Consider the following 60,909-nt stretch of genomic DNA (forward strand, 5'->3'; position numbering starts at 1 on the left):
TTCCTGCTTCACTGCTGCGGGAAGTGCTGGGAGGGAGTGATGGAGGGGGCTCTGGAGGAGGCTCTGTAGCTCCCTGTGGTGCGGGTCGCTTCAGTTTCTCATCTGTGGAGCAAGACCTGGAGGTGGATGATTAAAGGCCATTTCTGAAAGTCTCCTCAAACTTTTGTAAGGCTCTCTTCTGAAAGGCAACAGCTTTTCCAAATGGAAAATTTTTTACTGGGTGCAGTTACAGCTCCCTGTTTCCCTGTTTGTTCCTGGCCTGCCTTTGCCAAAGCATCCCCAATTCCTCTGACACAGAATGGCCACCTCTCGATCTGATAAACCCACAATGCTGGAGGAGAAGCTGCATTTCCTGCTGCCCCCATTCTCTCTGTGCCATCCCCAGATTTTCATGAAGGAAATGAGGTGCATTTGCTCATGAAAACATTTAGGTCCAAACTCACCCGAGTCCCTCCTGAATGACAGAGGTTTTATTTGGTTGGGTTTGAGGGAGCAGGAAGAGCTGTGTCTGTAGCTGTCAGGTAAAGAGCAGGAGTGCAGGGGAGGAGATGTGGGGTCTGTGCTGGCTGTTCCATCCCTGTGAGCAGCACAGGGCTGCATCAGAGCTTTGCTATCCAGGGTAAGGAAAATACCTGCTCACAAATGTACAATTACTGCTGGAAAATGGGATTTTGCTGGAGGAAACACAAGTTAAAAATCATTTTCTCGGCTCAGCTGAGAGTCTAAAATGTCTAAAGGTGCCTGGGTGGAACAGGGGGGTGGGAGACTGGGTGAGTTGGACACTGCCGCTCTCACTGGTGCCCACTTCTCCCCCTCTCTTGCCCGGCGGGACTCATTGGTGCTCAAAGGGAACCGATCTCTGCTGTCTGGTTAATAATTCATTTGTAGCATGATTGGCAGCTCTGGGGTGGGGGGTTCATGCTCAGGGAAGGGTGATCCATTGACTGACAAGGTTAATTGCTGCCTCGTGTTGTCGGTGATAAGGATTTATGTTGACAATTCCCCCCACTGCTGCGCAGGGTCAGCCAGCGCTGCCCTGTCCTGCTCCTTGGGGGTGGGAGCAGCAGTTCCCCTGCTGTGCCCCTTGGCACGTGGGAAGAGGTTTTGTTCCCAGAAGCAGGGCCCATATGCTAAACAATGTAGAAGAAGCTTTGCAAAAGCATCACTTGCTTTTACCTTTATTCCCCTTCTTCTTTCTGACATGTTCTCTGCATATTGATGGGTGTTTGGAATATAAAAGTGAGACTGGGCTCTGCTCTCCAAGTCCCTCCTCGGCAGGAGCATCAAAGCTGCCATTTTCCAGAGGGCCTGAGTGAATAAAGATGAGAAAGATTTAGGAGAGGTGACCCTTACAAATAATTAGAATGGGAAGGAATTGTCTTTTGAATCTCAGTGGACGGGAAATGGCTTTGGAGCACAGGGCTGCAGGGTTGTGCCTCTGCTTAAAAGGCTGTTTTATCGCCGCCTCCAATGGCCCAGCTCCAATCGCTCTCATCATTCCCATCCCGGAAACCACAGACATTTTCTGCCTCAATATAATAAAGCAGAGTCATAAAGACTTCAGACTAATAAACATTGGCCTTTAGGGTGCTTTCAGCTTTTATCAGGCTAATAAGATTTTTGACTCACATCGACAGGGAGAGCGGGTAAACAGAGGTTTTATGGACCTTGAAGCCTGCTCGGGTCCCGCGGTCTTGTTGAAGGGGCTCGGGCACCTTTCTGTCGTGAAAAGCACATGCAGCCCCCAGGCAAACCATTGCGCAGAGTGTTTCTGCAGCTGGCTTCTCATGGACAATCTGGGCTTAATTATTTGTCTGATACCAAACTTTCCATAGGGATACGAGGTCAGGGAGAGTTACAGCATCTGACCATGAATGAAGCAAGTGGGACCCTTCTGGAGGAGGCGACGGAGATGATCCAGAGGCTGGAGCAGCTCTGCTCTGGAGCCAGGCTGAGAGAGCTGGGCTGGGGCAGCTGGAGAAGAGAAGGCTCCTGAAGGGGACACCTTAGAGCAGCTCCAGTGCCTAAAGGGGCTCCAGGAAACCTGGAGAGGGGCTTTGGACAAGGGATGGAGGGACAGGACAAGGAGGAATCAGGAGACATGGGGGATGTCAGTGAACAGCTTGGGTTCAGGTGTAACATTTCAACAAGGAGGGAGCTGTTGAACGTAAACAGGCAGAAACTTTGTTATTTTCTAGAAATAACTTTTTATTTAAAATTTAAAACCATATTACTTCATACAGCAAACTGTGCACTTTGATATCTCACAGTGTCTTAAAAAGGAAAATAATCAGAATTTTTTCTTTTTCTTTTGTTTTTTTTTGGAAATCGTATTTACATCAGCCTCGAATGATCAGCAAGTAACACAGTTACTATGAAACCAAAATTGTTACAAAATGTTTACAAAAAACTATATTCATAGAAATTCTGCATGTCCACAAAGGAAATTCCCCTGAATGTCACGGAGACTTTTTTTCCTTTTCCCGACTCTTTTCTGCCTCTTTTTTTCATTTTTCTTTTTTTTTCTCTTTTTTTTTGTCTCTTTTTTTCTGAGAACCGCGTCAAAGGAAGGTACAGACAGCAGAGGACCAGTGACACCGATGCCCGAGCATCCCCGGGGATGCTGCGGTCCCTGCACCCCGTCTGTGCACGGTCGGTGTCCACATGGTGATCCTGCTGGGATCTCCAGGGTCCCTTCCTGATGACCTTCCAGAGAGCTGGAAGGCGCCTGGCCACGTCCTGCTCTGCAGAAGCACCCGCTGAGGTGGGGAGCTGGGTCCCTTTTGCATATTCAGTCTCTTTGTGGATCAGTCATCTCGACAGCGGACCCGACGCGCGCTGTTGGTTAACTCCAAATGGAAAAGCACCCCCAAAGCTACCCATTGTGCCCCTGCTCTGTCTCACAGGAGAGCTGGAAGGAAAAAGCAAGTGATAAAAGGACAGTGAACTGAGGTGACAACAGTTTAGATACACTTTAACAGCCCAAACCTGCTTTTTCTTTATTTCCTCCTCACTTTTTCAGTCCCTCTGCCCGAGTGAAGAAAGGAGCTGATTTAAACAGAGTTGGAAGTCAGATGATTTCTAAGACATGAGTCGCAGATAGTCACAAACAGGTCACAGAACAGCTCACGGAAGGCTTTGAGGCTTTGTCTTCAGCTCTGCCCCTTTGGAAGTCTCCCAAGACATTGCTGCTAAGAGTGAGGCTCATTGCTCCTCCTCTGAGGTTAAGCACTGCATGGCTTTTGGGCTCCTGGGATGAAGGCAAGGAGCAACAGGGAGAATAGGAATAACGGGAGGGACTCCGGCCTGTGCTAAGCAGTGCAACAGCAAGGTGAGTTAACCCGGGATGGGGTAGAGCTGCCCGGGGGCCCAGCAGGAAGGATGGGGTCCGGAGCCATCCCACCTCCCCTCAGTTCACAGTGAGCAGGAGCCAGTGGCTCCCTTGGGCTGGGGTCCAGGCAGCCCCCCCAGCTCCTACGCTGCTCCGAGCGGTGCAGAACGCTTTGTTGTTAAATATCAAGTGCTTTAATGATACAGATTTAAACATAAAACCATAATGCAGGTGCATGATGTTAGCTGCTATTTCACAGCTGATTTACCGGCAGTGGAGAGAGGGAAGGGAAAAGGTTCATCTGCAGGGTTTGGTCTTGCTGGCAAATAGCACCCATGATTCCAGATGTTCACCTCTCACTCTGGGATGTTTGTCAGTAAAATCAAATCAAACTGGTGCCAAAGATGGATAAATGGGGTTTATGGTATCAGTAATATGTGTTTATTTTAAAATAATCTGCCAGGAAGCAAAACTGATGCTGTTTTCTGTAGTATTTTACTCTCTGGACATTTAAAGCCTATTTCAGGCTTGTTTTTCTCTTTGTCTTAATTGTAAAAATCTCTTTCTAAGAGCTGAGAAATCTGCAAAGAAAACACCAAATCTCCTCCTCTGCCAAGCCTCAGGATTTGCAGGGAAGTACAGAAGGAGTGTCGTTAGCTTTGGGAAGCGGACCCAGACTCCCAGTCTATGCTCTGCTGTAGGTATCTGGTCAGCAAACCATTAAGATTATGATGCCCATTGAGTTGGCAGCTTTCACCCCTAATTTTTCATGGTTTCCATGAAAAGGTGAAAATTAACATAAATTCTTTGCATATCTTCACTTAAGTCAAAATTTGACAAACTACCTTTTTTGTTTCGGGTCACTACGCTGCTGCTTTTCAGCACAGAAAGAGCAAAATAAGGACAAATGCTGCTCTGTGGTGGGGTGGGGGAACAGGTCCCTCCCCTTGAGCTAATTCTGATCAGCTCCACAGGTAACCTTCTAACAGCCTCAAACAGAAACAGGTGGGGAAAAATAGTCTGAAATCAGCTACAAACAGGTTTGTTCCTTTGGGCGAGGATGAACTTTGAAGACAGGTCTCGCAGGTAGGGAAGGGCAAAGTGGGTCACTTCAGCTGCTGGTCCCTGCGGTGGCTGCGGCACCTCAGAGCTCATGGCTCCGAGGGCGAAGGTTTGGGATACAGAGCTCAGGCAGGGGCTGCTCCATCGCTGCCCTCCAACCCAGGGTTTCGGTGGAAAGGTTGCTGTTTTCTTCAACACCAGTGTTTAAATCGGAGCTTTTAAGCACCTTTGCAATACTGCGTGTGATATTTTGGGTGACAACAGGCAAAGCCATTTCTGTTTCAATTTGCAAATGCATCCTCAGAGTGTCCCGCTGGTTCCCCTACAGGGCTGGAGCTGAGTGAAGTTTACTTGAGCATTACTTTAGGTCAGCAGAGGGGTCTTTGGTAGTTGTGACTGAATTCAGCTGCAGGACCAGCCTCCTGGGTTAAGAACACAGTTCTTGGAAGATTTCTTCAATGCATTTTAGTGTGTGTTTGCTGAAATCATGTGGAGATGCTGCCTGCGGGGCTGCTGCTCGCTGGGCGCAGCAAGAGAGGGGGATCAGGTTTGGCTCACACGGTGCTGCTTGTCCCAGGCCAGCCCTGGCCCTGCAGCCTGAGATTTGGTCTTTCAGGTCTCTCCTGCAATGGAGAGCGTTTAGTCCTAAACCAGACATAGAGTCCTCTCCTAGTCTGAGCGAAATTGGTACCATTCAGCTCTTGGAGACAGCTCTGCTGCTGCCTGTGGACTCGGCTGCTTCCCATTGCTTCCTTGCAGGAGGGAGTGAGCTGCGTGGGAAGAGTGAAGGAGCTGAGGAGCTGGCGATCGCGGTGTCGTGCAGGGCACGTGGCTGGTGTCACTTGGAGAGGGCACCGGCTCCTGTGCACGCTGCGCTGCCCCATCCCTGCCCGGGGCTTCGGCTCCATTCAGGCTTATTCACCCCTTTGTAGTCAGCTCCCTTGGATCTCGTGATGAACGTGTGCGTTGCCTTCTCCCACCACATCCCCATGTGTACTCCACATGCAGGTGGTCAGCCCTGAGGCGAAGGGCCACCACTGTGAGCTGCTTTGAGAGAAGGCACAGCCTTGACGATCGCGGTGTGTTCCAGATACCTTTCCCTTTCCTGGCCAACGTATCCTAAATGTGCTGTGTGACGGTGTGGAATAGATGCTCGCACAGATGGCTGCTCACGCTGCACCTAACAAAGTGTTTCTTTTATTGCCATGCTAAAGAAGCCTTGCTGGGGGCTCCTCCTTACCCACTGAGGGGCAGTTTGGCTCGATTCTGTTTCGCCTCCGTGTGTTTGTGGCATGTAAACATCAGACTCCGGCGTGGCGGGTGGTCGTGGTGGTGTGGTTGGACACCATGAGGCCTGGAGCATCTAAGCATGGAAAAAAAAAAGAACGAAAAAGAACAAAACCAAACCCCAAAAGCCCCAAGACCCACATTCCAGTCGTGCTTTGAAGTTCTTGCTTCTATCCGGTGACGGATGCAGCTGTGTGGTGAAGGCCTTGTTCTTGAAATGAACCAAACCAGGCTTTTGAATTGAATTTTCTGGGTTTTTCTTGTTTTGTTTTTAATCCTTTCGTCCCCACTTAGAGCGCATCCAGCCTTGTCTGCAGCACTGCCTTCCCTCCCACCCCCCGTTCCCATTCCCTAGGGAAACACAGGCGTCAGTCCAGTGTTGCAGGTCATGTTGTCCTTCCCTGGCAGCCGTCGGTCGTTGAACGTGTGCATGTTGATCACGGCGTCCGTCTTCACCATGACGGGTGGCTGGGGCTTGTGTTTGACCCGCCGCTGGCACGTGAGGGACAGCCGGATCTCGTCGGCCACGGCGCTGCAGAAGGAGCGCTGGGGAGAGCAGGGACAAAAAGCACCGTTATTCCTGGCACAGGGTTCTGCTAATCCCGCCGGGAGCAGGAGGATCTGAAACGGGGCTCTGCAGAGGGCAAGCACGAGGTTTAGGCTGCGTTTAAGGCATCAGCTGTGCTTAGTGGGACTTCAGTGGTGTCAGACAGGTTGACCCCTGTCTCCTTTGGTGAGAACTGTGCCTTTGACGCACTAAATCCTGCAAAAAGGCAGAGCTGTGGGTGGCTGCTGGAGCGCCAGGAATGCGTGTGATCCCTGCCGGGGGTCTGCTGGATTTATGTGCTGGGAATCAGAGGGCTGTCGAGTCCTGCTGGGCTTGCTAGTGGGCAGTTTTCCTTCATCTATCTAGTCCGTCACGTGGGCAGCTTGCTTTGATTTCTGCTCGTGCACACAAATGCACTTTTCCACTTACTGTACCGTGACACGCAAGGAAGAGGGAAGCCCGTAAAAGCCGTTCTCCCGTTTCACCAGCACTAATCAGCCACCGTGGGTGGGACAGGCTGGTTGTGTAAGTGTTGTGAAAAGCTGGTCAAAGAGTATGAGGCTTCCTGGTGGACCCTGACCGGTTCCTTGAGGCTCTTTGAACAGGAGGGGGGAGAAGAGATGGAGACTTCATGCACTGTATACATTACACCTGGGATTTGCAACACGATCGCATAGGACAGTGGTGAGTGGATATAACAGCTCAGGAAGGTCCCTCCCAGGGAATTCTGTCTGTGTTCTCATGACTTCTGTGTCGGCTTGCTCAGAATGACCCTACAGGTGTTGACTAGTGTAGTTACTGCAGCTAATGGTGGTGCAGAGAAACGGAGGAAACCGGTACCTGCTCTCGCTCCGCTGTTTTGCGCAGCTTGTAGATGAACTCCACCATGGCCACGAAGACAGAGAGCACCAACCCTGCTGCCAGCACGATGAAAATGCCACCGATGTTCTGGATGCCCAGGGCACTGGCCTCCTTGTTCTCATCCTCAGGGCAGCCGTTCCCCCGCCACCACTTCTCCTTCATGACATGGAGCTTGTCCTCCTCCTGGAGCTGGAGGATGGCAATGGTGATCTTGTCCCTGTATGGCGACCCTAGGGAGGGGGAGCACCATTACGCACAGAGGGAAAGCAGGACAAAGATCACACAAAGTAGGGAATGTGTCTGTGTTAAGCAGGGCTGTTCAGACCCCTCTTGGGCCGGCAGGCACTGTAAGCATTGGTGTTTGGGAATTTGCTGTTGGGAGTGGATTTTCTTAGTCATGGCTGTTGTATCTGTGGCAGTGAGCCCCCCCCAGGTACCTACAGAACCCCACCGCTGTCACTTACCCATGGGAGTCCCGATGCCGTAGCCTTTGGAGTCGATGAGCCCCCCAATCTGAGTGAGGTTGCAGTTCCTCTGGGTGATGTACTCGATGGTGGTTGACTCCATGAGCAGAGCATAATCCGCCGTGAGGGTTCGCTGGATTCCTTCCTCGTTGTTTTTGACAAGTGCTGTGGGTTTGCTACTCATGAAAGCCCACATTTTTTCAAATGTGGAAATTTTGGATTTCTGGAAAAACGACACCCCACATCCCCAAAATAAGAATTAATCTTCCATTTGCTGAAACCTGGTAGCTTTTCAGGAAACAACAATAATGAATAGCAGTTTGAGAACAGATTACACAGTGGAACTAGGACCAGTTTGACCTTTTCTTAACTATCTCTCTGCTTTCATGCCCAGCATTGTTTGGCTTCGTGTTGTTGTAACAAGAGGCAAAGGTCCAGCACTCTGCCCATTGTGCAGACACTCAGCACAAAGCAGCCCCGCTTCCGAGCCCTTATCCTGCAGCTGGACCTGAACTCCTCGTTCACTCCAGTGATGTGCAGGAGACCCTGCCCCGATGCCCTCAGAACTTGCTAGCGTGGCAGGCTATCAGCACATCTCTTTAAATGTATTAGTTTCCTAAGCAGGACTTGGTTTATGCTGTTTCTGCACAATGAGAGGAGACAGGGAACATTTCAGGGGGCATGCTTTTCTCTCTTGCACACGCTCTATTATATTTTTGTCTTTCCTCAAGCATTGCAAGGAAACATGTCTCCTCTGAGATGTGTGCAACTGCCAAACACGTTTAACATATCCACATAAACAGAGTCATAGAAGTATTCAAGAAGATTGTCTTAAGGCTAAAAATAAACAGGGATATTCTTCCACTATCAGCAGGCGTTCTGGTAAAAAAGGAGGAATATGTTTTCTAGCTTCTTGTTCGTGTGAATGTTGTTTTCTTCTTCTACAAAATATGTTGCGTGAGAAGAAACAAGGTTCTTTTATGTCTTTCCGTGATATTTGAAATATACCATTTATCTATGACCACCTCCTGAACTGTCCCTGTGTAGGTTGTCACAAAAGACATGACTGGCTTTAGACTAGAAAGAGTCCCCGGGAAGGTCCAGCAGCTCTCTCTTGAAGGACCCCCTTTGCTGGTCCCTGTATTCCCATGGGCTCACCACACTAGCTCCATGCACTCAGCTGAGCTCTGGAGAAGCACTGGGATGTAGAGGCTTGTGTTCATGCTGCTGCCTGCTCCTTTATGCACCATTCTTCTTTTCTGCCTAATTTCTTTTTTCTCCTACATCTTTTCTTGCCTTCTTGTTTTGTAAGAGGCAGCTTAGCCAGACAAAACCTCCTCCTCCTCCCCAACACTGCTGAGCAAGAGCCTGAAGCTGGCTGATAAGTTGGAGGGGCTGATAAGTCTTTGTGCTTTGCCTTGAATAAGGGTAACTGCTGACCTGCAGCTGCAGAGGAGTCACTACGGCAGAAGCTTTATCTCCTTTCAGGTCTCTGTCCTTCCATAAGGGAGCAGGAGATGGAGCCCCAGCCCATCCCAACTGCTGCTGTCATGTCTCCCCCTCATTTTTGCAGTACCACCCAAAATGTGCCAGCACAGGTTCTTCTGACAAAACACTGTAAGTAAGGGTAAATTGGCTAAGAAAAGAGTCCCTTGTGATGCTTTCCATTTCAAATGCTTTGCTGTCCACCTCCCTTTATTCAGCTTCTTTAAGTTAAACAAAAGCTTCACACCCCAAAGCTGCTTCAGTAGCACAGTGACAAATGCTGTTCCTCTGTCTTTAACCCTGTGGGCTCCTGACTGAAATATCCACGGACTCATTTCTTCTCAGTTAAAGCTCATGTCATAATCCACTTGATGAATGTGCAGTAGTGGATATGCTGGAGAAAACTTCATTCAAGAGGCAGGATAATCTCCCTCACTTGAAAACCTGGACCAGTGCCTGTAAGGTAGATTTGTGGCATCTATCAAACCTCAAAGAGCAGCAAGAAATGTAGCCTCCAAAAGGATTATTAAATATCTGTGCATTACAATGGGTAATTGAAATGAATAGCACACTCAGCTTGCTGATAAGACTTGTTTAACATTTATATAGTTCACATCAAAGGCCTCTGGGTTCACTGGCTCTCCCTTTCTCTCCTGCTCTTCCTGCATTTAATGCTCCTTGGGTGTTGACACAGTGCTCTTAAACAACATCAGTGTTCTCCAGTTTAAAGCATAGAGCAAAATAAACTGGCAAAAAATCAATAGGCTGCATTTAGTGAAGCTAATAGGACTTGCATGAGGCATTGTAGCTCTTCAGGCAACTTAAATTACATCAGACAGTGCTCCCTGGAAGAGAAAAACCACTTTTCTCTTCTCTTCTTAAATCACTGCTTTTGACCAGCTGAAAGGACTTAATTGTGTTTTGAAGTTGCAGGAGGAGCCAGGAGGAGTGCCAGGGGATGGGGGCATCCATGGTGGGGCGAGCATCCTCTCTGGCTGGAGCTGCCCGTGCTGCTTGCAACAGAGACCTGCCAACACGGGCTGAGCCCTTCAGCAGCATCCCAGCACAAAGTGCTGCTGGTTGCAACAGCCTCATCTTCCCAAAGATAAGGTGGAGGTGGCTCCTTCAGGAGGGGGCAGGTCAGGCCCCTGGAACAGGCAGAGCAGCTCAACATACGGCTCCAGTCAAGACAATCTCAGGTTGTCCCCGTAGTCTAAAACCTGCTGCTTCCTCACTGGGAATTTATTTCTTATTAGTTCCTTTCCCTTCACTAACAGGAGATAAGGACACTCCTTTTCCAAGTGAAAATGGCCCCACTGTAATTCTCCGCACAGCACCTGCAGGTTGATAGACGGGGCTATTTGTTCAAGTCCAATCCAGCAGCAAATGTCAGTCACTATGAGAGCTGTTTCCAGCCAAGAACCACTGAGAAACTGCAGTGAGGAGCGTCGGGTGCTCCTGCTCCCACCTACCTCAACCACTGTGCATTTTCCTATCAGGGGAAACGTTCCTTCCTCCCCTCCCTCCTGGAATACTTCAGCCAGACTGCAGAAGTGGTCACTTATTTATGGGAATTTGCATGACATCACCTGAGAGTGTGCCATAGGAATAAGCAAACCCACCTTAGCAGTAACTTAATAACCCATAAAGAATGCACATAAATTGTGTCTGTTTCGCTGGACTCCTTTGTGTGTGTGCACGTTCCATTTCGCTGACTTCTGATTTTGCATCTTAAGAAGAACTTCTCCCTAAGATCTCATCTCAATCTCCCCTCTGGCAGGTTAAAGCCATTCCCCTTGTCCTGTCCCTACAGGCCTTTGTATGGAATGATGGAGATTGTTGCTAATAAAGGTGGTAGTTTAACGCTGCTGACCACGGCAGCAGTGGTTCACTCCAGGGGCCCTGTCTCCCACTTACACATCTCCCACCAATTCATGGGAGCGGAGGTTCTCCTCGTGTTGGCTGGGATAAATAACATCGGAATCTGGTCCCCTGTCCTCTGCATCTGAATACACCCCTCATTAGTGTTATCTGAGATGCACGTATTAAACGCTGAGCACCAGCCCCTCTCAATACAGCAATTGCAATGACACTGAGAGCGCCTCTGAATTCATTCTTTAGAGTCACAGCTCAGAAGCTGCCTTTAATAACCAGCGCTTCAAGACCAGTCACGCAAATAAATTAATGGAATAGTTTAGAGGAGCCACTACAAGGCATCTTGCCAAGACTTATATGCTTTTTTATCAGCAAAATTGGCAAGACAGTAACTTTCAGGCTTAAGATTTTCAATCCCAGCCTGTATGAAAAAATAAATTGATTTTCAGCAACTGAAGATACTTACTCTTGAGGATTTAACATTTCTGTACGAATGAATATATACGTACACACACACACACACACACTTCCACACCCGTGCTCCACACTGCACGTTAAACCCAGCATTTGTTCAGAGAGACAGCACCCTCTGCAAGATGGGATGGATTTCTGCTTGATTTATGATGAACACTCGATGATCTTCCTAAATTAATTGATCTGGGTTTATTCCTGTAACTCGATCTGCTTTGCCAGGGAATAAATAGAATAAACAGCTTCTTTGAGGTTCGTTTCAGGATGTCAAAATCTGCCACTAGGCTTGGTGAGTACTTCGGAACCAGCTCAGGGAACAGCGTGCAAGGCATTTGTCTTCTTCCTCCTATTTCCTTTTGCTCCCCAGGATGGTGCTCTCCTTCTGCAGCCCCACGTCCTGCTTTGTCAGACCTCCATGTGCTGGGGGGGGGCGCAGACCCAGGTGGGATCTGGCTGAGGACAGCGATGGGCAGAGCCGCAGGCACAGATGAAGGGGCAGTGGCTTGGGGGGGATCCGTGTATGTAGTTTGCAGCTTCGTTAACACGGAGAAGCAGAGTAGTGACTTCCTAATGTGAGGGGGACTACTTTGCAGAACAGCCCCACAAGGAACAAGGCAGCAATTTTGAGAGGTCCAAGTGCATAATCCACAAAAGAGGTGAGATCCCAGTTAGGATGCTGCCATCAGCCTCTTGTCCCAGCAGTGAGTCTGTTCAGCAAACTGAGGGAGTGCTGGACCTTCAGATCTCCAGGAGCTTTTCAAGAGAGAGCTGTGGGGCTCTCTTGATCTGGTAACCCCCTTTTTAGCAGAGCAGAGGAAGGTGATGTGAAGCCTTGTTCGCCACTCCTTCAATCCCACCCATCTGAAGGGATGCGGATCCTCTGCAGACACTGGGGTGCTCATTGCTCTGTCCCTCAGAGCTTTGTGCTGTTTGAAGATGTCCCCATGAAGGTGGAACTGGCAGATCAACCTCAATGCAGCCACTGGGGATTTGCCCAGTCATTTGGCAAAGACCTTGTTGAGGGGCAGGAGGAATTTACGCTCTCCCGTATCCCTCTGCACCTGGGGACCAGTCAACATCCTTCATGATGCTCTCACTGCTCCACTAATTGAAACGCTTCTTAGAAGGGACATCCCTGAGAATTCACCTCCAAACAACAAGGGTAATAAAAGAGGAAAAGGAAAACACACTGTGTCAATAAGCCCTGCCAGATGCCCATTAGAAGTCTGAGGAATGATTCTGATGGATAATGATATGAAGCAATAAATATACTACATCCTTGATGATTTCTATAAAAGGCTGTTTCCTTTTATTCCCATATAAAACTCTTATTGGAAAGAGCAGTTAAAACACATCAGTAAAAGCCTGTCTTTCCTGAGAGCTGTTGTAGGTTTCTATTGCTTTTGGAAGGAACACAATGCACCTGGCCATGCCAAAGACAAAACCGCATGCACCAGCTCCACTGCAGAAAGCAGAGTGACCTGCAGCAACCTGCTATTCAGAGTCCCATTGTCATTTCCCAGGATGAATTATGGACCAAACCAAATCAAATCCTCCATGTTTCTTTATCAACCTGCATTGCTGCCTCTCAAAGTGGAGGTTCGGGGAGAACAGTGGGTCCTTAACCAAGAGAAGCTGCAGAAGAATGCTGCTGTTCCTGGTTATTAGAATTCAGCACATGGGTTTCCTTTAACGAGTCTTGGCAATTAAACTGCTGATGGCCCCGTCTCGCTGCCTTACACTGGGCCTATTCAAATCACTGCACTATTCCAGGCAGAACCTGCTTTTTAAAGCCTGAACTGTTTGTCGTGCTTCGGCCCATGTATTTCCTTCTGCGTTAGGGTGGCTGGGGGGGCCAGCCCCATTCCTGCACCACAGGCTCTGCTCTGCCAGTGCCCCTCCTGCCTTGCTGCCACAGCCCCCAGGGAGAGCACTGGCATCCGTGGGTGCTGCAGCCAGCCCAGCTCTGCCTGTGCTCCCATGGGACCCCCACTCCGAACCTTGCCTCAGCACACAGCTTTTTGAGTTCATCATGCATTTAAATTCTCCTCCCAGCCAGCGTGATCATCCCTTAGATTAATCACCCTCATTTCTATTCCTTTATTCCCTCTCTTTTTCCTGAAGTGTTTTTACAGGCCAGCTGTGGTTTTAAAAGTCTTTTTAAGTCTCTGGGTTTCTTTCCATTTTGAAGGCAATAGTGAAATATGAATGTTCTTAGCACCCTCCTCTGCAGTGTTGGCTGACTTCTGAAATTAATTATGCTTTAAAGAGAAGAAATTAATGTGATTTGGTTCTGATGCATTGGTGGTGTTACCTCGCACTGGGTTTCAGAGGTTAATAAAACTTGATTACATTAGTGTGAGTACCTGAAGGACAAGAAAGATATCTCAGCTATAAGAAATACTGGTCAGGGAGGGTACACTGCAACATCTGCTCAGCTTTAGGTTTCATTTGCTCTCTCCTCTGTCCCTGGAGTCTGGCTGGGGCAGCCTCAAGGGCTCTGTGGAACCTTGGTCAAAGTCCTGACAAGGATGCAGGACTGAAGCAACCAGCTGCAAGGAGAAGCAGTGGTGGCTTAGGAGGCTTTTTGTCTTTGGTTCTTTGTTCTCACTCCCATTGGTCTGGGAGCATTGCATCTGCCTGGTCTCACCTTGAAGAAGGTCATGGTAGCTCCATCCTTCACTGCTCCATACTCTATTTTTGTCTGCTTTGCCAAGTCATCTGCCGAGTCGATGGGGGACTCCATCCTCTCCACTGTCAGGAAGGCAGCAAGGTTGGCCGTGTAGGACGAGATGATAATTAGGGTGAAGAACCACCATATGCCACCAATGATCCGTGTAGACAGTGCTTTGGGCATCAGCTCCGAGCCTGGGGTGGGAGAGGGGAAAGGAGAAGGAGGAAAGAGGAAACAGAGAGAAAGAACCCATTTTATACATACGTATATACATTATATAGATAGATCTGTGTATAGAAAGGATTAGGTTTCACTGTCAGAACTGTACCAGATACATAACTGAAGCCAACTGGTTTTGAGGCAAATGATCCCTACATGTTGCATGCAATGGAATTAGTGGGGTTTGAGTAGAACCCCTTTCCCTTCACTGCTGACCTCGTGCAGTGCCCAATGGACAGGCAACATTCCAAGTGCAGTAATTAACCAGGCTGCTTAGATGAGATTTAAATAGCAAGCGATTTATGAACTTTTATGAGTGTTTTGTTCTGCCATTTAAAAAGGGCTTTGCTTTTCTATGGATTCCTCTTCAAAGCCTCACTCCAGGGAGTGTGTTCAAATACATAAGGTTTGAAAAAAAAAAATCAAACAGGAGAAAGGAACTATCAGGGTCCAGTACTTTGAATACCAGTTAGAAGTGGGGAAGCAGGAGATGCCACAGCATAAAAGGTGTAACTGGTCTGGAATGACTTTTACTGAGCAGACATGAAGGACTAAATGGGTTGTGCTATTTTTGTAATTGCCCAAGACACCTTTTAAAGCCAGGAAAGAGCTTTAGGTTTGAAATGACTGTGTTCAGAGGATATATCCAACCTGGAATGTGCAACAAAGATAGGGCTTTGCAAAGCCATTTTAAGCAGTGAGGCATCAAAGCATAGCATGGAGCATGGTTTTTGTCCTGGTGCAGCAAGGAGGCACTAGGAAGCGGAGGAGCCTTGGATACTGAGGATGCTTCGGTTCTTCTCAAGATCCTGCTTCTTTCCCATTCCATCTCTTGCCCTTTGATGCATCGGGCGGTGCGACATCAGTCCAGCTTTGAAATCTTTTTCTTCTTAGACGCAGAGCAGAGTTAAAAGGAATTCAGCTCTTTTCATTTATCAGCTGCTGATAAGAAGGTGATTCATCCAGCTAAACCATCTTGCTGGGAACTGTCACTGGCCATCAGGGCAGCGAGAGCTGGGAAGAATCTCTAATACCGCTGCAGCAGCAGGAGGAGCACGGAGCAGCAGCACTGCACATGCCACCAAGCCAGTGCTGGGCTTCTTTTGCTTTCTGGGAATAACTACTGATACATGGTAAACTAAAGTGTGACAATTGTTTGACATTTTCCACTTACTCCTATTCCTGGATTTTCTGCAATTAGATTACAGCTGAATGTCATTCCTTCTTTCAGAGCTGCTCACAAGTTCCCCCTCTGCTGTCTTCCTAACTGATTTACTCTGTTCATTCCACCTCTATATATTCCATTTGCTCCATTCCATCCACAGATATGAATGTAATCCCATCCATGTCCCATTCCTAAGGTCCCTGTCAGTATCGATGGGTACCCCAGTAACATAGAAAGCGTTCTGTCTCGCATGTGGTGGCTGCTGGGCTGAGCTGCCCAGCGGAGCTCCTCACCATCCTCTCTGCCCCAGCAGCCTCTGCCCGGTGCTGGAGGGGCTTTCAGGCCATTTCCCAATGTTCAGAATGACCAGATGAGGATAAAAACAGAGACAGACCAGAGGGCAAGATGCCCTGTCTTCTGTAGAAGTTGATCTAAAGCAGAGCAAGCCAGGACAAAGATCCTAACGTGAAATTGAATTACCAGGAATAGGAATTTACAGAACCTGGGGGATGCTGCCGAGTTTGGTGAATTAAGCAGCTGAGGGAGATGATGAAGGCAGTGCTCCTCCTCAGGGCACGCTCCAGGGGTGCTCCTCCGTGCACCCCAGCAGCAGCACACGTGTGAACACGCCACTGCTCCGTCATGGAGCTTCCAGATGGCACCTGCCAGAGCGTGCACGCTTCATTAGTGGTGATGATTGCTGCGTGGTGGCACAGGGGTGCCGGCAGCCACCTGCAGCTCATGGGGTTGGTGATGTGTCTGAGCTGGCAGGATGGGGCTCTGCCCCGCAGGAGGTGACTGCACAAGTAGAGGCAGGTGCCAAAAATAAAGACAAAAACCTGAAAAGCTCCGGCTTGTTCTGACACAGGAAAAACCAGATGGTTTTCTTGGCATAAAGCCCCTGGACCATGTCCTGGGGTGCTCCAGACAGGGCTCAGCCCTGGCAGGCATGCCCCTCTGTTCCTCCATCCCTATTGCAGGCATGGTGCAGTGGTGTCTGCGTGGAGGTGAAGTTCGAAGGGAGGGACTGACAACAAACGCAGTCACCAGGAGCTGCTGAGGTGCAGATCACAGCTGGATCCCCCAGGATATTGTTGCCTCATCAGCCCTTTGCTGGCCTTGGCCCCAGGACCTCCCTGGGGAGCAGGTCCCTTCGGTGCTGCGGTGCATCAGGAGCAGTGGGCACTGAGCGTGTCCTGCACAGTGGGTACCAGGAGGTGCTGGAGGAGAGCTGCATCCCCTCTCCACACCTCACCCAGTGGGTCTGTGAGCAGACCTTACCTTGCTGCATGAGCGCTCCCATCCCAAACCAGAAGCTGTTCAATAGGGTGAAGTTGTTCTCCACGATGTCTGATCCTGGGTTGCAGGGATGAGCATCGTACCACTCGTATGGGCTGAACCTACAGCGGCACATGGAAAGCGAGAGCTTGTTAGTCAGGATGTGGCATGACAAGACTCTAAAGGAGCAGGAAAAAAAGAGCTTTAATACATGTTGTGCTGCTGTGGGGGGCCTGCTGACCCCTTCTTTGTGCATAGCTCTCTTAGCCAGGATCTGGGGAGGAAGCTCAACATCAATGTTTTCAGAGCTGTTTATTTACATTTTCTAAGAGCCCCAAATTTTGCAGAGATTAAATTAAAAACATAATTGGTGTAATTGCTTTAGAGCCAAGCATTAATTATCATCTCTGCTTCCTCCTGAAATCCCTGCAGCTTCACAACAGCCCTTGCTCAAAGCCCAGCCCGCAGTTTGTATTAGGTACTTGTCTCTGTGTTTCTTTGTCAGATGTGCTGCTGCCCAAGGAGAAGTCTTGGAGTTCAGTTTCATGGTGTCCTCAGTCAGAGAGGTGGCTGGATTTGGAGCTGCCATCCTCATGCACCTGAACCGAGCAGGGCAGGGTGCAGGAACACCCCACCATGGGAGGTGGACGAGGTGCAGCACACAGGACTTTGTCCCTGTGAGGGTGCTGAGGCGCTGGCACAGGGTGCCCAGAGAAGCTGTGGCTGCCCCATCCCTGGCAGTGTTCAAGGCCAGGTTGGACACAGGGGCTTGGAGCAACCTGCTCTAGCGGAAGGTGTCCCTGCCCGCGGCAGAGGGTTGGAACTAGAAGAGCTTTAAGCTCCCTTCAACCCAAACCAGTCTGGGATTCTATGATTTTATCATGCTATGTCTTCTTTTGGTTTAAAAACCTTATCCTAAGTACCTGTGGTCTCACTTTTTGCTTCTATTTTCTATGTGCAAGACACAGTTTAACGACCTCTCTTCTCCTCATCTCTTATTGTGCCTTTCTGCAGCAGGGACCACTGTCTGCTCTGAGCTTCCGGAGTGCAGAGGTCTTGCTCAGGCTGCACCCCAAAAATCCTGCTCATTCATCTGACTGCTCTCCTCCCTCTGGCTTTTCAATAAGAGAAAACCAGAAAGGAAACCAAGAATCAGGCTGAGCTCAGACCTGGCTTTACATGCTGTCTGTTCCTTGGAACTTGCCCTAAATTTATGCAAGAGGTGTATAAAGGATGGTACCTAAGCCCTTTCTGTCAAATAAGACCAGAATTCAAGAAATAGATGAAAACTTTCTTGGGCTGCCGATGATAGAATATGAAACGGAGCGGGAATTGGTGAGATCAAATGAGCCTGACAAGATGACACAGGGAAGAACTTCAAGGTCTCTGAGTGAAAACCTACTGGTGCTGCTCAAATTATAAAGAAAGAGCCAGAAAACTGCAAAGCAGTGACAGAGCCTTCAGTGCTTGAAAGTGAGTGGGGCCATTAGTGGAAGGAGAGGGGTAATGAAGGAAGGAGCGAGCGGGGCTCATTGACCCCGTGCAGCTGGAGCCATAATAAATGGGGGCTGCTCAGGATTCACCCTGTGCTCCCCTCTTCCTCAGGTGTGGAACAGGAGCTGCGAAATAGTTCATCAAAAACCAGGATTATTCTCTTGTCTCTTTTTGGCCTTTCGGCAGGGAAATGGGAGCATTTCAAAGAGGTTTTAAAGCTCTGACACAAACCACTTTTGAGCCTAAATTGCATCTCCAGAGAAATTTCTTATGGATGAATATTCAGGCCCCCACCCCAGTGGGCACCCGGAGGGGATCAGCTGCACTTTGGAGGCTGTGTCAGTCTCAGCCTGGTGACAGTTCACATCAGCCACTGCACAGTCCACTTGCAACCAGTCACCAGACAAATTACCCACATGAAGCCTTATACACTGCAAGCACTGATGGCTCTTTGGGGGCTGGGGGGTGTGGAGCAGAGGCTCCATCAATAACTAAGGAAGACTGATTAAAAGGGGAAATGGATCAAATACATCCTTTGCTGGCCTCTAAATAGTCCCTAAGTTGTTTTAAGTGGCATTGACCTATGATTATAGCATCAGCAGAGGGCTCTGGTGCCTAGTTCAGGAGACTCGCATTTCTGAGTTAAGGCTTTGCTATTTTGATTGTGGTTTTCTTTTGAGAATTGGATTTTAGAGGCCTTGCCGGGGTCAAAAGCAGATACAGTTTCCATTACTTCTGAATGCAGTAACTATTTTCCCCATGAAATCTCTTGCTTTCCATCTCCATGTGTTAAAAGATCATTCTTGCAGAACCTTAATTACACTGAACACTTGGTGTTCTTTGAAAGAAGAGGAAGACAGAAGCAATATCAGGAGTGAAACGTGACAAAACCCTGTAATTGCAATATCTTTTAGGTTTAATTTCAGCCAAAAAATAGCCTGATAGGAAAAAACTTGTTGCATTACATCATAACTGCTATGATATAGAGGGATGATGTGGTTTGTTTCAGGTCATTTCAGAACAAAACAAGGGACTAAATCACAGTTCTTCAGGTTTTTATCCCTCAACACCAGCCACATCAGGCTGGGATCCAGTTGAATGCTTGAGGGCCTGAGGCTGCTCCCTGAACACAGCATCGAGATTTCTCGTTATGTACAAGGTGATGTCTAGAAGGTGTTTTCATTTCCCTCAACCTTTCCTCAGTATTTACTGCGATGAATTTTATGTGCAGATACAATTTGCCCATTTAACATGCTCTCAGAATGGGACAATTTGAGCTGGATTTGGCCATCATACGGGTTGGGAAAAATAAGCTCATAAAGGTAGAATTGTATTTGAATTGTCACTCCAAGCCGCAGAAGCAGTCTGATACTTTAGGGCATTAAAGCCAAAGGCATTATGGCAGCAGAGCCCATCTAGCTGTGTTCTGCATGGCTAACAGAGACAGAAAGTGAAGGAGTTCTATCAGTCATGGCTGTATTTTCCCTTTTCGTAATTACCTCGGGTTCATTCTCCCAGATGAGGATCTTTTCCTGCCGAGAGTGTCTGGTTCTCTCTCGGCCACAAACGAGTTCTCTCGCGGACACAAAGCAACTGCTAAGCACCTCATCCTGCCTCGCTGGAGGCCCCAAGTGTCTTCCCAGGGGCTTCAGCCAGGGCAGGACAGAGCTGGCAGCCAAACCAGGACACCTTTACGTGGCCCTGGCACTACCTGCATCCGGCTGGGGCTGTCTGAGAGGCAGAGCTGGTGGGAGGCTGGAGAGATGCGGTGATGGCAACACGACTCCTGTCCTCTTATAAAATCATAGAACCACAAACTGGTTTGGGTTGAAGGGACCTTAAATTTCATCCTGTCCCAGCCCCCTGCCACGGGCAGGGACACCTTCCACTGGAGCAGGTTGCTCCAAGCCCCTGTGTCCAACCTGGCCTTGAACACTGCCAGGGATGGGGCAGCCACAGCTTCTCTGGGCACCCTGTCCCAGCGCCTCAGCACCCTCACAGGGATGAAGTCCAGAGCATTGCACCTCATCCATCTGCCATGGTGGGATGTCCCTCATAAACATCCTCCTGCACTCTGCCCTGCTCAGTTTGGGTGACTAGGAGTGAAGTGCAACCTCTCCAGCTCCGCACTCTGCAGAGGAGGGGGCAGAAGATGTACCTGCTTTCCCATCCCAGATGCTTTGGAGCACTAATGCTTTCTGCTGAGCCGAGTTTACTTTGACAACTGCTGTTATATGTAATTAGGATATTACATAGTGAAATCATCTCTAAATGCTGCTGTGGACCTCAGGGATGTTGAAAATTGCAGATTTGTTTTAACACGAGGGTTAATGGGTTCTGGTTACTGCAGTTTCCATTTAATCTTTTTGACTATGTGAAGCCAGTGGATCAGATAGAAGCTGCTTTGGAGGAATGCTCTGAGGAAAGTCCCTCACAGCAGCCCCTTGGGCTCTGTGTCCAAATGCAGGTTTGTGCTTAGGAACCTTCCCCGGGCACAGTATTTAAGGAAGATATTTGCACACCCAGCGAGGGCTGTGCATGGCCAGGGAGGCGAGTGCTTTGTTCTGGTTTGAAAAGGTGGAATCAGCTCTTGGGAGCAGCCTGGTCTGTGCGTCTCATCAAAGGCTCGGTGAAATTAATAACACATGCAAATCTATGCTAATTCTTCTTTTAAATATAGGGGGTTAAACATGCTAATTAGATGCGTATTAATTTTGTAAACAGGAACATTGTCTGATATGTAGCAATGGATTCTCCATTCTTTTGATATAGGGAAGGGTTTGTGGGAGCTTTGCTGGTGGAAGGTTTAGGGGCAGGAGCTGGACATGGTGCAGGACCCAGTGCGGAGGCTGGGTGAGAAGTGACCTGGCAGGAGCACGAATGGGAATGATGGAGAACAGGAAAATTACCCTCTGTTATACCAGGAGGTGCTAATGAAATGGAGAGGCAACAACATTCCTACAATCATAAAAGAACGTGCATTTAAATTCTCTTCTACCAGCAGTCTGCTAAATGTGTGGAGCTGCCTGCCCTGGTACAGCGAGAGAGGCTTGTGTTAACAAAGCAAACACACACAAGCATTTAGTGTGGTAAAGCAGTACAAAGGGTAGAAAACAGGCTCTTGCTAGCAAAGAAGGAAACAAATTTCCCCTGTGGATAGCTCATCTTTGAGTGTCACCACGGAGCTTGCATCACCTCTGCAATCCCCTGAGATACAGGTTCCAAAGAGCGCGGGGCAGGAGAGTCTAGCGCTTGGGAGCACCCGCAGCCGAGAGCACAGCCGGCTTTGGGTGATGGACCAAAAGGCATTTCATTATCAACACAGGTTTAACACGCCAGGCAGCAAAACGGACCTGAGCATGGGGAGGGTGGCTTGTGGCACGGCAGCAGATGTGGTGTGGTGGCAGCCGGGTTTGGCGGCACCCGCGTCGCCTTACCTGGCTATGACAAACAGCACGCAGCTGACCCCCAGGTAGGCGAGGAGGATGTACATCCAGATGTCAGGAGACAGGGGGTTGAGGAAGGAGAACACGCTGGGGTTGGTCCCGTTGGGCTTGCGGTACAGGATGCTGACCCCCAGCGTCATGAAGGGCTTGGAGAAGTCTATCGCCTTCTCCCGAACGTGGGTGATGGTGAGAGGAGCAACGGCCAGGTCAGCTTTCTGTGTGCAACGAGAGGGAGAGAGGAGGAAAGCATTAGGAATTGTTTGCTAATTCTGCTCCATGGCTCCCACTGTATAGGTGCTTGGCTGCTGGTAGCCACTGAAATACAGTGCAGACAGCAGAGACACTCCAGTCGCTGCAGCTTTTGCCCAGACGCAATGAGCTCATTTTGATGGGCTCTTCTAACACGATGAGAAGAATTGTGTTTTGCAATGGCATAAGATATCTGTGGTCCTCACTGTGCCTGCTTCTTGCTACACAACTCTTTACAGCAGTTTGCTGTGTGCACGTCCCACTGTTTGCAGAGATGATCTGTTTTTGTTGACTTTCCTTTCAACACTGCTGCAAGAGGAGAGAGTCGCAGAGGGAGGCCACTCCAGAGCGCACTTGCAGGGAGTAATATTGTGGCAGCATGAAGTAAAAGCTTCAATTTCTTTCCTCTCAGTCGACATCATGATACAACTTGAAAGGCTTGTTCTGAGGAAGCTGTGGCGTGGGGTGGGAGGGAGGATACCTCACACTGTTCCCCTTCCCTCTGCCTTCTGTCCCTGCAGCTGCAGCCCCACCGTGGAGATGCTTTGCTTGGTGGTGGTGGATTTCACAGCTTGTCGTGCTGGAAGTGTCTGAGCTGCATGAAGAGCTTCAGCTGAGCATGTTCTGCATCCTGACTTCTTGTCTGGCTTGTGTTCCTGTCTGTTGTTTAACAATTCCTATGCTAGATGCAGTGCTAGGACAGGTACAACCTCTGTTGTTGTACAGAGCTGCGTTCATTCCTCTCACTAAACATTCATCCAGGTTCTTATAAACCACTTCAGCTAAATACATCCAAGGCTGCCTCAGTGGCAGCTGCCTTGCTCGGGGTTTGCAAACCTCTGTACTTCCAGGGAAATGCAGGCACACGAATGATGCTGAAGTTGAGCAGCACCCATTGCCCGGCATTCCCATGCAAGATTCATCTAACAGCTGGTTCTGGAAATTAACATTCTCAATTACCCATGAGTGATAATTACCAAGAGCGACCGTGGATTTGTCATCACCTGCAAACTTTAACTCAATATTAGCTGTCTCGCTAGAACATGCTTCGCTCCAGCAGATACTATGGGTTCACTGTAGAAATCAGCAAAGACCCGTGGCCTGAGCTGTGGAGGAAGGTCAGGGAATGGTCTCGTTTAACCTGGTAAATCTGTGATGAAAGTTAGTGTAATATTTAGAAATGCAGGAATTGGGCCTTTTTCTGTGAGAAGAGTTTCTCCATGAGCTTTTATCCATTAGAGGCGTGTGTGTGTGTGCAGGAAAAGGGTCTCCTCTCCAAAGAATGTGGCTTTAAAGGTCCTGAACGGAAGAGCTGCAGGAATTCTGTCACAAGGGTAAAAGCGATGTGTATTGTGCAACCTGGTTCTTCAGCTGAGCCCTGGTTGGTTCCCTTCCTTTTCCCTTTCCCTTTCCCAGTGGTGACACGTTTTTAAATCAGCTCGGTACATAAAGGGTCTGCTTCAATCAGGGCCATTTGCCAAAACTCGGAGAAAATGGAAACAGTATTTTCCCAAGGAGCCCTTTTGTGGCAGCTGTGGCTGCGGTGGCACTGACGGGCTCTGCGGGATGCTGGGTTTCCCAGTGGGCAGACGGGAGGTGGGATGCAGAGCCCGTATCCTGGCTGCCAGCAGATGCCTGGTGGTTTGTACCTCGTCTGCTCTCCCCACGTTAGAGCACACGTGTCACAAGGCAGGAATGGCAAAAGAAACTCAGGGTTTTAGCATCTCCATCCCTCCTGTGTGGGTGTCCTGAGTCAACAGGGAAAACTGAAGGAAATACTGAAGGATTTGACTATGGATTTTTCTGAAGGAGGAAACAAATGAGCAGTTCTGTGGTCAGTGCTTGCGAGCAGCTGCCTGGCTGAGAGCTCCCAAGCCGCATTAGTCAGAGCGATGCAGCAAGCTACCTAACAGCCAGGAGTTTATGCTTTAGCACAGAGAACGGAGAGAGGGGAATCCGCTCGGATGCCCACGGATCAAAAGTGCTTTTAGTGCAGAAATCAAATTTTACTGTGTCGTTTCAGCAGCTCCTGTGATTTGATCACAGCCCCGTGTCCTTGGCAGTAAATGTCACACCCCATCAGAAGGGAGTGTGTATTAGGGAGCCTGGGCTGGTGTGGTCTCCTGAGCTATTACAGCCAGTGCAGGGCTGCACTTCGATACCCTTTTATCAATGCAGATTTTTTCTGAAGGTGGCCTCTAATTAAGGGTTTGCTGACTGAGAGGATCTAAATCAAACCCCACCAAGGGTGAAGCTTTCATTTGCCGTGCTCTGACATTACAAACTGGGAAGTCAATTACCAAGCCCTGGCTGGTTCCTTTACTCAGCCCCAGCTTTTATGCTCTTGCACAGGAAGATGGGTTTTAGTGAAAATGAGGAATTATTGCAAGTGCCAGTGGCTTAAAGGCCCTTGTCCAGCAAAACCACTTAAGCACACGCTTCTGTTTTACTGGATCTTGCATACCTTCCAAGCCTTACATATGTTCTTAAGTGTTTTGCTGAATTGAGGCCAGAAAGATGAATTTTGCCAAGGCAGCTACACAGCAAATGCAGACACTTCTCTGACACACCGCGAAGGGTTTGGATCTCCCTACCCACCCAGGGTAACAGCGTTTTCACTTGGGTGGAACTGATGCAGGTTCACCGGGCATTCAGTGGGTGGAGGATCACATTCTCTGTGCAGAGATTTGGCTTTTATCAGGAAATGCTAAGTCTTATCTTCAAGTTCTCAGTTATCACAAGAATGGGTCAGAGCAGCTCCTGTACAGCCATGGTTCTGCAAGGAATCCTGCAGGGTCCAACCTCCACCAGAGGAGAGCTGCATGTGAGGGCCAGCCCAGCAGAGCCCCCAGACAGCATAAGCACCAAGATAAATATTGATTCCAGACAAGAAGCTGCCTCTGCGCTTATTTTGCCAATCTGAGTTAGGTATTTACATAAACTAATTACGTGTGTGTTGCCTGAGAGACAGAAATAGTGCATATTTGACTTATTTAATTGTTATTCAGGTGCCTGGCTGGCAGCAGTGACACTCATCCAGTGCCAGCGCTGGGGCTGTGTCACTGCCCTGCCCCAGGGCCCATCTCTGCCCCTTCTGCTCAGGTGCTGTGCCAGGGTCCTGCATCCCCATGGGTCTGCTCTGCCTCGCTCCTGCATCTTTCTGCGCCTCTCCTTGCAGTGGAGCCCTCATCCGGGCACCCATGGGTGCAGATCCTGGGGCACTGGGGAGTGACATGAGGAGGCTACTCTCACTTGCAGGCATCAGAGTGCTCTGCTGCGTGTCCCATGCCCACATCCCTCCCCTCTTGCTGGCCAGGGACAGGAAAACAGTGTGAGAAGTGATGCTCGAGGAGAGCGGGGTCATGCCCGGCAGCATCTGGGGGTCAGTGTTAATGGTCTGACTCCAGCTCTTAATGGCTGCTCTTACAGTTTCCATCCTAATTTAGACATCATTTCTGTCAATGAATTTATTTAATACCAGTGGTGAATTAAGAACAGATGTCACAGAGAAAAGCGAGCTCTAAGCTGAAGAGGACAAATGAGGACCTTGAAGACCTCTTGTAATCTTTTCTTTTAGGAAGTTCTTCAGGGAGGGAACTGCCATTAATTGTACCCAAGGGATGCCAAAGGCTGCAGGATCCCAGGGAGAACAGTGCTATTTTTAGAGACAAGCCCTGTCCTATGAATTCCTTACAGGCGAACAAACCATGGGGAGGGAAAGGCAGGTCCAGAGCCACCTGAAGAGGCAAGCAGAGAACTTGGGGCACGCAACGTGCACTTCCATCACCTGGATCACTGAATATGATCAATATGAATCCACCCAGCTTGGCTTATTTCCATCTCCTCCCTACCGCTGAGCTCCTGCAGCGTCTAAACCAGAGGTGAAGAATACTTCACCCAGCAAAATTCTTTTTCCCCTATTCCTGGCCCAGTGGCTTCCAAACGAATCCCCAGTTCACCCCACTTGAAATAAACATCCACCAGTGCAGGAACATCAATGGCAATGTGGCAATGGGATGCAATATGTATTTCTGCCAGAATTTACTGTCAATAAATGCCCACTTATTGCGAAAGTGTTAAATCAACTGTCATAAACCCTCCCTGAGGATAGATATTACATCCTCTCTATAGTTACCACTGGCAGGGATTTCCATTAGAAACCCTGTTATTTTTCATACCTTTTCCATTCCCACGTGGAGGTTCGGATTGAATGGGAATTTGATATGCACTTGTCTCAGCACAAGACAAGTTCTATTTGTGAACAAGTTTGTGCAAAATGTCCAGAATGGCTCATTCTGCTGGTTTTATGGGATTCTGCCCACAGACAACGGGAGATTTGCAGGTGTTATTTTGCCAGACAGCTAGGATTTATAAACCAGAATGGATGGGCCGCTGTGCGCAGTGTAGTTCTGCTTGTATCAATGATAATTTCTATGAATAAACATCAATAGCAGCTCACTATGGATGAAAGGAGAACTGGCAGTTGCCAGGTTCCCTGTTTGTTATGGATGTGTGACACAGGAGCTTCTCTGTGTCACCTGCGTGCCCCAACCCCCCCCCAGATGCCGGTGTTGTGAGAGTTCAGCTTTCATGGTTCATCTGATTGAGGCTTCTCTGTGGGAGTGACCAGAGAGAGTGACAATAAACAAGGAGCTGCTGTGAGGACAGATTCTGGTTCTCCGGGGAATGGCCTGAACTACCTCAAAACAGGGATTGTTTTGTGATGAAGCCCAGCAGCAGATGAAAGGCAGCGGGACAGGACTTCTGCATGTAACCACATGAGCCTGCCTTCCCCAGATGTGATCCTGTCCACCCGGCAGATAGGGTCATGCTGTGAGCTGCTCTGACTGCTGTTGCTTTTCCTGTTTATGCTTAAGGCCAGACTAGAAACAAAGCAATTTTACAAAGGATCTTTGCACAAGGCATTCCGGCATGAAGGCTTTCCTGCCTGTGGCCAGGCATGTCTGGATCAGAGAGGAGAGGGGAAGCAGAGTGATGCCATGAGAGCTCACTGAGTAAACAGCCCGTCCTCCAGCACGTGTGCTGTGATTGCACCCTTACCCAGCTCCTCTTCACTGAATTTCAGCCTCGGCTGGGGCTGTTCCTGCTACACAGCATCTCCCACAGCTCTGAGACCTTCCAGCGATAACAATCACCATTTCAGCCTCTTATTTCCCCGCAGGAGCACCCTCTCCTGTGCACAGGACATTCGACCCAGCCTGCACATCAGCTCAGCCCACCAAAGCTGGTGCATCTCAGGGCTCAAGCTTCAGGTCTGGGTTAAGTCTTCACCAACGCACAGACTTTGTGCCTAGAGTTAATCCTGGCTGGGCTGTTTGGAGCTCACAAAATCCTCCCTGCTCTATGCTCCCACCTGAATGATCCTGATTCTTTCATGAGAAGGAGATGCTGGATCTGGAGGCAAGCCAGCCCAGATATCAGACTCACAGAGGGGGCAGCCCTGTTTTCATCACTACAACTCTGTTTGAATGCCGTCTCCAACACTTTTCCTACTAGGTGTGAAATAAGTTTGAACTTTGCCATTGCAAAGTGCCAATCAGTTGTTGCTTTCTCCACACACACCGAAGATGCTTTGCTGCTGAGGACGGGCCCCATCTGGTTGCAGTTTCACTTTTTGATGCTTTATATAAACACTGCTATAAAAAGCAATGACATGCAGATAAAGAAAATAATGGCTTCATACAGGCTTTGGGCAGTGGTTATAAATCGCTCCAAGGCATTCGCCTGTTAGAAAGCAGAGGTCAAACCTGATGCTACAGTAAAACTTGCAAGAAGAGGGGACTTGGTCCTTTCCTGATGCTGTGTGTTAATTAGCTTTTGGAAGAGCTAGCCAAGACACATTTCACTGCAGGCTGACCATGAGTCTCATGTTCCTTAATGAGGTTGTTCCTCACACCTTCTCAGTCGGTCTCTTTTAGCTGAGTGCAGCTTTGGGAATGGCTGGAAGCCTCCTGAGAACCCTATAACATCTTGCGGGACATTGGAAGTGACATGGTTTGGACTAAAAGATGGTCTGGCTTCTCTTCCCTAGATGTTTGTTATTTCCTTCTTTGGAGCAATTACTTCTTCAGAGCCCTGCTGTACAAACACTCTGCAGTGAGAGCCACAGACCCTGCACTGGCAGCGGGTGCAGGAGCCGTGTCCTGGAGAACACTGCCCACGACTGCTGCCTGTGCTCTGCATCTGCTCAGCTCCGCGTCACACACAGCACTTGCAGTGGCAAAGTACCAGTGTCTTCAGCTGGGATGCTGTCACTCGTCTGTCTTAGCCAGGCTGTTGCGTAAGAGACTCTTCAGGGTGTATTTTGAGCTGCATGGAGTTTTCTGGAAGGAGAAACACAAAGGCAGGTTTGCACAGCCTGTGGCGCAGTGTCCTTCTCCCCACGGGCTGTCCTTGCGTGCCCTCGCTGCTCCTCAGGGTGAGCCAGTGAAGGACGGCGGCGCTCTTCACAAACTGATTAAGCATCACTCTGTCCCACAAGGGACATAATCATCATCATCTGCATTTACAGATGGAGGAAGCATTGCACAGAAGCAACTTGTCCAATGTCATTTAGGGCAGACGAGCCTAGTCTGGAAACACAACCTGGATCCTGGAGCCGCAGCTCCACAGCCTCACCGCCAGTCACTGCTCTGGTACCTCCTCCCAGCGAAGCTCCTTCACTGCTGGGACTCACCCAGCAAACACGTTCTTCTCGCAGGAACCGGGGGAGCATCACAGCTGCTGCACACATGGGTTTGGTTTTGTCTCCTTTCTGCTTTGGGCAATGTTTTCAACGTGGAGGCAGGAACTTGAGAGGAGGTCCAAGGGCTGCACGACTTGAGGAGACCAGGAGAAGAGCACTGTGTTACAGCCCTAGGACTGCTTACATGGCTGCCTGTGCTGCAGAGATCAGCAGTCAATTTTGTCCTGATCTTTTCTTCCAGAGACCTTTTCTGGGAATCAGAGGTTCGTAAAGACACCAGCTTTCCTCGCCTCCCTAACAGGGCTTCTGGGATCACAGGATGTGCTGGAGGCAACAGATGTAATTAGAAAACTGAGCAGCCTCTGGCTGCGAGTCGAGGTTTCAGACTAGGTGACTTTTTGGTGTCGGTGAGAGTAAAGCTGCCACAACAGTTTCACTGGTGCTTAATGGGCTTTGAGAAGTGGCTTTAGAATGGGCTTTTCCTTTTAGGAGCTCTGTTGGAGCTCCATGTCCCGGGAGATTGTAGAAAATAAGCTGCCTTTATAGAAAAAACCAGATACATGAAAGTGTGTCCTGCACATCTGCACTTGCAGTCTGGATACATCATCTGGATCCAGCTGAGCTGGTCTGGGATGTACCTGGGGGCCCCGGGGCCCCTCGGTGTTGTGTGTCCTGGCCTGGGTTTGTCAGGGCAGAGCAGCAGCATCCTCGGAGGGGGGGAACAGGGAGGTCCACGCTGCTCCTGCCCCAGGCAGGAAGCTCGGGGACATCCCAGGCACAGCCCCCCCAGCAGCCCCCTGCCCGCACCGCGGCCGGGCCTCACTCACGTGGTCGATGAGCTCCTTGATCATGCCATTCCACTGCCCCTTCTCGTCCTGCGCCCCGTATTTCCCGTCCTCCACCAGCCGGATCTCGTAGGTGAAGCCCAGGATGATGGCCAGCTCCTTCAGGAGGTCGATGCAGTAGCCCTCAAAGCGGTCGTTCCCAAACAGGGCCGTGTCGGACTTACGGAACATGACAAAGGGCTCTTCCTGCACACGGGAAGGCAAAAAGTCCCCGTGAAGGCTGAGCTGTGGTCCCACAAGGTGCAGGCTCTGCAGGCAGGGCTGGCACTGGGACAGGCTGGGAACAGATTAACTTTGCACGGTGCTGATTAGCAACCTTGGTTACCCCACAACATTTAATTTTGTCTCTTCTGAGCAGCCAACGGTTTTCCATTTAGTAGGATTTCAGGGAGAAAAATAACCATTTCATGCTCTGGAAATGAAGAGTGTCGAGAAACAAGAGAGGGGGAGGACAAACTCAACCCCAAGTTCCACGCAGCAGAAATGCAGCCAATGCGTACTCCAGTGCCTGTTGTTTGCTGTAGCTGCAGCAAGCAAGAGGCTGGTGGGTTAAATATAGGGTGAGGGAGCAGTGAGAGCTGGTGACCAGCCCAAAATGTTCCCCAGTTCAGCTCATTTTCCTCTTTGCTGTGGGATATGGGCCCCTATTGCTACCCAGGGAAAGTTTCTGCTTCAGTTAGAGCTGCCATGGGAAGGCTGGGGGGTGTCTTTAATCCCAGCAGTGCCAAAACCACCAGCACGAGTGAAAAACAACTAACAAAGCACTTTCCAGCCAGCTTTGCCCTTTGGATCTCTGCCTCTTTAGCAGAGGTGAAGTTAGCAAAGAGCAAACTGCACAGCCCTTGGTGAAGATCAGGCTTGGGCAGTCACGAAGGACGAGGGATGCTGGAGAGCCCGAGGGAGGAAACGTGGGGAGGACAGATGGAAATGGCAGAAGATGCTAGGCAGCAGGCAAAAGCTGGAAGGCAAGACAAGGATGAGACACCAACAGCAGCTAACACATCGCTCCAACTCAAGGTGTCTCAAAGCAGGGCGGGGGGGACAACAGAGCACATGGAGCTCGATTTGCAGCATTATAGAGCAAAGCCGGTAACATCCCGCCGGTAGAGTTCAGGCTGGGACACACAGCTCCTGTACTTAAATCCTGCTCTCCCTGGCCTCCTTCTCAGCCTTCTTCACTGGAATTAGTGCTTTGTTTATGAATCAGCTCAATCTATGGATCTTGATATAAACACACCAGCTCCAGAGCTGCCATAAAGCACTATTAATTTGGGGAAGCGCTGTAGGGATTACATACATATTTAACAGCAGAAGCACTGAACATTAGGAAGCCACTCGCTTCACTAATGTATCTCCAGGTCTCCAGCATTTCCTAGGGGGTAATTCTGAACTCCGTGAACCACTTATTCACGGCCTATTTCACAATTTATTACTGAAAATGGCCAGACATCCAATTCACAAGCTCTCTCGGTTTGCTAATCGATTTCTCAGTGAAGGTGCCCTCAATTTCATAACTTCACAGTTCCCATATTGCTTGGGGAGCGTGGCGCTGGCTGCTGGGGTAATATTTCTCTTCCAACAAGTCACTGCAATATGAGCAAAAGGGGAAAAAATAACCTTTCATGCTTTTCCTTTGAAAGGTTCCTCCTCTGGCTTTTCTATAGTCATTTACAGCAGTGCAAAGGTACAAAGGGGTGTTGCAAATGCAAATAACATTTAAGGTTGTATTTTATGGTTATTTTAGAAGCCAGTGTATGAAAATGCAGTTATGGCAGAACTCGGGTCTCAGCACATTTCCTCCTCCTGCAGGCAGGGGCATTGCAGGATAGTTGTGGTTTTCAGGAGGTACCCCCTGTGCAGGCCCAAGGAGGGACACAGGCAATAGGAACTGATACCACCTTGTACATCATCGCAGAGTACGAGGTGAAAGTCCTGCCCCCAAAAACATGTCAAAGGAAGATGGTTGACAGGGCTCCTCCTGGCTCCATCATTTTGCATTAGCCGGTGGCCTTTGAGCTACAGTGGTTATCACACCCCAGGAATTTGCAGAGATCAGATACCCCTGAGAGCTGTGGGGGAAGGAATAAAGACAGGCTTGCAGTGTCCTACCAGGACCGTGGTGACAATGAGAGATCTGTTGCTCAGCGAGTCTGTGACATTAGGGCCTCGTCCTTTGGAGATTTCTGTGATGTTCAAACCATCAGAAGGGCTCCACGCTCCAACCTGAAATGAAGCAATAAATGGAGCATGAGCACCTGGTGAACACTCCTCAGCGTGGATGAGGATGCTCTCATCATCCTGCTGGCCTGGAAACAGAGCTTGTTTCTATCACCTGCAGCAGACAGGAGCAAACCTGAAATGATCATCTTGTTTCACTTAAATAGCAGATTTGCATTAACCCTTCAGTTGCAGGTCACCCCACTGCATATGGGTAATCAACACCCCCTATGCCACCCTTTGATGTATAAGAGAAGACCACGATGACTGACCACAATTCAAGGCCAGGTTGGACACAGGGGCTTGGAGCAACCTGCTCTAGTGGAAGGTGTCCCTGCCCGTGGCAGGGGTTGAAACTGGATGAGCTTTAAGGTCTCTTCCAACCCAAACCATTCTAGGATGCTATGACTGGAATTTAGGGGCTGAATTATCAGTTTGCAAAGGTTTTGTGTAGAGCAACAATCCAGCTGCGCTGAGAAGTCAACTCTGGTCAAGGACAAAGCAGAACAAAAGGGAAACAAATCAAATCTGAGGCCATTTTATTTCTTTTTCATTTCCACCAAGCATATTGGTGGGGAGAACTAAAAATGACCTTGACCCGCTCTGCAAACCCCGGGTAGGGACCATTCCTGCCCTCTGTGCTGTGGCAAACTAGATGGATGTCTCTAACACATCGCTTTGAGGGACGTCTACCACGTCTTGGTCCTGGAGGAGGGAACAGCAGCAAACGTGCTCAGGCAGAGGCACACGGTTCCTCCTCAATTTGAGGCGTTCTCTTGTTCTGAAGCTGTCAATTTTAATAAATTACTAGACTTCGAAGAATTCTTTTTATCCAGAAATAGCAAAACATGTTTCTATTTACAAGAAGTCATCTGGGCAGCTCTAAGCCTGTTAGCCTGATCTCCGCAGGGCTAGGGAGGCTTCAGAACAAACTTTGAAGGCAGGACTGGCTAAAGGACTGTGACGGTGAGATAAAGTGTCAGGAAAGCTGAAGGATGTGGGATTTCTACCAGCAAACAGAGCACGGTGGCTGCACAGCCTGGGAGTGAGAGGAAACAGCCCCTGCATGGAAATGGGAACAGAACGATCTATCTGTAGGGTCAAACTGTGAGGTGGTTTCAGAGAGAAACCAAAGGCTCAAACCCGCCAGGCTGCCAGGAGCCACTGATAGTTTATTTATTGCTATTTTTAAGATTCTTCAACCTCTTCAGCAGTGTGAGGTTTTACTGCAGCCCCAAAAAGAGACTCAGTAATGAGCAGTGCTGCCTGGCAAAACCCGCCATCAATTCTACAAGAGTTTCCCTGAACTTGGTGAAAGGCTCTAAATATTTCAGGTAGAACCTGAGCAATCGCCCACATCTCCTTCGATCGCACCCCAGCTGCAGTGTCCAAAGATGATTATTGTGCATGGGGAAAGAGGAGCGGGTCCGAGAGGCCCCTGCGGGAGCGCGGCAGCCGCGGGTCAGCTCCCAGTGCTCAGGTGGCTGCAGGAGAATTCAATATGTGGCACTTAAAGCCGAATTAATCACTTTAAAATATTAAAAAAGGAAAGAAAAGAGGCAAAATATACATTAAGAGGACTGTGCAAGTCAGATAGTCCAACTACATGTAATTAGGTTTAGTTAATACTCCTGTAATCCCTGGAACATCCAGGAGGTATAAGGATCAGGAGTTCAATCCTAAAGCTCAACAAACATGAGCTATTATACATAATGCACAATGTGTGTGGGATTTGTTTGTGGTTTGACAGTTTGTTATTTGGGATTAACTATTGCCAGCATCCAGCTTCAACAGAGACCTCAATGGATACTCCCAGACCCCTCCAGAGCTGACAAGAAGCTTTCAAACAATGATAGTGGGAGCTGTGAAATCTCTGGATTGTTGGAGACAAAAGCTGGGCAGCTGTAGGGAGTGTGCATTGAGGTTTGGTGGCTTCCCGTGGGCTTTGTGTGACACACCACACCAAGACACAGAGATGGTGCCAGCTATTCTCCAGTACACCTGAGGAGGATTAGTCTGACAGATACTGTGGTTGTACTTAAACATTGAGATTCATGTGGCGTACAAACACTCACGCAGTTTTCTGTTAGGCAACCAGCACAGCCCCTCGGTGCTGCTGTGCTCCAAAAGGATGTGGTGGAGGTTTAGGTTTAGACTCTTCAGACAAAATATGTTGTTAGAGAAGCCAGGATACAAAGATCATCTCCTGCTCAGTGCTCCTGAGATAGTGGCACCTTCCCCTGTCTCCATCTCTCTCGATGGCAGCTGAGTCTGAAGGTCAGCGCGATGATTTGAAATGCTTTCTTTATACTGTATTTGACACCAAAAAATACCCACCAGGAGAGTGAGTGTTGTGGTGACCTTGAGATTTCTTACAGGAAGCAGAGAACTGCTGTGGTGTGAAAGTGTGGCAACCATCTATTCCAAAGCCAAGCTGTAAGAAAGGAGGATGGGGAAGCCAAGCTGTTTGCTCCCAGGGAGCTTCTCTGCGTGTCCCCATCAAACTGCTGCCTCCAGCCCCGTGTGTTTAATTCCCTGGAGAAGTCACCTGTGCACGCTGGGCCACTTCCTGCATGGTAATTGAAAACTACCCCCTGCTCCCGTGTCCCGCGAGAGAGGAACCTGTCTCCAGGGCCAAAGGCTGCAGGATTTGGAGCACATCACGAGCTGACAGTGGGCACCTCATGCATGTGAGAAAGCAGATTCTGCTCCAGAAAGGGATTCACTGCCCAGTAGCCAAGTTGCTCCTATAAATCTGCAAGATACCTTTAGCAGAGCGGGGGGTCCCTCAGAGCTGGGCTTGTTCAGGCTGGAGAAGAGAAAGCTCCGGGGAGACCTTAGAGCAGCTCCAGTGCCTAAAAGGGTGGACAAAGCTGGAGAGGAGCTTTAGACAATGGCCTGTAGGGACAGGACAAGGCAAATGGCTTTAATCTGCCAGAGGGGAGATTGAGATGAGCTCTGAAGCAGAAGCTCTTCCCTGTGAGGGTGCTGAGGCGCTGGCACAGGGTGCCCAGAGAAGCTGTGGCTGGTTCAAGGGCAGGTTGGACACAGCGGCTTGGAGCAACCTGCTCTAGTGGAAGGTGTCCCTGCCCAGGGCAGGGGTTGGAACTGGGTGAGCTTTAAGGACCCTTCCAACACAAACCAGTCTGTGATTCTATGAATCTCTGACTCAGAATGACTCTGAAGGGCTCGGTGGGCTCATATGCTGTTATTTGGAGGAGCCTGGTTAGATCCAGCCATTGGGAATTGCTTGCTGCGCAGGGCTTTCCTCACTGCTGCCACTTGCTGCCTTACACAATCCAGTCTCACTTTGAAGCCAGTGTTCTAAGAGCTTTAATGCTTTGCATAGTGCCTTTTTGTTAAATGTAGTTGAAGGGAAGGAAATGAATCCCCTGAACACCTGAGAATGAGATCTGCACATCATCATTGCATCTGTGCCCAGAGGAGGTCTGCTCTCGTGAGAGGGATCTGTGGCTGCAGCCTTTGTGCAGTGTCACCTCTGGGTGGGCAGGCCAACACGGATACTGAATGAGCCCCCTCCAGCCAGGCAGAAAACAACACACTTTGATGTTTCTCTTATTGTCCCTTAGGTAACACAGGGAAGAAATAAAACCACACAGAGCATCCTCCTGCAAAAGCCAGGCTGCAATAAGCTGGGGCCATTTCCAAGCCTCGGGAAATTTTCATCGTGGGAAATTACACTGAGATGATGCTTTCAAGAGCTGTTGTTTCCCCAGGGAAAAATCAACGTTTTTAAACAAGCCCAGCAAGAGGTGGGGGTGTGGGACAGGCTTTGTTCCTGCCCCTTTGGCCTGGGCAAGGATTGGTTAACGGCTGCTCAGGAAGTTTCTTCAGCTCCCACTATCCCAGCGAAGTGCCGCAAGGCTCCTGCAGCTCCTCGCTGTAATCCCACGCCTTGCTTCGGGGTAGTGAGTCATGGTTGAGGCATGGAAAAGGATCTGAGAAATCCTACAAAGCAAACAGCCTTTTATACACAGAAAACCTGGAAACAATACAAGCAGCAGCTCTCTTCTCTGTTGCCTGAGTATCAGACTAAGCCATACGCAGATAGATCAGACAAACCCTGCCTACCTTTTCAAGACCATCTTCTTTGAGGCTGATGATATCCAAGTCAAAATCTGTCCGCAAACCACTTGTTTTATTGAAGACAATTCGTCCCGTTAATCCTTCCCATTGGGCCTGTGGAGGGGAGAGAAAGGAGCAGGTGTGTTACTTGATATCATAAATAATCTTTTGCCCTCCACTGGATGTTCTTTTAATTAGTCCTTACACTGGTTCTTCCTCCCTAAAGAGCATCATTAATAATCACCTCGTCGCTGTTCAGCTGCGGACGGAGCTGGAGGTTTTCTCACTCTCTTGCAGTCCTTGCTGCAGTTTTTGTTCACACCTTTTGTGTTCCCCAGCTGGTGCAGGACATGATGACTCAGTAGAAAACTGCTTGCATTTATCACAGCATCCTTGTGTGCTGCATTTATCCTTGTACTACTGATAAATGCCGGGCTGCAGGGAGCCTGGGTTTGGGACAAGTTCATAAATAATCCTTCTTTTGCACAAAGCTGCTGATGCTGCCAAGGTGTGTGGAAGCTAAAATGTCCTGAACTTCCCTCCCTCCTTTCAGATGGGAAGCGGAGAACAAAAGAGCAAGAGCTTTTCCATGCTAGCAGGCTCTCTTGGTTTGGAAAGGAGTGGGAATCTGGTGTGCACGTGCTGTGTCTGTACCCCTGGTTCAGGTTTTAGCAGTATAAGCGTGGTGCAGGTGCCTGTTGGGGCTAGGGAAGCCCCATTCCTGGAGATATTGGTCTGTCTTGGGAGCCAGTCCTGCTCTGAGCTGGAACTGGGGGTAAAGATGTCTGGATTGGGTTAACCATGATTACTCTATGATTCTGTTTCTTTTCCACTGTACACTTTGCAGCATCACCAGAACTAATGTCTCTGATTTTGAAGGCAAAAGAGCCCCAGATACCAGGCAGTAGCTGTGCTGGCAGAGCTGGAGCTAAGGGTCAGCGTGGTATATGATGCCTGCTCTGCGCAGGGACAGTGCTGGGATGTGCTATAATCATCTGTCCCAAGGAAGATGCTCCCATAGGAATGCCAGGCTTGGTTTACTGCTTTGCAGACACAGCAGTGGAGAGCTGAGACTGGGGCTCCTTCCCCATAGCAGTTCAGTGCATGCTCCTTGCTGATGGATGTGTTTCCTTTATGGGTGGGGGAGCTTGAAAGATCCCGGTGTGATGAAAGTGGCGTAATGTATTCTCAGGGGCAGAGTGACTGGCATATTTCCCAGTAAATATGCTCCTCTGGCTCTTCCTCATTAATTCCCATGGAGTAATGACAGCCTCCTCCCAGCCTCGCCACCCTTGAGCTTTGGGGAAGTCTGTGCTGTTTGCTCATTTTGCCATGCAGGTACTTTGCCTGTGGAGCCTCCTGGGAACCAGGGAAAACACGGAGTGTTTAATGTTCCCCACTGGAGCAAACAGAGCCCTGTGCTGAGCCCTGTGCTGATGGAGCGAGCGCGTCCATGGGCTGCACGGCACTGCCATGGCTCTGCAAGGTGGCAGGGCTGCTGTGCCAGCCCCTTGGCAAGGAGGAACAAGAAGGGCTTCACCACGGGAACAAGCGACCTGGACACACTTCTAGTGGAAGGTGTCCCTTGGAACTGGAGGAGCTTTAAGGTCCCTTCCAAACCAAACCAGTCTGTGATTCCATGATCCACTACAGTGGGATGACGACCTGTGCGTGCACAAAGAGGGAGCCCTGGGACTGGGGAGCCCAGGGCTGAGGGCGCAGGTGGCTGTGTCGAGACATCGCTCTCTGCTCCGCTTTGTCTTTACAGGAGTTTAGAGAGAGCAATTACTGTGTGTTCTGATTCCAACGTGGAGGAAGCTTATCCCTGCAACGCGCTGACACGGTGCCAGGGAGGGAAACAACAGGCAGGCACTGGAGTGTGAGGCTCAGGGTAATTTGCAAAAGGAGCCAACCAAACAAATTATTTACACTCTCTTTTGGCAGGCAGCTGGAGCGGCTCTGTGCAGACAGGAACAAAACAGGAAAAAGGAGAGACAGAGGCAGAGAAGAGGGAGATACCATCTCCAGTGCCTATGAAGGAAAAAGTTCACTCTCTCTCTGCAATGGGAATCATTCATCCTTCCTCCTCCCGTATGTCTGCGTGCTCTGTGCAGCACCCAGGGTGGGCTCTGCCTGCACCTACGTGCCAGTGTTCAGGAGCCACTGTGTCTATAGGTGATAGCGTAGCACAAGTCATGATTATCAACTCTTCTGTTAAAAAAGTTTAGGGGATTTTATACCAGCCTTTTAAATGTGGCCTAATCACGGCCCAACATTTATCCAATGCTGCAGCCTGTTTCCTAACCTGTCACGTGTAAAGCGACAGGCAGAGAAGTTTAAAAAAGCTTTAAGGCAAACAAGGGTGTTTTATCACAAAGACATACCTGGTAGGGTTTGTACCTCCCTGCAGCTCTGCCTTCGTTTCCTTCTTACCTGAGGGCTCCCCAAAAAGCAAACCCCAGACTGTGAATGCAGGGATGCATCCTCAGGGGCTCTTGTGGGGGACTGGCCACCTCTCACTGCAGCCTCCCTGTGCTGCTCTCCCTGGGCGAGCTCACTGCTCATGAGCACTCTTGGAGTCAGCTTGTGTACTTAAGCCAGATGCAAACAAACAATTACATGGGATGAACAGAGAGAAATCATAATGACTGAAAACAGAGCGGGAATGAAGCTGCTCCTTGCTCCCCTGGCTCCCTGCTTGCTAAATCCACCTCTCTGCCAAAGCCATTGATCAGACAGAGATGCACAGTGCTGCCAGCTTTGCCACTGGGATTGAGCAGCACTGAGTGCCCTTGGGGGACCCCAAGCAAATGTTCCTGTAAAAGGCAAATGGCTATTGCTCTGCTAAGAAACGGGCTCTGAAAGAGACGGGTCCAGCTGCTCTTGACAGCAGGGAGATTTCAGCTTGGTTTGGATGCTTGGTGTGGCTGCACGGATGTTATTTTGAAGGCAAAGACAGGATTTTTCCTTTCTGGGTGCACTCCGCAGGCTGGTGTCTGCCTGTGCTTCCACCACTTGTACCTGCCCAGGCAGGGGGTGACTTTTATAACCTTCTACCTGCCAAACCTCTGTGTGCTCTGGACGTGCCAAGCCTCCGAGCCTGCGCGCGGAGCAGCTGTGCTGCTCCTGCCGGGGCTGTTTGGGGTTAGTGGGAAGCAATTAGAGTTGCAAATCATGGTTTTACCTCCTTGATGAAATTCATGAAGCGGCCGCCGAACCTCCAGGCTTTGTGCCGGTGGCACTGCAGGGAGTTCACCGTCATCTGCGGCGCGCGCTGGTAGCACACGGAGACCACGTGCACCGCGTCGTACAACAGGGCAGCGTCTGTCTGAAGTGAAGGGGAAGAGCATTGGGGTTCCAGAGCGAGGAGGCATTCAGGCAGCACAGCAGTGGGGCATCCGGGGGGGGTCACAGGAGAAGCTGCAGGAGCTCCCTCTGAGCCACCCCCAGCCCAACACTCAGTGGACCCGAGGGTTTCACTGCTGAGCATCCCACCTCCTGGTACCTAACCTCCTGGTATCCAACCACTAGGATCTAGACGATCTCTAAAGTCCCTTCCAACCCAAACCATTCTATGATTATGAGATTGCTGTAAATGTGTACGCTTTAACACAGGACTTGCAGAAACCTCTTAGCTGACATCTCATGCAAAACATGTCCTCAAAGCACGTAGCTCTGCACAAGGCAAAGCCTCACAAATGTGTTTTTCTATTATGTGGCTCCTCAGACTAAAAGATCACAGTTCCGTTTTAAAATCAGAGGTTGTGAAAATGTCATGTGCCTGTGTGTATTCATTGTGGTTATTTCTAGCACATTTGCTGCTGTAATGGCAAGGCAGGCAGTTATTTCTAAAGGCAGGAGATGATAGTAACGGGATTTTGTTGTTTAGTCTTTGTTGTCTGAGTGTAAAGACAGCCTCTGTGAGAACGTATTAACCACACTATTTTAGACATGGGGAAATAAGGAATGGAAAAGTTAAATGGCTTGTCTGTGGGCATGGAATTTTCCAAAATGACCCAAACTGTCACCAGAATCAGGAGACTCTGTAACATCATCCTGCACTCCAGTGATCTGAACTAGGGAGAACTCTTTCTTTCCTTCCATATAATGTGATGGGTTTAGATTCAATTTGAGATTCACCATCTCACCTCCAAACACTGATCAAGAGAACAGTGTGCTTAGACCTCCTCCTGAAAATACGTTATTTGCTGGCTCCACAAAGCTACAAACCAGATGTGAATGCAGCAGTGGCGTAATAAAACATGATCAAACAAAATCATGCTTCAGTGTCTGATGCAAATGTCTAACAGGACGTGGCCACAAAGAAAATCCTCTGGTGTTGGCAGCCATCCCCATGACCTTCCCTTCCCTCAGCACCCAAGCATGAAGAGCAGGCACCGACCTGCATCCCATGGGCTTGGATTTACAGCAGCAGGGATGGGGTTTGTAAGTTTGGGGCTGGGGGAGAGGAGGTGCAAGCTATGTCCAAGCAATTTCATGGTGAATTACGTACTGTAATGCCCAGCTGAGATCAGGATCCCCTCTGAAGAAGCAAAGGGGGAATGGGAGAGGGGCCGTCAGTGGCAAGGGGAACCCAGCACTGTTGCAGGCAATAGGATGCTGCAGGTGTGGGCAATGCTGCAGAAAAGAAGGTGGCTAAAGGAGAATGGTGGAGCTCTCCTCTAAGACAAAAAAAGAACAGGAAGGACACGAGGAGCCATTTCAAGGTGAAAGTCTGGGAGGCTTTGCCACTTGTAGGCTGGTGCTGGCAGATCTAAAGGGAGAGGGAAGGAGGGAGGCAGTCAGCAGTTCCAGGGGTCGGAGACAGCCTCGCAGGGAAGACAGATGGGAGAGCAGGTGCTGGACCTGCTGAGCAGTAACTCAGCAGAGCAGAGCTGCCATCAGGCCCTAAAAGGAGTCATCAAAGCTGCTGCAAAGCCCATCTCTGGGCAGAACCTTGGCTCATCCTCCCTGCATCAATCGCAGTGAATTGAGTGGCCCACGCTGCTCGTGGGGACCTCAGGGAGCGCTGACGGATTCCTGCGAGTTCCCCAGGGATGGGCTCAGGCTACCTGGCTCATCCAGTGGGATGGGAGCATTCCTACGCGGCTCCTGCCTTCCCTGTCACTCCAGCCTGCTTCCCAGCCTTCACCCGTGCTGTGTTTCAACTGCTCATACCATCATCACGCCATCGAGCAGCCCCAGCTCCGCTTTGGGTGCTGACTGCAGCCGCTCCATGGACCACTTCTCGATGATGGAGGACACGTGTGGGTTCTCCACGTTGAGGATCCGGAAGCCGGTCAGGTTCACTCCCGAGTAGCGATATGGTTCTAGGTCTAATGCATAAAGATCCTTAAAAGAGAGAAACCAGTTTAAACATTTTGTTTAGCTTTGTTCTGTTTGTCTTTTCTGCATGGTTGGTGTCTGTGTTGGAGGTGCAAAGGCAGAGCCCGCAGGAATGGGGTGGATTATCCTGTCTGTTGCTATCAGCTTGCGGAGACTTGTAGGTGTTACTGGAATTTGGGTGTTGTTATGTGCAGGTTCACCCACCCACAGCAGAGGGAAACTCCTGCCAAATCGCTCATTCTGTGCATAAAAAAGGCAAGTGAATTGTGGGGAGAAAACCAGGATCACTGTATGTAACCGCGAAAAAAGTGGCTTGTGAACAAGGAAGGGGGGGGACCAGGCAGAGTTTTGTATCTGAAGCTCCCTGAGGCTCTTCCATGGAGGATTTGCTGTGAGTGCTGAAGCCCACGGGGTGCTGCGGGTGGCAGAGGAACCCTGGCTGCAGAATGCCAATTTGCAGGAAGCTATCAAAGAGGAACTGAGACGCATTTCTTGACATTCCGACCAGCCTACACAGTCTGCAAATGAATGAGAGTGCCCTTTATCCGATGTAAACCCCCAGCCCTGCTGGCAGCCAGCCCACGAGCATCACTTGGCAGGCAGCAGGAGACAGGCACTGGGAGGCCTCTATGAGTGTGCTTCTTTAATGCATCTCCTGGCTCTGATGCACATCTAAATATTAACTTCAGTTCAGGGATTAACGTCAATGCCCAGCAACTAGTTCGAGTAGTCTGGGGCTAAAGAGCATGGCAAGAGCACGGTGCCGGTGTAAAAACCCAGGGCAGCTGACCCGAGGGACATCGTGGCCACGTGTGGGGCAGAATGGCAGTGGGGAGGGGGCTTCCTTAGTGGGAAGCATTTGTTGGATGGGACGTATTTAATCCGAGTTTATCCTGAATGATTTCTGCAAGTCATCAATGGTAGTAAAAATGTAGGGAGGAGGAAAAGCAGCACCACTGTTCCCTGTGATAGAGGGTGGGGGTGAATATGGGCACGATTGCTCGTTGTTCTCACAGGGGCTTATAAAATGAGTTTAAATACAGCACGGGATTCCGTGGCTGTGGCTGTTGGGTGTAAGGTGGCTGTGCTGGTAGGACACAGCCACTCTGTGGGTTCACCCAGACTTGGTGTCCATCAGCAGCGAGCTCTGCTCTGCCCATGGGGGTGCAGGAAAAGCACTGATCCTAAACCACACTGCCCCCAGCAAGGCATCACGAACCCAGCACCCTCAGCAGCTGAGGCATCACTCTCACTGGGAGAGCAAGGAATTCTTAGAGCTGTTTTGCTTTAATAAGCTTTGGAGTTTGATCTTTTCCTTAAGCACTGGCCTCTGACTTTGCTCCCTCCAAGCATGCTGCTGATGGATGCTACGGTTTAATCTGCAGGTGCAGCCAGGGCCCCAGCCATTAATCACACCCACAACACAGTTCAGGGGCTTTGCTTTTGGTTGTGGGCTTTTTCCCCCTGAAAAATTGCAAGTACAAACCTCCACACTTTGTTAAAGGGCATGGTGAAAACCAGGCCAGGATGTTGCCTTCTAAATGCCTTACTGTAACTAAGGGCACATACAGTTGTTCAGCTCCAGACAGATGCTGATATCATCTGGGTGTGAGGCTGTGCAGTGGGCCTGTGCCTGACCCACTGGAACAGGTTGATTTTTTCAGTATTCCTAACTTTTGGGGAGACTTTTCAGTTTGCCTGTTTACTGTGGACAATTGGGTGCCCTCCCAGTCCTGACCCTTCATTTCACCCAGTTCCTATAAAAGCCACCCTCCCAGCAGATCCCTTCTTGGTTCCAGTTTAAATCTCAGCTGCAACCCCACCCTGGAATCAGAGGGTAGTTCAGAACACAAGCTGAGTGTCAGAACAGGGAGAGGTGCAGGGGGGAATTGCCATATCTCTTGCTTCTGGGTTTTCTGCTCCCGCACAGCCACAGATTGAAACATCTGGTTCTGTTTTCCACCTCATCGATATTCTCTCTCTCATTATTTTCTGTACTGCACATGAATTCTCCCCTCCATCCTACTACCTTTACTGAAGATTTGTTTTGTTTCTTTTTACTGAGGTTTTGCCATTTCCGTGGGGCTCTTCCCCTTTCTTACACATGCTCCTCCCAGGTTTAAATCCCCAGCTCTGGTTCATCAGTCATAGGCACAGTGCTGAGGCTGGATCCTCACCACATGGAGCACATACAGTGGAAGCTGTAAAAGCAGGTGGCCAGGAAGGGCATCCTTCAAAACAGCTCGTGTATGATGGAATGTCCCTGCTATGGATAGGTGCAGATCCCTGGCTGGAAATGGATTTGCTCAGGCGGCTGGTGCTGGGAGGAGTTGAATTGGCTGTAATGGGAGGCACACTGGAATAATACCCTGCGAAGTACTCAGGCATGAGTACACTTGTGTCAGAAGCCTCAGGTACACTGCATTTAACGAGAGCTCTTCTATGGAGATGGGTTGAGAGAGCTGGGCTTGTTCAGCCTGGAGAAGAGAAGGCTCTGGGGAGACCTTAGAGCAGCTCCAGTGCCTAAAGGGGCTGCAGGAAACCTGGAGAGGGGCCTTGGACAAGGGATGTAGGGACAGGACAAGGGGAATGGCTTGAACCTGCCAGAGGGGAGACTGAGATGAGCTCTGAGGCAGAAGCTCTTCCCTGTGAGGGTGCTGAGGCGCTGGCACAGGGTGCCCAGAGAAGCTGTGGCTGCCCCATCCCTGGCAGTGTTCAAGGCCAGGTTGGACACAGGGGCTTGGAGCAACCTGCTCTAGTGGAAGGTGTCCCTGCCCGTGGCAGAGGGTTGGAGCTGGAGGAGCTTTAAGGTCCCTCCAACCCAAACCAGGCTGGGATTATCATCAGCAGTGGAAAACTGGCCTGGTTTGGCTTAGCTCCTGATTAGGGGAAGTCAGGCTACGTGGAATAGTTGTCTACGTCAACTCAAAGTATGGGAAGAGATTCCTGCTCCTGCCTGTCTGTGTCTGGGAGCAGCAGCAACTCCTGTATTTGCACGGATTCATTTTTACAAGCTGTTGAGAAGTTCCTCCAAGTGTTGGGTTTTGGGGATTGTCACTGCCTGGGACTTCACAGGCTCTAAATCAGCGCGTGCAGGAAACAAAGGCTCAGACGAGTTCCTCCTCCTCCTCCAGTAGGAAAGGCTGATGGGGCTCTCGATGCTGCAGGCAGTGAACTGTAGTCTTGCTGCCTAGCAAAATGTTGAAGCATTTCATGCCAAGTGTTGATACACTGTACTCAGTATTGACTGGGGACCTTTTAGAAACATTCAGTATAACATAATAGACTAATTCATTAGCACCCCATGGGTCTAGTACTGTAGAAGCCGAAGCACATGCATTGCAAGCTAGCAAAACATTGCCTTAAGGAATGACAGATTAAAATATCTTTCCCATGATATAACTGTTATTTCAGGGAAGTGGCATTAATTGTGATTGCTTATCTATTAATTTATTATAATTCTTCTTTTCCCACCTCCAGGCTGTACCTACACATGAAATGTACTCTAGGCTCAGCTGGGGCTGATTAATAGGAGGTTATCTGGGAAATGCTTAAAGCTGCCTGGAATAGATAATGGCAGAGGGGTAATTAAAATGTCTTTTGCATCTGAGAAATAAATTCTGTGGTTTTTGAGGGTTGGTTTAGTCTGTTTCGTTCCTACAGGCAAAAAGATAAATTGGATTTTCAAACTTACACAGAATTCAATGCTCTGCTAGGCAATAGCATCCCAAACGGAAGCAAACATGGCAGGCCAAAAAGCCCCAAATGCCTCCTGGACTCAGAGAGGAACTGGCCCATGTTTAAGGAGAGTGGAGTTAAGCTGAGTTCTGAGCTATTGACCTCAGCAGGGCTGCTCCTGGCTTTTAAGGGAGACCCAGATGAACACACAGAACCCCCCACCCAGTTCGTACCGAAACTCAGCCCCATCACAGCCTGTCTGTGGGGCTGCACCTCCCAGATCCATACATCTGCTCATCTTGCAATGTGTGGGAGCTGCATTGAAATCAAAACGACTGGAAGGGGAAATAAACCCAGAGCCTGCATCTGTGCAAAGCCAGAGCAGCTCCGAAGGAGGGAGCCAGTCCAGCAGCAGGGAAAGACTGACATCCCTCAGAATGAGGAGCCTTTCCCTTGCTTTTCCCACCCCACCGCTTTAGTGCCCTGCATCCATGCAGGAGGCCCAGGACAGGACACTCAGCCTATTCCTGCTCCTCAAACTACCTCCATCCAGCTCAGCAGCCGGTGTAAAAGGTGTTTGCACAGATAAGGTACTTTACCAGAGTGGTGAAGATGAAGTGGTAGTATTCTGTCATCATTCCCATCGCCATGGCCTTGAGGAGAGCAGGGGAAGGAGGTTAGTAAGAGTGGATACAAGAATATAACAACACTCATGCAGCATAAACCTCTAGAGAGCAGGAGCAGACCCAGAAACACAGGAGCAGGGTTCTGGATCGGTTCTGGGTTAAGCATGTGCTTCCCCACCAACTGTGGTCCTTGAGCCTTTCTGGAACAGCACAAAGACTCAGTGCCCAGCTCCCGCGGAGGCCGGTGGCATTTCTGGGGGTTGCTGTGCATTGAAAGCCAGGACGTGGTGACACACCTCATGGTGCAAAACCTTCCAGGGCTTGTTTCTGTCCTCCCCAGATACCAAACAACAAGCAACCTGGCATAAACCTGTGCAGAATGACCACGAAGCAGCCTGTTCTTACTGGTTCTTAACGGTTCTTAATGGTTACAAGCCTGTGTATTGGCTAAGCTGAGTAAATGGCTTTTTTACTTCTTACATGTGTATTTCTAGTGCTCGGCAGCCCCTTTCCTTCAGTGTCCCCCCGTGCAATGAGTACATACAGCTCTGTGTGTGTATCCCTCCCTCCTGGCCAGCGCCAGCCCCGGCATGAAGGATGCTTGCTCCAGATTGCTGGGATGTGCATAGCTGAGCACTGGTGAGGAGAGGTGGTCTGTGAGGGTTGTCAGAGAACCACCACGAGCTGCAGGGACCTCGGCTGGGTGGCTTTGTCCAAGCCCCACACAACAGGAGGGGAACACGTTTCTGTCCATGAGGAAGTTCACCTTGAAGGTGGTGGCTGCCCAAAGGACAGAGAGTCCCGTGGTTTGGGCTGTGATGGTGACTCTGAGAGCATGTTTTCTGGAGAAAGCACATGCAAGAGCACTTTAAGATCTCCTCTATAGGAAAAGTGGCTCCGAGCCCGTCCAGGAAACGTTTGCTTCCCTGGGATTTTACTAAAATTACTAGAGCAGAATTTAGCTCCAAGGAGGGAAGTGACAGTTCAAAAAGAAGTGAGATGTCAAAAAACAAGGGAAAAGGAAAGGATCTAGATTACAAGCCTAAATACTGTGACTCTGGAGTGGGATTTAACCCTGTGTTCCCATGCCTGGAAATACCTTGTAGAGAGCGTGGCAGCTGTGTCTGCAGCCACCCTGCCTCCCCCGTGCCTGGTGGGGATCTGTGGGGCCATGGTGTAACCCCCTCCTGAGCTGCACATTGGGGTGCAGATAGCTGGGGCAGGGACCACTATGTGAGGCATCAGTTGGATGGTGTGAAATGATGCGATTCCAGCTCAGACTCTGAATCACTTCAGTGGTAGATGAAGAGTCCAGACCTGCTGGAAAAAGTAAGCTCTGGCTTCCCAGTGCTGAGAGCCTGTGTGCAGGATACGTCTGGGCTTGTGGGGAAATGAGTAACTGATGGTGGATGAGCTACAGGCAATCGCCAGGATGAGAATGGGAGCTCCATTAAAGTGAAGACGGGCACATCTGTGCACTGCAGAGCACAGCAACTGTTCCGAGACAGCTGCCAAAGAGAACAGAGAATCCGAGAAGCCAAAGAACAGATGTAAAGCATTAACGAGTGACCAAAACTGAGCAATGTCAGAGAAGCTGGGGAGGGATGGGGAGGCCTCAGAGCAGCCCTAGCTCTGTGGTGAGGTTCTACAATGATTTGTCTGTCCGAGAGGGTAAAACACGGAATGGTTTGGTTCAGTGTTTGTTCAGTCACGCCAAGGAGCCCAGGCTGCAGCAGTGTGTGGCAATGACATCTGTATGTCTTTGTTCCAGCTCTTGTGTTGTTTGTTATTCACGGATTACTAATCCATGGGGGGGTCACTGCTCCAGTTTAAAACCCCTGCCCAGGTTCCCAGTGAAGTGCTGGGGCAAATGTGATTTAAGTCACCTCAAATGACTTGGGAGCAAGGTCTGCACTGGCACGATGGTCCCTGCTTAGTCAGAGCCACCGCAGTGAACGGAGGCTGTAGCTGCTCAAACCATTCTGTTACCTAAAGCTGCTCCACAAGTGAAGGTGGCACCTCTAGACATGCATTTCTTGATTATGGGTAGAAAAGGTGGGGACAGACGAGGTTTCTGAGCTTCCCGATTCCTCCACAAGTGTGAGTGCCAACAGTGGGAGAGACCCAAGGGACACAGTGGCCCTTCTCAGAGCCACCCCGCTGCCACACACCAGAGTGTGTGAGTGTAGAGAGGCCACTCAGGGAACGTGTTGGGCTTTTGCACCTTTCCGAGCTCTGGCAACATTTACACTTTCTTCCTGAGTAAAGGTGCACGGTGTAATATTGCTGAGCTGGAATCCGTGGCTTTGGGTCCTACGAAAAACCACCACACGCACAAAAGCAGCCAGAAGGACTTAGAAAGACTTCTTCCCCCATAGTCCCCCCTCTCCTCCATCTTCTCACGCTTTACTCGCAGTGATGAGCAGAGCAGATGGCACAATAAACTATAATAAACTGCATAATAAGTGAACAGCATCAAACACAGGCAGCATGTTAAAATAATAGGCAGGAGACAATGAGTCCCTTCTATTGCTTGCTTTAATAATCCCTCCCAGGCTTTCTGATTTCTCTGAGCACTTCCCTTCATTCTGCATCAAGCAGGCTGCAGGAGAAGTCTCTTGCCATGTGCTTGCTTTCTCAGCCCTTCAGGGGATTTAGTTAATCTATGTGGTAGTGTCTTGCTGGGCTGATAGGAGCAACACTTCCACTGGCTGGGTTTTAGCATCCTTTGTGAGAGCGTTTTCCTCTGCCTCAATATTGACCCTGAAACCTAAAGGCACTTGGAAACGAGGAGCTGGGGGGAGCAACAAAGTGCTTGGGCCATGGAAAACGCCAGTGGAGGAACTCAGGGAGAAAGGAGGGAGACCAAATGATGGAAAATCACTGACATCTGGCTTAAAGTCCAAGAATTGCACATGGTGCTCATGAAGGGACTGAGGGTGCTGGCCCTGCCCAGCTGGCCCTGTCCAGCTGGCCCTGTCCTGGCTGCTTGCAGTGAGGCGCAGGACTGGGAAGGAGCGATGGAAACCGGAGGGTTATGCCCTGCTCCTCTGCATGGGCATGAATGCACCAACCAAGGGCATGAGACGGGCAGCCAAAAAAATTCAAACACGAAAAGCTCATACAGGGCTAATGAAGAGTGACAGAAGCAGCCCGTGGCAATCCAATAGTATCCTTGGAGGATGTCTGTGTTGTAGCGTCCAGCGTGGCTGAGGACTGTGGGCAGAGGGGAAGCTGCAGGTCTGCACCTCTATCAGTGGGGCTCTCCCTGCGTTACCCCCAGTCTCAGTACGGGTCCCCCAGTGCCACTTCTGCCTCTCCCCCATCACCCCCCGCTCACCTGCTTGAGGATCTGAGCTGCCATCAGGTGGCTACAGTCGAAGATGATGCGGAATTCCCGGCCCCGCTTCATCTCCTTCAGCAGCGGCCGCGCATCATCCGTGTCCAGCGGGAGCTGGCGGATCTTGAGCCGGATGTTGTACCTCGATGGGGCCATGATGAGCTCCTGCAGCCGGATAAGGCCTTCGAGCATTGCACAGAGACAAACCCACAGTGTTACAGGAGCGGCTGCCCTTGCCCTGCAGGCTGGTTATCCCAGCGCGTTGTTCCTTCCTATAGTATTGCATGGAATGCAGTCAAGACTTTCCTCCCTCCTTCCCTCAAATGGCCATTTTAAAAGGTGTATCAGAGACAAGTTGTCATGGAGCAGTCATTAAACGCCCCAATATTTCCAGAGCAGTTGTTCTAAGGCAAAATGGCTTTTCTGGGTGTTTCCCCCTGCATCCAGCTGTGGTAGAGCTGAAGTCTTTACACGGGGTAGGAAGAGAACAACAGATTGGTCCTAACCTTTGGCATCTCTGGGTTCATGGCATATTTTCTTAAGCGAATGTGCCTTTGAGGAAGGACTGAAGATGATAATCAGCTATAAAACGAGTTAAAATCTGCAGTATTTACTGGGCACAACAGCAAAAGAGAGGAAAATAAGATGTGCTTAGTTTACGAATAGCAGAGTTCATTACTCGTAACTTTCTTACTACCCTTAGAAATCATTTCTTTCTTATGCAGAGGGCACAAAGTAATGCTGGATGCAGCTGAGCAGGAATTATTGGTATCTAATGTTGCACAAAGAAATTAAGCAGATGCCTATTGGGAGGAGGAGAAGAGAAGCATGTCCCTCTGCATAATAGAAGAGCTACTTTAGAATATGCCATGAAGGGAACATACTGTGACCCACATTTGCAAAACAGGAATGTCAAACTGTGTTCTCATCAGCCCTCCCCTAAAGAAACCATTTGGTTTAGTGGAATTAGGTTGGACAGGCTATCCAATGTGTCTTTTGTTTGGGGTTTTTTTAACTGCAGTGCTGTGCAGCACTTGCCTTTGTTTAACCATCAGCAGCTTGCTTTATGTGCAAAACTTTGTCAGCTCTGTTTTATAGAATTAGCCAGAAAACAAAGCAACTGCTTTTGCTTCTAGGTGGGAAACTGCACCTGCAACGGGAGCCACAGACCAGGCTCTTTGCTTCTATAGATGGGCACCATGGTGCCAAACAGAGCCGAGCTGAGCCAGATCAGCCCAGAGGACAATTAATCCTCCCCTTGCCCCCTTGGCAGCTGGGGTGTGCTGAGGGTTACCCATGTTATAAGCTCTTTGTGAGCAGAAGGCTTCAGAAAGGATCACAGGGCCCTCTGCAACACCCAGTGGAGTGCTTGGGAGCCAGCTTGTCCCTGTGCACCCATCGCTGCGTTTCATTTTGCTGCTAGAAGGTTTCATTCCAAAAGTTCCTAAATGAGACCCATAGCAAAAAATATCCTGGATTCCTTCTTGAAAGCTCCTCCTTCACCTACCTGTGCTGTCATCATAAACCACAGTGGCTGACCTCCATTTCAAGTACTGCACGAGGTCCAGAATGGCATGGCTAAGGGAAGCATAGTCAGGATAAAGGTTGACATAGAAAGTGTCCTTGTTATCCAAAGGGTGATGCTTCCATCGAAGCTGTATGTGAGGGACTTCCAGGGCATTGCAGATAGACTGGACGGCATTGGTACAGGAGCCTTGGGAAGGTCCAAATATTGCTACGACCCCCAGAGCAAGCTGGTCACAGGCTGGCAAAGGAAGGAGAGATGTTGTCAGGGAAACATGAAGCACACTTGAGGGAGGGGTGAGCATCAAGGCATCCATGGGGGCACAAAAAGCTTCTCCTGGCCTGGCACGTGGAGCAGTGGACAGACAGAGAAGCTTCTGGGCACTAACAACAGCAGAGGCATTAGGTAATTACAGCAAGTGACCAGAGGCAGAGAGGGGGAGAGAAGGATGTGGCAGTGGGGTCTGGACTGGTGGTTAGAGGCACAGAAGAGGGAATAACAGCTCCAGTGTGTTAGAAATGGCTGAGCCTCCAGAGGGGTGAAAGAAACACCCACAGATGAGCAGAGAATCACTCTGACAAAGGCGTTTTCCCATTAATCTTATTTTTTTCCTACTAAATTATGTTTTCGTAGATTGAGATGAGCTCTGAGGCAGAAGCTCTTCCCTGTGAGGGTGCTGAGGCGCTGGCACAGGGTGCCCAGAGAAGCTGTGGCTGCCCCATCCCTGGCAGTGTTCAAGGCCAGGTTGGACACAGGGGCTTGGAGCAACCTGCTCTAGTGGAAGGTGTCCCTGCCTGTGGCAGGGGGTTGGAAATGGATGATCCTTTCCAACCCAACCCATTCTAGGACTTTATGAATCTTCAAAAGGGCCAGCCGGGGTCAGCAAACTCAGACATCCCCTCTCCCCAGTGATGCTCCTCTTGTAACCAGGAGCTCTGGCGGTAGGTTTTGTTTCTCCCCAAACAGAAGCACACTCAGTTAGCCCTCAGGTCATCAGCCCCACAGCCTTTGCTGTGTAGTCCCATTTCTTCCCTCCCCTTCAATAATTCAAGTGGGCTGCTCTTATCTGAGCATAAAACATGACTTTTAGGAGAGAACAGAATATCTATGCTGTGGATGTTAAAACTGCCAGGGATACAGGAACAAATAAAGGCATCGCCTACAGCCCCTCGCTCAGGATTAGAAGCAAACATTGAATGGAGTTTTGTGAGGTTTGCAGAGGGAAAAAGAGAATAGTTGTTCCCCTTATATTAAAATGCCCCTGGAAGGTCAGCTCCTGGAGGACTCCTGATCCAGAGCACTGACTAGAGCAGGACAAAATGAGCTGCTGGGTCTCGAGTGAAGCCGTGCCTGGTTTTTTGCTGAATAAATGGCCACAAGGCTGCTAAGAAGAGTGCTGTGTTCTTACCTTTCTTGGTTGCTTCAAAGCTGTCATGGAAGTGTATCCTTTGAATGTCATAGGTCAGTGTTGTGTTAGGCAACAAAGTTCTGTTCCTGTTAATAATATTGGCAGAAAACCTGAAGGCTTGTTCCTCAGCACTCATAACCTGGGTATTGGGGCCATCAGCGTACTCGAAGATTCCTCCTGCAAGAAAAGGCAAAACCAGCATTCAGCCACATGGAGTGTGTTTCATAATGTTACATAGCAAGGACAAGATAACTCTTGGAGAGAGCTGTGACATTTGCAGGCTGAGCAAGGTTTTGCTCCAGGACATTTCCTGGACTGAAATGAAGACATGAGAACATTTGGGGTTTGTTACATGCTGGTCCATGGGAGCGTTTCGAGTGCCAGCTTTGCAGGACAGGAGGGGACAAATTTAAAGGCTTGGAATGTTTTTATGGGACAGCTGAGTGGCTTCCCATAAAACTTTAGGACCAGACCTTGGGAGGTGAGGACACGCTTCTTGCTCAGCTGCAGAGATGCTCCAGGTCTGTGCTGTGAGGAGTTACAGTGGTACAGAGCTGGTGCTGCCTTGCCTTGCCCACATCCTCACGCAGCAGGCAGGCAGTGCAGCACAGCTCCTTGCTATTTTTAGTGCCATTTTTAGTGCCCTTCTCATGTTTTATTGTTCCTCGTGTTTAGTTATCCCGCTTCTTAATTCAGGCCAGCAGAGACTTGGAATTTTCCTCCCCTAAAGCTTATCTGCTCAGTAATGCACATCTTGAACGCATGCTTTCCCGTGTTCAGGAGTTGTTAATGCCATTACACCTCCCCAAGGGCAGGGAGCTCGTGTCACAGCACCACTGGGTTTCTTGGCTCTGTGTCTGGGAGTCTTGTCCTCAGCTCCCCACTGACAACCACTGATTGCAGTGACTCCGTGCAGGCATAAGTTATGCAATTGCATGTCCTTGTCCCCGAGATACAGGCACCATCCCGTGCCCCTTCCAGAACCACGGAATGACACATAAACCTTGCTCTATCTTATTAAAAAGTAAACTAAAATAATTAATGGATGAGTGAGATAAGCAAGTGCAATTGGTAACAGATGGTCTCTGGGTTCATTAGCAGAAGGAAAATCTTCCTTTTCAATTTAAGGTAGTCCTAAGATGTTTTGTTACAGACAGCAGATGTCTGCTCATCTTACCTGGCTTTCAAGCAACTGCATAGATCTTCCTCTAGGAGACAGAAGACATTATCTGTATTTTTGGTGACAATTTGGTGTTAGCCAGGAGTGCCAGTTTGGAAGAGCCAAGCCATGCACTTAGCAAACCATGTAAGCAGTGCCTGGAGGTTTTCCCAGCCAGACTGCTAAGGAAGCTGCAGAGACCTCTGACTTCCCTGCAAGTCACTTCCCTCCTCTTCCTCTGCACACTTTGTGCATCCGTGTCCCCATTGGGAAGTGAGTGTGGTGATTAATTTACATTCATAAACATTCAAAACATTTGAGCTCTTCACTGCGTGTCCGTGGTAAGAAAAAAACCTCATCTCAGTGCTAAGTTTGGTAACAGGGGAAAGAATAAAGACAACGAGGCCGAATGCTCAACCTGGAGACACGTTTCAGTCCATGCAATCCTCAGCAAGTCACTTCTGCCCATGTTTTCAATCTGGAATGCCTGGCAGTGCAGGCAGGAGCCCAGCAGAACGGTCCAAGTGCTTCATTCTCAGTGAATCATGCCACAGCATTTATTAACTGATGCAAGGGAAATTATTCATCCATATCCAAGTTTGCACACACTGGTAGCTCAATCTAAGTTTCTTAGGGCAGAGAAAGTTCACACACAATAATACAGCAGAAACAATAAACAAAACTAAAGTGAGCATGAGATTCATCCCCATCTTTCTGGTCAAAGCTTCACCATCCAGAACATTTTAACAAGGGATTTTTTGTTTTCTAGCATCATCCTCAAGTGGTAACTGGGTTCATGACACATTGATTACCAACTAGCCGACATTAGGCTTTCTCCTAGCCAGAGCTTTCAGGGTTGCTTTGGAGCATGTCTTATTATGACAGAATATAGAAAAAGTGGGTATGTGGATTATTGGTGTTTGATCCCAAATAAATTCCCATTCCAGACATCCAACTGGACATAATATAATAGGCTTTTTGACAGAAGAGAATTTTCTGTGCAGCCACCCAATACCTTGAATTCAGTGGCAGGCATTGACAAGCAGACAGGCAGAAGTAAGGTCTTTCCAGTTCTATGGCTGGGTGCTGGGTACATGGGGACAGTCCAGTGCAGTTGCCAGCGGTGCTGGGGAGAGCTCCTGAGGGCAGATCTGCACGGCCCCAACCCTCCGCAGTGGCTCCCTGCTCCTGGAGATCCGGTGCTGCCACCCCTCTGGTTGTGCGCCTCTCCTTCCGAGATGTTCATTCCCATCATTATTTAAAGAGCCTAATAACCAGCTTGGAACAGCTGATTAATGCATAATCTTCATCATGATTACATAGCAGAACTGGCATTAATTTGAAAAGCCATCTAATTATGAAAATAATTGGTGCAGCTTTTCCATTGGAGCAAAATGGAGACTATCAGCTTGTGCCATTGGGAGGCTGAGGGCTGTGACATGGGCTGGCTGATGGCCGGGCCGGGGGACCCCACGCGTCCCTGCAACCCTCATCTGGGAAGGTGAAGCAATGCAATGGGGGACACAGACCTGATCAGCTCTCCCTGTGCTCCCCGGGAGAGTGATTGCCTGTGGCTCTTGTGACAGGAACCTCACTGTGATTTACGCTTAGAAAAGCAGAGAAAGTCAATGGGCGATAGAAAGTCAACAACAAAACAGTTCCCACTTTTATATACTACCTATAAACAAGTTTAATCTGATCTAATAAAACTAAAGGTGCTTTAGTGTTGCCATGTCTCTGAACCATTTTTGCCTCGATTCTTGAAGCTATTTCACATCTCTTGGAGATCAACGGCTGCTGCTCACTTGACTTGGTGCTAAGGACCTTTTTCCAGTATTGCCCTGTCTGTCCAGGCCCCAGCTTTCCTTTCCTTCTCCCCTTACCTCCCACAGCTTTGCAGACAGGCAGAAGATGGCCATGCTGAGGTCTGTCACGCTTTGTAACGTCCTCCTGAGGTTCAGGAGGGTATTCGCTGCCTGGTTGACCCAGAAAGGGACTGTGCTGTTTCCTTGACCAGTCAATACAGACTCCCCACTGCAACACCACACGTTCAACACACACTGAGGTTTGTCAGCTTCAGGTCGAGTTTGTTCGCATATGTGTTTTACCCTGAAAACCTTCTTTTGAGGCCAGGTTTGTATGGTTTTAGTGCAATGAGGTCCAGATCTGGGAGTAAGCTTGTAGGAGATGCCTCAGCACAAACTGTCAGTATCTTCTCAGGCAGGATGGGCTCAAATGTTATCAACTGTTATCCCTTATTTAAGTACTTTTGATGGAGTCATCTGACTTCTTGGATTCTAAATACAAATCATCAGGCAGGTTAAATAATGATTCATTTGTCTTTCCCTTTAAAGCAGGCTAATGGCCCTCCAGGAAATGTCAGTCAGCCTGTGGGAAAACACACTAAGTAGAATCTACTTCATATCTTCATATTTTATGTTGTTTTATCTGATGACCAGTGACATTACTGCTGAGGTGGGGAGGCTGAAACATTTAGAATGAGAATCCAAAGCAAACACCTGAAAGTCTCCATTATATCCAGACCCAAACTTTGATTCTGTGAACATCAGCTCCTCTGTTCAGGGTAAAATCTGGATCCCACAAAACACCCAAATCCCCCTGATGGCAACCAGAACATGGCCAGGTTTGTCTGCACCAAAGCTATGCTACACGTCTCAGGTGATAACGCTGGAAAACCCTTGGGATGGCCCCAGCAGGGAGCCAGAAGGAAGCCTGGCCACTGGGGAAGGAATCTTTTCCCAGCGCTCCAGCTGATTCCGAGTGGCGGCTGCGCAGGCTGGATGCAGCCTGAGTTATTTTTAGCTTTGTCAAAAGCTAAGTCAAGAAAGTCAAAGTATTTTAGGTTTTCACTTTCTCCCCTTTTCCTCTTTTAACAAAACAAACAGCTTCATTCTCAGAAAGAAAATTCCAAGAGCCCTCAGCGTGTGGTGTGATCTCTTATCTTTTACTCCTCATAAATCACTGAGTTACTTAGCTTTGAAGAACAACTATTTCTGATAACACTTTTCTCTCCCCCGCTGACAGTGTTGTTAACACATTTAGACAGCTTTCTGACAGTCTCTTTCCATGTGACATCCTGGAAGAAATACCTGGTTTGAAATAGCTCTTACTGAGGATGGAGCCAGCCTGAGCTCCTCCAGGGATGTGAGAGCTCCTGCCTCTGTCTCACAGACCTGTCCTGCCCAGAGATCTATGGTTTATGTGCTTTCTACTCTGAGGGTTGTCTTGTTTTGGGGACAATATTAGCAAGCAGGCTGACCAGGACCAGTACACGTGAGCTAGTGTCTAGATCCTCCAGGATGGCCCTCAGCGGGTCCACAGGGAGAGCCCTCCCCTACAAGATGTGCCTCCCCAAAGGGAAAGCTTTAAGAACTGATGCTTCTGCTCATCTGACCAGACCAGTGGAGAGAATGTCACTGTCATGGTCCAGGGCCTCCGTGTTTATACTGATAAAGAGAAATGAGATAACACTGATAGGATGTTAAAGAAAGTTCTTGGGAATGGAGCTAAAACCCCCAGAGGCTGCCCATCAGCGTGGGACTGTTACGGTCTGAGATGCACTAATATGAGTTCAATGAAAGCAGCAAACCCCAGAAAACAACAAATATCATTTAAAAATAAAAGGCAAAGCAAGGACAGGTTTGATCACAAGAAATCTCTCTGTGCACTTTCCCCCAAGTTGCTGCTACTACAAACTGCTGCACAAGTGAGTGCAGCTGGAGCGGGAGCTGGTCCCTGGTTCAGCCGGAGCCCCCTGTGTCTGATGTGGATGTGGCTGGGGTTCTCCACACAGGAACAAAGACATCCGAATGGAAAGGCAGTGCCAAGGGATGTTGGGGGCTCCCACCCTTCCATCAAGAGCCCTTTCTCTGCCTGGGAAGCCCTCGCACCCCAAGATGCTCAGTGCCCTGATCCCACCAGACTGTCCGTGTCAGGGCTCAGCATCCCGGGATGTGCTCCCTGAGCAGACCCTGGTCAGGCTCGGTGCCAAGGCAGCAAACAGAACTCGTACATTTTCTGAAACAAACCTTCTGGGAAGGAGCTGGAAATCATTCCCTGGCTCTGTCAATGCCTTTCTGATTTTGACAGCACAAAGATCTGAGTTCCTGTCCCCTTAAACTGCCGCTGATCATGCATCAGCCCTGTCACTTCGGTGTGGCGCTGCTTAATGTGATGCAGCACAGCCACATATCCAAAGCAATTTCAGGCTTCATAAACATGCATCACGCAAGAGAGAGCCTGTGCAGGGCTCTGCTGCTGCTCACAGGCCCAGGCTGTCCCTGCCCGAGGAGGCTGCTCACTCTGAATGATGATTGCTAACACCCAGAAGGAGCATCCAGCTTGGAACGCAGGGGGAGGATTAACCTCGGAGCCGGTGTGAGTGCATTGCTTACACTTACAGGCTGCCTGGATACATTACACATCACTTCCATAGGAATTAAAAAGGAATCTGGCCTGTCCCTGTGCAGATGAATGTTACTCCCCTGGCAGTTTCTCTTTCTCAGGGTATTTCCAGTTGTGTTTTCTCAGGGCCACAGGTTCTCTCTGCCTCCATGGACTTATGAAGCCCGTGATGATGACAAGGACTTATATGGACAGGACAAAGGGGAATGGCTTTAACCTGCCACAGGGGAGATTGAGATGAGCTCTTGGGCAGAAGCTCTTCCCTGTGAGGGTGCTGAGGCGCTGGCACAGGGTGCCCAGAGAAGCTGTGGCTGCCCCATCCCTGGCAGTGTTCAAGGCCAGGTTGGACACAGGGGCTTGGAGCAACCTGCTCTAGTGGAAGGTGTCCCTGCCCGGGGCAGGGGTTGGAGCTGGAGGAGCTTTAAGGTCCCCCAAAACCCCTCAAAAGTGAACATGGAAATTCAGATTCTGAACCCTAACAACAGCGCCCAGGCACCGGCAGCCTCCTCCAGCACAGCCACAACCACCACCGTGACACTCGAGCGCAGGGGACAGTCGTGCTTTCAGCTGCCTCTCTGGAGGCATCCAGGGGACCCCACAGCAGGTGACAGGAGCAGCTGATGGACCGAGATTCCACTACATTTTGCAGCATAATGAAGGGCCAGGTACTTGCTGAGTAATGCCAAGAAAATGAATTCAACCAGAAAATCAGATATGCAAAATGTGTGCGTCCATAAGGAGGGATTTTCCTGCCTGCCAGGACACAAAGCCCGTCACAGCAGGTTGATCCATTCCCAGGAGACAGTGTCTCCCTTTTCCCATTTTGATACTGAATAGGCAAAATCCTATTTCACTTGCACTGTATTAGGTACTTTATGTCACAGGGGGTGACATTCTTCTCCCATGTATAAGCTGCTTAACAGATGAGCAGTCAAGTGGCAAAGGAATACATTATTAATGCTTCTGGTTAAATTAACTGATTAAAACCACTGTAGCTAAAATGTATGTTTCAGCACTTTACTCACACTAAAGGAGAAATTTATAGAATCATGGAATGGTTTGAGTTGGAAGGGACCTTAAAGCTCATCCAGCTCCAACCCCTGCCACGGGCAGGGACACCTTCCACTAGAGCAGGTTGCTCCAAGCCCCTGTGTCCAACCCGGCCTTGAACACTGCCAGGGATGGAATTAATGGAATAGGGCAGCTAATGATAAATGGGTAGGGATGGTGTGGGAAAGTGTGTCCCCTCTGCTGGAGACCATGGACCACTCCGGGCTGGGGTGATGAGCAGAGCCATTTGCCCCCCCGCAGCGTGTCGGGGTGCAGGCTGGGTACACGCAGCGCTGGGTGACAGCTTCTAGAAACAAACTTCTCCTCCTTTACACGTCCTTCCCCCTTGGCCTAATTGGCAATGTTTCCTCTGGCATTTCTTTGAACAAGCTGTTCTGGTGTTGCATGTTTTACATCTGAGAAAGAGCATTTACCACAGCAGCAGTGCATAACCCCGACCAAGGGAGCGGATCAAAGCGCTAATCTGAGATCAAAGGCCTTCAGCAGTGCTACAGCAGAAAGAAATTAAGTTAGCAACAGATTCCTTAATGATATTTAAATTTTTAATTTACATAATACATTATTAAAATGAAATGGGCATTTTTATTTTTTTAAGCAGGCTCAATTAATTAAAAAAGAAAGACAAGCCACAGCACAATCCCCCAGGAATTGATTCCCGTCAAGATAAGGGCAATGTAAATGGCAAGACACTTTTAATTTACCCAGTATAAAGCTCACAGCGTAATGCAGTGCCCAGTTAGTTGCAGCCCAAGGAATCTCCCAGGGGCAGAGCTGCCAGAAGGAGCTCAGCGATGCTCTGACCTACCAGATTCCCTCAGCGGTGCCTGGGAAAGGGTCCCACGGGCTCTACAACTTTGCTTTATGTAGGCTTATTTCTCTGCAAAAGCTCGATCTTGCAAGGTTTGGACACTTACATTTGAGTTGTCCTCCCTGTCAGATACCTCACCACATACTTGGGCTTGCTTTGGTTAATGCACAGGCTGAGAGAGCTGGGGTTGTGCAGCCTGGAGGAGAGACCTTAGAGCAGCTCCGGTGCCTAAAGGGGCTTCAGGAAACCTGGAGAGGGGCTTTGGACAAGGGATGTAGGGACAGGACAAGGGGAATGGCTTGAACCTGCCAGAGGGGAGATTGAGATGAGCTTTTGGGCTCAAGCTCTTCCCTGGGAGGGTGCTGAGGCGCTGGCACAGGGTGCCCAGAGAAGCTGTGGCTGCCCCATCCCTGGCAGTGTTCAAGGCCAGGTTGGACACAGGGGCTTGGAGCAACCTGCTCTAGTGGAAGGTGTCCCTGCCCATGGCAGGGGTTGGAGCTGGATGAGCTTTAAGGTCCCTTCCAACACAAACCACTCTGGGATTCTATGATCCTGTGATGCAGTTCAGATGTGCTCGTGAGTTGCCACAAGTACGGAATAAACCGCAGTGTTGTTTGTGCCTCACTTTCCAACACCCTACAACTGGGGAGGAACCATGGGGCTGTTCCAAGCCCACCAGCACAGGGATGCCCCAGGATACAGGCACTGGAGGAGGTGATCCCTGGGCTTTCACATGCTCAGAGCCAGGAGCTCCCTCCCCAGAACCTGGCTGGGGCTGTGTAAACTCAGCAAATGGGTCCTGGAAACCAGCGGTGCCCAAATAAATCAGGCCTGCTCAGATGTCGTTTTTATGGTCATGCTTTGGGCTATAAGCGTGTTTTAGACTGTAATATATGGGAGAAAAAACTGTTTGAAAGCTAAAAATTATTAAGGACCCATAACAGAGGGTTTAGGCAACAGAGCTGTAAGTCTATTTGTCTATCCTGGTTTATTGATGTGCGGTGTAATGCAGTGTTAGATGCGATGTCCATCTGGCGCACGGCTCAAGCGAAACGCGAAGCACAGAAGCAAGGCCACAACTGAAATAAATCCAGGCTCATGCCTGTGACTGACTGGGCTCATAACAGAACCTGCAGGCTGATAAAATACTTTGGATTTATCTTTATTATGTGCCTTGGAACTCAGTGCTGGCACCGTGTCCCTCTACACATGCTCTCCAAGTTGGGACCCCCCTGCACGGCCAACAATAGGTGCATGTTAAATGCAATTCAATTGAGTTCTTTTTAAGTATTCATTGCTAAGCCCAGCTAATAAATGTTAATATGCACCTGGCATGTAGCATAGAATATTAGAATTAAGAAATCTAAATCCTATACTTCATTTACAGTGTAACGATGTTGATGCTTCCAAAAATCAGGGCTTTTAAGTAAGATGATGCCACTGAATAGCAAGTGCAGTTCTGCAAATATTATGACATATTGTTTGTCATCTGCCCTAAATATTTAGCAGTTTGGTTTTACAAGATTTCTATGCCACACGCTGAGAGTTTGCTCCTGATAGATGCTGAACTTGATTGATGGAATGGATTCCATTCAGGAGCTGACAACCCCAGACCCTCGCCGGGGTATCTGCTGTAGCAACTTGGTTTCCCCCCTCTTTTTAAAAGAAAGCAGAAAGAGGGAAAAATACCCCACAGAGTTGTCTGGGAAAATTGTTTCTGCTTAATCCCATCTCCTCTCGCAGAAAAACCTTTATGTAGGG

At 49.3% G+C, this 60,909-nt stretch overlaps 1 protein-coding gene across 1 annotated transcript; it reads right to left on the reverse strand.

Moving 5' to 3' along the window:
- Window positions 1-5,928: 5,928 nt before the first annotated feature.
- LOC104411036 (glutamate receptor ionotropic, kainate 3) lies at window positions 5,929-51,862 on the reverse strand (the record flags this gene model as incomplete). Its single annotated transcript, XM_010021361.1, has 15 exons — window positions 5,929-6,226; window positions 7,068-7,318; window positions 7,553-7,775; window positions 14,034-14,251; window positions 16,723-16,841; window positions 21,651-21,874; window positions 29,442-29,645; window positions 31,569-31,682; window positions 35,769-35,876; window positions 38,947-39,090; window positions 40,941-41,114; window positions 45,386-45,439; window positions 48,753-48,934; window positions 50,260-50,517; window positions 51,686-51,862. Coding segments are annotated over 15 exons (2,645 nt in total), but the record flags the coding sequence as incomplete, so codon positions are not given.
- Between the last annotated feature and the right edge of the window lie 9,047 nt (window positions 51,863-60,909).

This window comes from Nestor notabilis, unplaced genomic scaffold, assembly GCF_000696875.1.
Source record: "Nestor notabilis isolate BGI_N333 unplaced genomic scaffold, ASM69687v1 scaffold8259, whole genome shotgun sequence".
Lineage (NCBI taxonomy): Eukaryota > Metazoa > Chordata > Aves > Psittaciformes > Psittacidae > Nestor > Nestor notabilis.